This window comes from Trachypithecus francoisi, unplaced genomic scaffold, assembly GCF_009764315.1.
Source record: "Trachypithecus francoisi isolate TF-2019V2 unplaced genomic scaffold, Tfra_2.0 Contig00765, whole genome shotgun sequence".
Taxonomy (NCBI): Eukaryota; Metazoa; Chordata; class Mammalia; order Primates; family Cercopithecidae; genus Trachypithecus; species Trachypithecus francoisi.
Genome location: NW_022680882.1, coordinates 1 through 61,481, shown reverse-complemented (window position 1 = coordinate 61,481; position 61,481 = coordinate 1). Strand labels below are relative to the sequence as shown.

The 61,481-nt window shown below is 39.0% G+C and overlaps 1 pseudogene; it reads right to left on the bottom strand.

Moving 5' to 3' along the window:
- Positions 1–33,625: 33,625 nt before the first annotated feature.
- LOC117088509 lies at positions 33,626–61,478 on the bottom strand (annotated as a pseudogene).
- Positions 61,479–61,481: the final 3 nt, after the last annotated feature.

Here is a 61,481-nt window from a genome sequence, read left to right as displayed (position 1 = left end):
CGATTTTCAGGGGAAACTTCTAGAAGGCTTCAGATATTTGCATTAAAAAAAGCCCAGTGCTAATAGCCAAGACGATGGGGAAAAGTCATTGAAGATATTTCATAGCTCCACTTTGCAGTACTTACTTATGTATGATCATAACAGAAAAGGGTTTAATTGGCTCATGGTTCTGCAGGCTGTAAGGAAAGCATAGTGGCTTCTGCTTCTGGGAGGACTCAGGAAACCTCCCAATCATACCAGAAGGAAAACAGCAATGAATATGGCAGGAGTAGGAGCAAGACTGAGAGAGGATGTGCCACATCCTGTTATATGACCAGATCTCACGAGAACTCACTATCATGAGGTCAGCATCAAGAAGATTACCACTGGTGAGGGATCCGCCCCCTAATCCACCTCCACCCCCTCCTGTTTCCGGACAGAAGCCTGATGCAGAGGCAGAGCCTCTTGGAAAACCTCTACTAGGGCAGCACAGAAGGAAAATATGGCTTGGAGTCCCCACCTAGGATACCACCTCCTCGACCCAGAGTCATAGACCCACCAACAGCTCCCACCTCAGTATGGAAAAGCTGCAGGCACTCAACACCAGCCCAGCCCATGAGAGCAGCCTTGGGGGCTAAAGCCTGCAAAGCCACAGGTACGCTGCCCTGGTAGAGGTTTTCCATGAGCCTCTGCCTCTGCAGCAGGCTATTCCCCCTTCCTACTACCCGCTACTCTCACACCACCCTACAGCCTGCATACGCTTAACTACCCACCCCCTTCTTCCTTCCATTCCCACCGCTCCTGTCCATGATTAAATTATCTCCCACCAGGCCCCACCTCCAACATTTGGGATTACAATTCCACATGACTATTTCTAGGGGAGACAGCCAAACCATATTATGCTGACCTTGTACCACCGAATCTCATGTCCTTCTCATAGAGTAAAAATACAATTATGCCTTTTCAAAAATTTCCAAAAGCCTTAACTCTCATCGTATTCTCAAATGTAAAAAGTTCAAAGTCTCCTCTGAGACAAGGCTGTAGTCTCTTCTACCTGTGAGTCCCTGAAGTTAAAAGGACTTTTGTTTCTTTCAAGGTACAATGATGCTACAGGTATTGGTTCTTTCTCCTCATCCAAAGGGAAGAAATTTCCAAGAAAAGTAACACAAATGTAACAACAGGCACAATGGACATCCAAAACCTAGGAGGCCAGGATTCATTCAATCTCACAGCTCCAAAATCATGAAGAGAACTCATTATCAGAAGGACAGCATTAAGGAGATGGTGTTTAACCATTTGTGAAGGATCCACCCCCCCCCTGCCTTCCACCCCCATCCCGCCATAATCCCTCCCAATCCTCCCCACCCCCCACCTCCCACCAACCTCCACTCTCCACCATGATTAAATCACCTCCACCAGCCCCCACCTTTAACATTTCCCATTACAATTCCACATGAGTTTGGTAGGGACACAGAGCGAAATCATATTATTCTGTCCTGGTCCCCAAATCTAATGTCTTTCTCACATTGCAAATACAACGATGTCTTCCCTACAGTCCCCCAAATCTTAAACTCATTCCAGCATTTACTCAAATGTCCCACAGCTCAAAGTCTTATCTGAGACAGTCTACAGTCCCTTCTGCCCTGAGCCACTGAATTTAAAGCAAGTTACTACTTCCAAGGTACAATGATTGTACAGGCAATGGGTACATTCCCAGCCAAAAGAGAAAAAAAAATGCTAGAAAGAAGCACAAAACACAGATGGGACTCATAGGATACATAAACATCCAAAACCCAGCAGGCTAGTCACTCAACCCTACAGCTCCAAAATCATCCGTTTTGAATCCCTGTCCCAATCCATGGCACAAGGATGTGAAGGCTGGGCTCCCAAGGCCTTGGGCAATCTGCACCTGTGGCTTTGCAGTGTCCAGCCCCCATGGCTGCTCTCATGGACGTGCTGGTGCTGAGTGCCTGTAGCTTTTCCACCTGAGGGTGCAAGCTGTTTTGGGTCTATGGTCTGGGGTTTGGAGAATGATGCCTCCCTGTGTGGGGCTCAACCCTATGTGTCCCTTCTTTGCTCCCCAGTAGAGGTTTCCCATGAGGCCCTGCCACTTGGAAAAGCTTCTTTCCCAGACATCCAGGCTTTTCTATGCATCTTCTGGAGTCTAGACAGAGGCTCCCAAGCCTCTAGAGCCTCTGTACTCTTGCTCTGTACACCTGCTGGCTTAAACACTATATGGAAATCATTACGGCGTGAAGCCACCTCTGAAGCAGTAACCCAAGCTGTACCTGTGCATCTTTGAGCCATGGCTGGAACTAGAGTTGCAAGGATGCAACCAGCAGTGTCCTGATGCACACAGCAGTGGGCCATGGAGCTTGCCCAGGAAGCCATTCCCTCTGCCAAGCCCCAGGCCTGTGACAGCAGCTGCGCGCAGAGGCCTCTGAAATACCTTCAAGGTCTTTTTCCCTTGCTTGGCTATTTGCACTGGGCTCTTTCTATGCAGATACTCTAAGCTTCTTGAATTTTCCTCCTGAAAATCCGCTTTTCTTTTTGACCACTTGGCCAGGCTACAGAATTTCCAACTTTAGATCTCCACTGGCCGGGCGCGGTGGCTCAAGCCTGTAATCCCAGCACTTTGGGAGGCCGAGATGGGTGGATCCGAGGTCAGGAGATCGAGACCTCCTGGCTAACACTGTGAAACCCCGTCTCTACTAAAAATACAAAAACTACTGGCGAGTGGCTTGCGCCTGTAGTCCCACTACTCGGGAGGCTGAGGCAGGAGAATGGCGTAAACCCGGGAGGCGGAGCTTGCAGTGAGCTGAGATCCGCCACTGCACTCCAGTCCGGGAGACAGAGCGAGACCCGCCTCAAAAAAAAAAAAAAAAAAAAAAAAAAGATCTCCACATTCTCATTTAAAATAGAAGTTCTAACTTGAAGTCATTTCTTAGGTCATGCCTAAGAACACAGGATGTTCAATGCAGACGGACACCTCTTGCACTATGCTGTGTAGATGTTCATCCCAAGATACATCTAAATCATCCCCCAACTTCATAGTTCACAGATCTCCAGGGCAGGGTCACTGTGCAGCCACATCTTTGCTAAGGCCAATCAAATGGAACCTTGGTTCCTGTTCACACAGAAATTCCTCATTTTCATCTGAGAGCTTTTAAAGTCTGGCCTTCACTGTCTATCCTTCTGTCAGCCTTCTCATCAGAAGCATTTAACAATTCTCTACAGTGCTCAAGCTTTTCCCCATCTTGCTGTCTTCTAAGCTTTCCCAACTCTCCCGACCTCTGTCTTTTACCCACTTCTGAACTTGCTTCTACATTGTCAGCTATCTTTACCACAACCTGGCAATGTGGTAAAAGAAGAAAAGTCCATTTTCAGAGGGAAAATTCACGAAGGCTTCAGATATTTGCATGAAAAGAAGCTGAGTGCTGGTTGCCAAGACAAAAAGGGAAAGGGCCTTGAAGGCATTTCAGAGCTCCACTTCATAATACTTTTTTTCTGTATGATCATAAAGAAAAGAGGTTTAATTGGCTCACGGTTCTGCAGGCTGTAAAGGAAGCATAGTGCCTTCTGCTTCTGCGAGGACTCGGGAAGCCTCACAACCATACCAGAAGGCCAAGGGGCAAGGAGATGTTTCACATGGCAAGAGCAGAAGCAAGACTGAGAGAGGAAAGAGGTGCCACACCGTTATATAACCAGATCTCGTGAGAACACACTATCATGAGGACTGCATCAAGAAGATAGTGCTTAACCACTGGTGAAGGATATGCCTCCCACCCCCACCTCCCACTGTTTCTAGGCAGAAGCCTGCTGCAGAGTCAGAGTTCCTGGGAAACCTCTACTAGGGCAGTGCAGAAAGAAAATATGGACTTGGCACCCCCACGCAGGGGACTGCCACCCTTCAGACCCCAGATTCATAGACTCACCAACAGCTTGCACCCTTGGTGTGGAAAAGCTGCAGGCACTCAACACTAGTCCAGTCCATGAGAACAGCAATGGCAGCTTAAACCTGCAAAGTCACAGGTGCACTGTCCTAGTTGGGGTTTTCCATGAGGCTCTGCCTCTGCAGCAGGCTACTCTCACTTCCTACTACCCACCACCCTCCCACCACCCTACAGCCCGCCTACTCCTTCCCACCCTACCCACCCCGCTTCCATGATTAAATTCCTCCCTCCCACTCCCTCATCTTTCTGTCATGCTCAAATCCCTCCAAACCCTCCAATCTTTGCTAGCCACTACTGAGCCTGCTTCTACTTTTTCAGTATTTGTATAGAGGTTGACTATGTAGCAATAACACAAAATCCCATTTAAGGGGAAAATTCAAGAAGACTTCAGAAATTTCCATAAAGAAACCCTGTGCTAATAGCCAAGACAAAGGGAAAAGGCCTTGAAGACATTTCAAAGCTCCTCTCTGCAGTTCTAATTCTCTTTATTTTGTAAATAAAAGATTTAATTGACTCATGGTTCTGCAAGCTGTGAAGGAAGGATATGTCTTCTGTTTCTGGAGGAATCAGGAAGCCTCTTAATTATATCAGAAGCCAAGGACAATAGATGTCTACTAAGGCAGGAGTAGGAGCAAGACAGAGGGAGAAAAGAGGTTCACAGCCCTTCTAAACAACCAGATTTCATGAGAACTCACTCACTATCGGAGGACGTATCAAGGCTTTATCATTCATGAAAGATTCACCCCCACCCTTTTATAACTAAATCTTTTTCCACCTAGGCCTCCCATGTGGAGTGTAATTCCCATGGGATTTGATAGGGACAGACACAAACCATATTATTCTGTCTGACCCACGAATGTCAAGTCCTTCTCACATGGCAAAATACAATCATGCCTTGCCAGCATGAGTCTTAACTCATTTCAGCATTAACTCAAAGTTACAAAGTCCAAAGTTTCATCTGAGCTGAGGCTATACAGCCTCTTTTGCCTATGACCTCTGAAATAAAAAGCAAATTCACCACTTCTAAGGTATAATGATGGTACAGGCATTGTGTAAGCTTTCCATATCCAAAAGGAAGACATTTTCCAAAAGCTTATTTCTATCTGAGGCCTCCTCAGCCTGCACTTCACCGTCCATGTTTCTGTCAGGATTTTTGTCACAACCATTTAACCAGTCTCTAACATAGTCCAAAATTTTCTGATTTATCTGTGTTCTTTTGAGCCCTCCAACTCTTCCACCTCTTCCATTACCTGGTTCCAAGCTGCTTGCCACATTCTCAGGTATCTTTATAGCAGTGCTCCAATCCTCATTGGCATTTTCTGTATGATTCGTTTTCAAAAGACATTTATTGGCTTGCGGTTCTGCAGATGGACAGGAAGCACAGTGGCTTCTGCTTCTGGGAGGCCTCAGAAATCGTTCAATCTTTGTGCAAGGCAAAGAGTGAGCTGTCTCACATGGCAAGAGGAAAGCACACAGAGTAGCGAGGTGACATAGAGTTTTCAGTGATCAGATCTCAGGAGAAGTCATTCATGATTGTGAGGATGGTACAAGGGGATGGTGCTGAGCCCTTCATGAGAAATTTGCCTTCATAATTCAATCACCTTATTCCAGGATCCACCTTCCACATTAGGACATATAATTAAATATGAGATTTGCTGGGGACACATATTCGAATTGCATCATCAATCTTTGAGTATAAAGACATCCACAGCAGGCTTTATCCAGCCAACTTCTTTGAGACTTTTTATAGGGTTTAAGGTCTACAGCATATACACTAAAATATTCATACTTCAAAAAGGAATAAAGTGGTATTATCATTTTTCCAAAAGTTACAATGGCAGTGTAGGCATTCATACTATGATTTAGTTCACGTTTGCTACTGTTTCTATTCTATCGTCATATTAACTGTTCCCTACACAATTCTGCATTAGCTGGATTTCAGTTCAGCACAACAGCATCCTTGTACTACCACTGATAGCTGGCATTAACTCTTTGCTACACTTGTTATTCTGCTGTAGAAGTATCCTTGAACTGGAACAGTCCACAATCAAATATCTAGTCATTCAATACTATCAATTCCTGGGTGATTTTTTGAAAAAATAATATCTCTTGTGCAAGAAATGCTGCATCTGTGATTTCATATCATTCATTCAAATTGGATGGAAGTGCTGAATTTCCACTGAAGTGCTGAAAGAAATCCTGTTCCTGTGATTCTGACGTCATCAGCCTCTGCACCTCTGTCTTTCCTTCTGCCACATGTTGCGTGCTCTCCGTGACTTTGGTAAGAGCTTCCTTGTGTACGTGGATGATGTCCAGGATGTTGGCCTGGTGTACCTGAGACAGCACTAACAGGCCCATGACTGGGTCCAGGTCCTGCCTGGGCTGACTGGCAAAGAGCTCACTGACAGTGTGGAAGACATCTGTGGTGAAGTGGATGGCCTGGTCCAGCTCCAAGGCCTGGCTGAAGCTGAAGAACTGGCCACCTTCTGATGCTCTTTCTTAAAGCCTGTCACCATCATCTTGCATTCAACTCAACTCACCGGTGTGAAGTTGAGCTGAGTGCCCTGTTGTCCACCTTCTTGGTGATGACTTGAAGCTGTCAGTCTTGTTTCCCACTCCTAAAGGTTGAGTGTCACCCTGGGGTGACTCATGATCTGGCACTCATCATCTCAGCCTTCCCTCTTGCCCTGTCTCCAGGCTGTCTCTTCAGTGCTGGTGGGGCACATCAGGAAGTGACAAAAGATGTGGCATTGTGCCCCCACCCAGAAGCTGGCCATATGGTTCATCCACCAGACTGGGCCCTTTCTGCACTTGAACATAGATGCCACCTCACCACAGATGCTTCCACACTGCCAGGAAGCTCTTCACCAGTCAGCCCAGGCAGGACCTGGACCCAGTCATGGACCTGTTAGTGCTGTCTCAGGGACACCAGGCCAACGTCCTGGACACCATCCACATACTCAAGGAAGCTCTTACCAGAGTCCTCCCTCAAGATGGCCTGTGGTCTGCCTCTTGGCACCCAGGAAGCCCACTGTACTGTCGAAGCCCTGAGGCATGGACTGGAGCCCCAAAGGCAGCGCACACCCTGCTCCTGAGCCTGCTGCTCATTTCTTCTATGTGGCTCCATTTGCAGCACACTTGTTGCACTGAGGCCTGTGCATGCCAGGCAAGGCCAAGTTGGCTCAAAGAGCAACGAGCCACCTGTGCAAGGGTGTGCCAGGAGCAGGTGGACCAGCTACCAACCTCACTCGCTGCCAGTCAGGGTAAATCAGTTATTCTACCCTGGAGGTAGGGCCCCAGTGTCATCTGCTTTTCCTCAGGCCTCGACACCATCAGCTGTCAGGTGGTGTTCACTCAGGCTGTGGGAACACAGCTATCCCTGTTTCCTTGACTGGGTGAGGTCTGTGGCTGGTCCATCTGCTCCTGGCACACTCTTGCAGAGGTGGCTGGTTGCTCTTTGAGCCAGCTTGGCCTTGCCTGGCATGTACAGGCTCCGAGTACTGACAAGCTGCTCTGAGTGAGCTTATCCTGTCTTGGACCAAATCCTAAGTCTGGCCAGGGCCACAGAAGGTCAAGTTCCCTGGGTGGTAATCCTGGCTGCTGCAGGGAGGCCTATGGTGCTCCTCCCCTCCCAGGGCTCAGGATGAGGTCCGACTGGGACAGGACCCTTTAGGTATGGGACTTATGCCCCAGGAGGGGGCTTCAGTCACACAGATTGGGTGAGAAGATGTATGGCATGCTGCTGGCTGCCAGGGTTGTCGAGACGCATGTTCACCCTTCCCTCCAGGGACCTCAAAGTGATCAGCTTCCCCTTTCAGAATGACTTCTCAAGGTCCAGGAGCCATCTGGGGCTGCAGGGCAACTGGCCGCATGCTGTCCTGGCTTCTTCCATGTTGTGCTGGTCACTACACAACAAGGGACGTCAGATGCAGGCACCATGCAGGTGGTTGTCTCTGGACCTGCATCTTGGTTATCATGGAGCTGGTGTGTGCCTGGTGGCAGAGCCCTGATGGGTTTGTCCTGGGTGGTCATGGGGTGATCAGAAAAGATGCAGAATGGAATTGCTGTGAGGATGAATGAAATGTCTGTCAGCACAGAAGAGGCACCGGTGAGTGTTCAGGGATTACCCTCAGTAGCTGCCCAGAGGCCAAACCCACTCACCTGATAGTGACTATCCCCAGGCCAGGAGGAAGAGAAGAGAGCAGGTCCCACTCACCTGAGTCTGATCAGTCAGCTGTGCTGAGATGTACCTCTCACCTAGGAACGGTCCTTCATGCAGAGCCCTCCAGACAGACACGCTAGTGTCTCTAACTGCTCCACAACACAGAGGCGATGGGGGCTCAGCAACAGTGACATTGTGGGGTGACACAACCCACCACAACGGGAGCCTGCTTGGGTCAACAGGGCCTAGAGTCAGTGTCCTCTATCCCCTGAACTGACATGTGTGTATGCAAGGTGTTTGTGCACACCTGTGTGTGTGTGAGCATGTATGTGTGTGTGTGTCTTGCTTCTCTGGACAGGCCTAGCTTCTCCACTTGCGGGTGCACCCAGGTCCTCATCACTGTCACTTCAGAGCATTAGAGCCTCTACAGGTGCTCCCCAATCTCTGTCCTCCCCATCCATGGTGGTCCTGGGGATGCAGACAGAGGAGAGGCACCGGGTAGAGAAGAGAGGGCTGGCACCCTCTCTAGGTGGAACACAGGTTGTATGTAAAGTTGTAGGTATGCCAAGCAGTACTGGATTCAACACATCGTCTCATTTTCTCTTTCCAGCCACCCTGCAGGGTACCCTGACTCACCTTCCCTGCAGATGGAGACAAGGAGGCTCCACAGACAAACTCCCTGCCTGAGGTCACATAGTGGCCAGCTGGCCAGGTTCCTACTGACCAGCCACCCCAACCAGTTTCTACTGATGAGGCCCCAATCACCACTCCTCCAGTGACCAGGTCCCACTGACCAAGTCCCCACTGGCCATGTCTTCCTAACAAGGCCTGCACTTAATATGCCTCATGGGCCAGACCCCACTGACCAATTTTCCCACTGACCCGGCCCCCACTGCCCAGGTTCCCACTGACAAGAACCACAATTTACCAGGTTGCTGCTCACCCGCCCCCACTGAACAATTTCTCCATGCATCAGTCCCCAGCTGACCAAATCCCTTCTGACCAGGCCCTCACTGACCAGACTCCAAGCCACTAAGGCCCCACACCGACCAGGCCCCTAGGAGAGTGTATAGGCCCCACCAACCAGTTTTTCATTGTTTATGTTCCAACCAATCAGGCCACACTAATAAGGCCACCACTGACCAGGTCCCCTCACTGACCAGGCTTCCAATGACTAGGTTGCCAGGTCCCCACTGATGAGGCCTTTACTGAGGAGGCCACCACTAACCAGGCCCCTGCTGATCAGGTCCCAGCTGACTAGGTCCTGATGACCAGGTCATCTCTGACCATGGTCCACTGACAAGGCCCCTGAGCAGCAGTGCTCAAAGTCTCATTACAATGTCCCCCTCAGCTCACAGACCCTGCCTCCCTGCATGTGTGTCCAAAGGTCAGGCCCTGGGGTCTTTTTTGGGACACTGCCTTTCCTCCAAGACACAAGGAGAGACAGTCAACCTCAGGGTCCAGGTGCCCAGCTCCACACTCACCCCAAAGGCCCTCTGGGCCCATCTCAAAAGAGACAGTGAGGCAGCCTGGCACTGCCTGGAGATGCCATCTACCCAATTCCTGAGTGTCAGAGTGTGAGGAGGGGAGGGACATTTGGCAGATGAGACACCCTGTGCTGCTGGGTCTCCCCGGACCCTTCCCACAGAGCCCCAATCTAAAGACACAGCACAGAGGCTACATGAAGACTAATCCACAACCTTTGAGGCTGAGTCAGGGACCACATGAGGACTGTCCCCAGACAGTCACAAGGCCCTTTGCTTGTTTCTTTGTACCTCAGTGGATGCAGCAGCGGTTTTTCTGTTGGGGACCAGTGAGCACGTGCTGGGGAGGGCTCGCCTGTGCTTCCTCAGTGGCTCCACCTCTGCTTCTAAGAAAAATCACTCATTCCAGGGCTAGGGCAGAAAAAATACAAGATTAGCTTAGAACATCTTCTGCCAGAAAGTAAAAAGTGCTGACGGAGTAACAGGGACAAATCAAAAAGACATAAAGTCAGCTTGAAATCTAATCTTGGGGAACTGGAGCACCAGAATCATGAGCTTTCCCTCCTCTCTTATTATTGGTTTCATTTCTCCATGTAGACAAAGAAGAGAACAAGAAAATAATCATCTGGCAACCATCGTAGTAATAATTGTTCAAACACAAGTCATCCATGAAAGGCTAAATCTAGTGGGTTCGGAAGAGTAACCAGATATTTACAGAGCCTCAAAGTATCTCCATACAAATACGGTTGAACTACAAAAAGAAAATTGTAACATTAGCATGGACAAACCTGGCAGGTACTCCTTAACTATCTTAAGTAATAAAAACTGTAAAATGCGAATAAGCCTTCTATGACCTTTACTAAAGTATCAATGATGACTTGGTTGTTTGGCTGTTTAAACAGCTGACATTTGGGCAATTTGAGTGTGTCAAACTCAATAAAAATGGTTTTTGTTTGCAAGATCCACTTAAAACTTAAGGAGGCTAAAAAAAAATCATTTAAAATACCTTATAAATTATCATTATATATATGATACAAAAATATCCTACACTTCAGTAAATATTATAATGTTAAATATTTTATGAGAAGCAATTAAAATGTTCTGTAAATAGCCCAGTAATAAAGTTTTATAGTCTTTTAAATCATACAATTTTTCCTTAAGACTTTATGGTTAAATATTCTCTTCATTAGGTGTGGCTTACCAGTGGATTCGAGAGAAGAAAGTAGATGGGAGCAAGTGTCCAACACAGCAACAGCTGGAAAGAAAAAGAAAAGAATTTTGTTCTTTACCTAAAACACTTCAGTTAACTAAGTGTGAGTTTGAAAATTAAAGAGTAGAGAACTTTATCAGAGTTAATAAAAATGAGAAATATGTATGTACATTTACAATACAAAATTACTATTAAATAATTTACACATGGCATTAATTCTAACTGTGTTTTTTTCATTCTTCATTCATGTAATCCAAAGCCACGTGCTAAGGTACTAGAGCCAGCACAGGAATTATAAGATGAAGATGATATGGTCCACCTCTCAACAGTCATATGCTATAACCTAAAAAAACAGAAGGCAGGCAATGTCCACATAGAGTCATAGATACCATGACAGGTATACAGCAGGGCACTACTGGAACACACAGAAGGAACATCTAGCCCACTTTTATGTCAACATCATGGGCTTTCTGGTGGAGGAGATAACATAGGTTGATACCTGAAGGACAAGGAAAACCTTGCCAGATAGAGGGAAGAGGCAAAGGCAAAGAGTCTGAGGTGAGGAAGAGCCCTGTGGAGTTCCAGTTTGGTGCTAGAGCAAAGGGCACAGTGTGGTAAGTGGCGAGAGACAAGGCTGAGTAACTTGACAAGAATCACATTGACATGGGTATTTCTACTTCATGGTGAAAATTTTGAACTTTTCCTGGGAAGAGACGTAAGCCAATGACACAGTAAATGACAGGAGATTTAAAATGTCACCTGTCAATTGACTGCTTATGAAGGGTTATTGCTCAGCCAAGGATTTTGAAATGAATCTGAAGTCTGTTGGCCTTCAATCTCTATCAAAATCTTGAGAACTTGATGATGCCTTTGTTTTCTGAGAATTGTTTCAGTGTGCAGGCTGACAGTTCTGAGGAGGGCAAGAGTGAAGAAATTGTAGAGTCAGTGAAAAAGAGATGCACAGACTTCTTGGGAATTTTTTAAGCCATGGAACATGACAAATTTATGGTGCATAAGTACAGTCTTCCCTGTGAAAGTTTTTATTTTCACATCTTTCATTAGATGTATCTAACAACAACAAAAAAAACCTTGACATAGTATCTACTAACGCAACAATAAAAATAATGCCATTTGCTATTTACATTTTATTTCTAAAATAAACTTAAACTTAATTAATAAATTTTGGAAACATACTTCTCTTTGTTTCTCTAATTATTTGTTCTACACAGTCCAGCTCCATCTAAAATAAGTAAAAATAATAATAATGTTTAAGTTAAAAAAGAAACATTACTATGAAAATAATATGTCACTTACAAAATGTGGCCTTTAGTACTTTTAGTGACTAGACATAACTCGAAGTTTGCTTACATAGAAAAAAATCACATAAATAAAGTAAAATTTCTACTTATTTTAAGTTTAGATAATAGAGGATGTATCGGTGTAATGCTGTTTAGAGTAATCTGACAAAAATACAGTGAATATTGGTCTACTGAATATACATGATTTTAGAAAGGTAGTGTTTTATTAGTACAAAGGTTAAACGATGGCCAGGTGTGGTGGCTCATGCCTGTAATCCCAGCACTTGGGGAGGCCAAGCCAGGCAGATCACGAGATCAGGAGAGCGAGACCATCCTGGCCAACATGGGGAAACCCCAGCTCTACTAAAAATACAAAAATTAGCTGGGTGTGGTGACATGCACCTGTCCCAGCTACTTGGGAGGCTAAAACAGGAGAATTGCTTGAAGCCAGGAGGTGGAGATTGCAGTGAGCCAAGATTGCACCACTATACTCCAGCCTGGTGACAGAGTGAGACCTTGTCTCAAAAAAAAGAATTAAAAATTTAAATAAAGTCATCTTTTGCAATGAATGCATTGCTTTGAAATTCTTAGCAAAACTCTGCCCTTTATAAAGTTTAATTCATGTTTTACTTCAATAAATTTTACCTTAAAAAGAAATTTCTGTTCTCTACTCATAGCAAACTTTTTTATGGTAAATTTTTCTTTCTTTTTTTTTTTTTTTTCTAGTTTGTAGTCTAATTAAGATGCTACTGTGTAGGTTTCTTCCAAAGGTATTTGAAGGATGCTAAATTTTGGAGTAAAATTGAAGCCATCACATAGGTAGTGAGCATAGGACCCTAAGTAGTTTTCAAACCTGGCCACTCTGTCCCTCCCTGTTCTTATTTCCCAGTGTCTATTGTTCCCATGTTTATGACAATGCACAGCCGATGTGTAGCTCCCACATGAGTGAAAACATGAGATATCTGGTTTCTGTTTCTCCACTAGTTTGCTTAGGATAGTGGATTCCAGCTGTATCCATATTGCTGCATAGGACATGATTTTGTTCTTTTTATGGCTGCAGAGTATTCCATGGTATATATGGAATTTTCCAATCTACCTTGAATTTTCAATCTACCTTGGAGGCACCTGGATTGACTCCATGTCTTTGCTATTGTGCACAGTGCTGCAATGAACATACATGTGCATGCATCTTTTTGTTACAATGATTTATTGTCCATTCGGTATACCCCTAGTATAGAAATGGGGTTGCTGTATCCAACGGTCATTCTTAGTTCTTAATTTCCAAACTGCTCTCCATAGTAGCTAAACTAATTTACATTGCCCCAAACAGTGTGTGTTCACTTTTCTCCACAGCCTCCCCAACATCTTTTTTTTTTTTTTTTGGACTTTTAAACAAAAGTCATTCTGGTGTGAAATACCATTTCACACACAGTCTGATGTTTTGTTTGGCATTTTTCTGATGATTACCAGTGGGAAGCATTTATTAATATGTTTGTCGGCCACTTACATGTGTTATTTTGAGAAGTGTCTGTTCATGTTCTTTGCCCATTTTTAGTGGTGTTATTTATTTTTCACTTGTTGATTTGTTTAGGTCTCTTACGGATTCTGGATAATAGGTGTTTGCTGTATCCATAGTTTGTGAATATTTTCTTCCATTCTTTAGGTTATCTGCTTAATCCTGTGATAGTTTCTCATGCTGTGCAGAAGCTTTAGCTTAATTAGATCACACTTGTCAATTTTTGTTATTCTTGCAATTGCTTTTGAGGACTTAGCCATAAATTGACAAGTATGATGTCCAGAAGAGTATTTCCTATGTTTTCTTCCAGGATTTTTATAGTCAGAGAACATACTCTTAAGTAAGAAAAGCACAAACCTTTTTTTTTTTTTTTTTTTTTTGAGATGGAGTCTCCATCACCCAGGCTATAGTGCAGTGGTATGATCTTGGCTCACTGCAACCTCTGTCTCCTGGGTTCAAGTGATTCTCTTGCCTCGGCTTCCCAAATATCTGAGATTGCACATGCCGCCAATACGCCTTGCTAGTTTTTGTATTTTTAGTAGAGACAGGCTTCATCATGTTGGCCAGGCTGGTCTCAAACTCCTGACCTCAAGTGATATGCCTGCCTCGTCTCCCAAAATGTGGGATTACAAGTGTGAGCCACCACGCCTGGCCAAGCACAAAGCTTTTAACTTAAAAATGGAAATGAACGTTTTACTTTTTGTGTAATTTTATAAATGCAATTATTTTGAATTCTACTATATAATAAACATCCATATGTGGGGTAAAGTGTTTGGATGCCAATAATTCAGTTGTGATTATGGGTGGGAAGAGTTGAAATAAACTTTAAAAAACTTTTTTTATTTTCAAGATGGAGTCTCACTCTGTCACCCAGGCTGGAGTGCAGTGGTGTGATCTCAGCTCACTGCAACCTCCACCTCCCAGGTTCAAGCATTTCTCTGCCTCAGCCTCCCGAGTAGCTGGGATTACAGGTGCCCACCACCACACCCAGCTAATTTTTTTTTGTACTTTTAGTAGAGACGGAGTTTCACCATCTTGGCCAGGCTGGTCTGAACTCCTGACCTCATGACACACCTGCCTCGGCCTCCCAAAGTGCTGGGATTATAGGCATGAGCCACCGTGCCTGGCTGGTGCAAAGAAACTTTAAAAGTGACATGAGCCAGGCACGGTGGCTCATGCCTGTAATCCCAGCACTGTGGGAGGCTGAGGCAGGCAGATCACAAGGTCAGGAGTTTGAGAATAGCCTGTTCAAGATGGTGAAACCCTGTCTCTACTAAAAATACAAACATTAGCTGGGTATAATGGTGAGCGCCTGTAGTCTCAGCTACATGGGAGGCTGAGGTGGGAGAATTGCTTGAACCCAGGAGGTGGAGGTTGCAGTGAGCCAAGATGGTGCCACACACTCCAGCCTGGATGACAGAGTGAGATACTGCCTCAAAAAAAAAAAAAAAAAAAGAGGGTGTGAACCACAGCTAAACTACAATCAGTTAGAAAGTAAGCCAAGCATCTCAAAGTATATCATCAGTTATCAGGCAATGACATGCTATTTCTAAAACCTAACTTAAATGCAGATTTAAAGACATTTTAAACATGTCAGTTTAGTCACATTTTTGAATAAAGTTAGCAAATGGGTATCTCTTGAAAATGAGAGCTCCAGGGAATTAAAAAATGTAAAGTTCCCATTTCCTTCCTGTGTTAACACAGCTAATTATGATCTTTACTTAACACGCATAAATGAACAGAACAACTCAGTATTTCACCAAATTAAAAACAAGAATTAAGGCCGGGCGCGGTGGCTCAAGCCTGTAATCCCAGCACTTTGGGAGGCCGAGACGGGCCGATCACGAAGTCAGGAGATCGAGACCACCTGGCTAACACGGTGAAACCCCGTCTCTACTAAAATACAAAAACTAGCCGGCGAGGTGGCGGCGCCTGTAGTCCCAGCTACTCGGGAGGCTGAGGCAGGAGAAAGTGTAAACCCGGGAGGCGGAGCTTGCAGTGAGCTGAGATCTGGCCACTGCACTCCAGTCTGGGAGACAGAGCAAGACCCCGCCTCAAAAAAAAAAAAAAAACAAAAACAAGAATTATATTAGAGAAGTGAAATCCAAAAGAGAAACGGTCATATAACTAACCTCAGTCAAGTAGTTCTTGCAGTTATTTGAAGTCTGTGGATTTGAAGTAGGAATTCTTATGGGTATTTCGGGAATATATTTTCTGTTGAGGCCTATACTGGGAAGATTTTCAACACAACGTGACTCTGGGTCTCACCTTGTAGGAAGTGCTGAGAAAATACTTCACCTGCTCGTTCTCCATAAGGAGCTTGGTGTTGATCATTGTTATTTTCTTATTCGATCTGTAAAGACAGCAAAGACAAATGCTTAGTATTTCATTTTTCCTTAAATGATTCTTAATGACTTGCAGTTTTTAAAAACTTGCCCTGAGAGTAAACCAAATTACCCACTAGACAGTGTTTTCACATCGAAGATGTGTGAGAGCATATCTGTTGTAAGGAATTATAATTTTAAAATCATTCTAAAGGAGCACCTGTGTTTCTAAGGTCATTTATACTGAACAAGCAGTTCAAACAAAGTAGACAGGGAAGAGATAATGGCTGTCAGTGATGTATGGCTCAAAAGACAAAACTTGTTGCCTTCTAAAATGGCTCTACTTGTAAGATTCTGAAGTTCCATTAGAAATACTTCTATTTAAAGGGTAATGACACAGGAAAATGAATATATTGATTTGCTTGATTATAAGAACCACTTCACTAGAACTAATTATATCAAAACATCATGTTGTACTCCTTAATGTAGGTTAAGAAAACTAAAATGAACAAAAAAATCTAGGAATACTTGTGTTGAGTAAAGCAGTTTTAGGCTTCACCCTTGTACATTTCACCCATTATCTAGGAACAATTAAACATTCGGCACTGAGGAATAATTCAGAGAAACAACTCCTAGGGGAGAACTAGATTGGCTGGTGATCAAAAGAACTGAAGCATCTCTGAAGGCAATTAGCCCCAGCACTGTGACCAAGGCACTGGAGGTGGGGCTTGTTCTCTCTGCCTTCCATACACTCCTTCAGGCTGAACAAGGTGTTATTTTTTAACCACTTTGTGAATTACACTTCTTTAAGCTCCTGTGATAATTATTCACTATTTCACAAGGATGCCTTTCTGTAACATCTTCAAAATGTTACACAAATAGCCTTTCTTGAGGCACCCTCTAGTGATAATACTAAAGATCACAATCAAAAATAATTGTGCCCAGAGTAGCAGTACCACTCGACACTTTGGGTTTAGGTTGTGATCTATCAAAAATTAAATTAAAATCATTAATATTTCTATTTAGGGAAATTCTGACAAGTAATCTTATAACAAGATCACTTTATTAATTATAAAACTGCAAAAATACTTAGTGAAAAAAACTAACAGATCACGTTAACTATATGAGACTTTCCAGGGGGAAAAAGCCACACAAAAGCACAAAAAAAAGAAGTGAGAGGAGAGACAGAAACTATCCTCGACTAACATTTTAAAGGTAAGATTATTTACTAACACTGTTTTCCAAAATTACATTATCAAATTAGCGTTCACTTCCTACTAAAGTCCTGAAGCCATCTCACTAAAAATTATGCTTTCAAAACAAATTAATGAGCTTAATTCATTCCCTATGAATGTATGTTTTGACTTACTTCGTTAATTTTTTTGACATGGAATTTTTAGCTTTCAATGCTACTGCAAAGGCTTCCTTATATTCTTCTAATTCGGTTGCAACCTCTTCATAAGCAGTTCTCATTTCACAGAATTTACATTTCACATCTTTAAATGTGAGTTCCTTCTTATTTAGTGAAGTCATATTATCCTTATTTAACTGCTCTAATTGTTTTTCATACTGTGCTTGTGCCTAAAACAAATGAAAAGAATACACTTTTAAAACTATTATAACCTAATTATTATATGTTTGTTGTCTTTCACTTTGAGTCAGTGATTCAAAGAGCAATTTTGAACATGTTAAAAAAAGAGGCGGCCGGGCGCGGTGGCTCAAGCCTGTAATCCCAGCACTTTGGGAGGCCGAGGCGGGTGGATCACGAGGTCAGGAGATCGAGACCCTCCTGGCTAACACGGTGAAACCCTGTCTCTACTAAAAATACAAAAACTAGCCGGGCGAGGTGGCGGGCGCCTGTAGTCCCAGCTACTCGGAGGCTGAGGCGAGAGAATGGCGGGAACCCGGGAGGCGGAGCTTGCAGTGAGCCCAGATCGCGCCACTGCACTCCAGCCTGGGCGACAGAGCGAGACTCCGTCTCAAAAAAAAAAAAAAAAAAAAAAAAAAAAAAAAAAAGAGGCTGAAGCTTAAAATGTTTATCAGCAATATCAAAACTAATAACTGAATTCAGAATTCTCTGATTTATGAAAATTTGAAATCATAATCATGTTAGTATTAATGTATGACAAAAAAATCTGAGTTCAAAATTGGACAAAATATCTAACTATAACTTTTTTTTTTTAGAAAAAAGAAATACAAATAGCCAATAAATAAATTTTAAAATGTTCAGTATCACTAATCCTCAGGGAAATAAAAATCAAATCTACAATGTGATATAATCTTGCTTCAATTTGAATAAATTGCTATCATTGAAAAGACAAAAAAAAGTGCTGGTGAGGTTCCAGAGAACACTAAACTGTTAGATGCTGTTGGTGGGCAGGAAAATTACTGCAGCCACTACAGAAAACAACATGAGGTTTCCTCAAAATATTAATAATGGAACTGCCTAGGGATCCAGCAACCCCACTACTGGGTATTCAGGCAATAGAAAAGAAAACAGTAGATCACAAGGATACCTGTCCTCATAGGTTTATTGTAGCACTATTCACAACAGCTAATGTATGGAATCAACCTACATGTCCATCACCAAATGAACAGACAAAAAATTGTGGTACACATACACAATGGAATACCATTCACCGTATAAGGAATTAAATCCTGTTATTCGTGGCCACATGGATCAGTCTGGAGGATCTTAAGTGCAGACACAGAAAGATAAATACTGCACATTCTCACTCCTGTGTGGGAGCTAAAGGAAAACTGAGGGCTGGGCAACATAGCTGATGCCTGTAATTTTCTAGCACTTTGAAAGACCAAGGCAGGAGAATCACTTGAGGCCAAAAGTTCCAGAGCACCTGGGCAACATAGGGAGATATCTCTACAAAGTCAAAATTCAGACAGGTGCAATGGGTGCATGCCCATAATCCTAGCTGCTCAGTAGGCAGAGGTGCGAGGATCACATGAGCCCAAGAGTTTGAGGCTGCAGTGAACTATGATCAAACCACTGTCTCCAGTCCGGGTGACAACAGTTGCCCAGAGCCCAGACTACACTAGCAAGATCCTGTCTCTTAACAACAACACAAAAGCTCAAAGAACTAGGGGAAGGTAGTTTGGTTAATGGATATAGAATTACAGTCAGATAAGAGGAATGAGTTCTGGTCTTCTGCGGCATTGTAGGGTGAATATGGTTAACTATGATTTATTGTATATTTTTTAAAAGCCAGAAGATTTTGAATGTTCACAATTCAAAGAAATGAAAAATGGCTGAAGTAGTAAATGTGCTAGTTAGCTTGATCATTACACCCTATATACGTGTATCAAAATATCACTAACCCATAATTATGGATATATGCATCAATTAAAACAAAAGAGAAGCTCTATTCATCCGATTTAAAAAACAGAATATGGGCCAACCTTACTGACTTCCTCCTAATGAAGAGAATGCAGTAAAAGGGATACCATGTGGCTTCTCTATCCCAGACTGCTTTCCCTTAGAACTCAGCCCCCCGATTGTGAGAGCGCTCAGGCCACAAAGAGAACCTGGCAGTGCCAGTGTCAGTGTTCGTGCTGCCTGCCCAAACCAAGGTTCCAGCCAATGGCCAGCATCAATCATCAAACATATGGGTGAGCAAAGCTTCAGACAATTCCATTTCCCCAACTGATCAGCTGTTCCTAGGGAAGCTGAGGGGAGCAGAGACAAGCTGCCCTGGCCAAGCTTTTTCCAAACCACAGGTTCATTAACAAAATACATGTTTTCTTGGAAGCCACAAAACTGTGGGGAATTGTTAGAAAAATACGTTTTAAAAAGAGACAACAGGAAACATAACATGCAGCAGAAAAGAGTCTCCTTTAAAGTAGGATCTAATAAATGTTGAGGTTAATTTATTGATGGCAAACATTACTGAGAAGCAGCAGATAACCAGGAGAGAGACATAAGCTGCTGAGGAGGAACTTGTCCTAAAACGCCTTCATTTATGAACTCTGATAACAAGGCAAGGGTATCTCCTTACAAATTCCCCTCAAGTTAGGAAATAAGACTGGGAAGCAAGAAGACATGTGATTTGAAAAACAACTAGAAATACTTGGTTACATAATCAAAATCAGACAGTGACCTAATTTCAATTAACTAAAATTCTAAAAGATAAGCTTTGAGTATTTACTAATCAATCTAGTATTTAATTTTTATTTTCCTTTTTTCAATAAGGAAATAAGGAGAACATTATGGAATGATTTTTAGTCTTTGCAGAAGTAAAATAAACATAGTGGCCGGGCGCGGTGGCTCAAGCCTGTAATCCCAGCACTTTGGGAGGCCGAGACGGGCGGATCACGAGGTCAGGAGATCGAGACCATCCTGGCTAACATGGTGAAACCCCGTCTCTACTAAAAAATACAAAAAAAACTAGCCGGGCGACATGGCGGGCGCCTGTAGTCCCAGCTGCTTGGGAGGCTGAGGCAGGAGAATGGCGTAAACCCAGGAGGCGGAGCTTGCAGTGAGCTGAGACCCGGCCACTGCACTCCAGCCTGGGCAGCAGAGCAAGACTCCGTCTCAAAAAAAAAAAAAAAAAAAAAAAAAAAAAAAAAAAAAAAAAAAATAGTGTGCTTTGAGTGTTGAGAAATCAAATGCAATTTCTCCTTTACCTTACTCCAAGCTTGTTTGTATGGAGAAGACCATCCCATCTCTATGTTATACCACAAGGCTTCTCTATAGCACACAACCTGGCTCTGAAATTTTGAAAGTCAAAATACTAATCTACTATGTGTCTCTGATAAACTGCCTGAACATTTACCTGATTTTTAAGTGCTGCACTCCTAAGACTTTTTCTTGGAATGAGTTAAACTTTATATTCTAAGAATCCTCTACTGAGCTAGAAAGCAGAGCTGTGCATCTCTGTTTCAGTAAAAGGAGCTCAACACAGGGAACTGTGGTTTCTGAAAATGCAAGATCTGCACCAAGAAAAGGATTAGCCACACAGTGCTACACAAGAGAACCAGCTACCAGGTGGAAAGAGGATCTGCAAACTGAAAGATGATGACTTCACTTGATTTCCACTGAGGAAAGCTGGCAGCTCGGATTTAAACTTCTCCTTCCTGGATGGTAAATATCTATGGAAGAGTCTATGAATTATAATGAGTTAGCAAAACATAATGCACTAAATATTAGACTATGTCAGCAGATCCTGTGACCAAAACTTAATGAAAATAAAATGATAGCAGGAGACAATGGAAAAGATACTAAAGGTTTGAATGGAGAAAAAATGAAATAAAGTATGTCTTGTAGGCCTGGCTTCCCATCACATCTTAGAATAAGTAAGATATAAGCTGGCCAAAGACTCCTCTGACACACAAAAGGTGAAGTTAAAGATATTCCACTAAATTTAATTTTTATTATGACATAAGACAACTGGTAATTGCAACATGATTGAAAAAACTTCTCAGTAAATTCAATTTGACCTTGGAATAAGAATAGACATAAACAAACTAAGAGCTGATGATCTAAAAATAAACCTGCACATTTACAATCAGTTGATTTTATATAAGGTTAACAAAAGAGCAAAATGGGAAAAGAATAGTCTTTTCAACAAATGGTGCTGGAACAACTGGGTATCCATATGCAAAAAATTAATAAATTTGGACAAAATATCTTGTTTAAAAATTAACTCAAAATAAAGCAGTTAACTGTAACAGCGAAAACTATAAAACCTTCAGAAGAAAACACTGGCATAAATCTTTGTGACTGCATTTGCCAGTGTTTTCTTAGCTATGACTCCAAAGGAAAAATGGATTCAATGGACTTCAAAATTGAAAACTGCTGTGCCTGAGAAGACAGTATCAAGAAGTGAAAAGGCAAGACACTAAGTAGAAGAAAGTATTTGAAAAACATATATCTGATAAGTGACTTACATATATAAGACATGTAAAGAACCTTTGCAATTCATAAGTAACAAGATAACTCCATTTAAACAATGGGCAAAGATTTTGAACAGATACATCTGCAAAGAAGATACAAAGATGGATGATGAGCACGTTAATAGACGCTTGATGGAATTAGTCTTTAGGAAAATGTAAATCAAAACCACATGTGGTATCACTTCACATCACAGGATAAAAATCTTTGTTCAATAAAATAAGAAAGTAACTGTTAGGAACAACAGAAAGAAATTAAAACCCTTATCCAATGCTGCTGGGAATGTCAAGTGGTGCACCCACTTTGGAAAACAAACTGGTAGCTCCTCAAAAAGTTACGCGTGAAGTCACCATATGACCCAGAAATTCCAGTCATAAGAATATGCTCCAGGAAAATAAAAACATATGCAAGCACAAAAACTCATACATAAATGTTTACAGCAGCATTATTCATAGCAGTCAAAAAGTGGAAAGAACGAAAACATCCATCACCTTTGGGTGGGAAAGAACCCAAAAGTCCATCACCTGGCGAACGGATAAATAAAATGTTTGATGTATCCATACAGTGGAATATTACTCAGCAATAAGAAGAAATTAAGTACTGATACTGTATTAGAAGGAGACAGCAAAATATCTAGGCAGATACGGAAGGGTCACCAGAGAATCTCCAACCAGCCCGTAAGTGTTTACACCAGATGTTATGTGCAGATAAGGGAACCTGGACTTGTCTTGCCTATACATGCCGGCAGCGGACTGGAGGCCCACATGCATTGGGGGGATGGGGTGCAGCCACCAGGAATTCACGTCTTATGCAGGGGAGGAGCCTGGGCACTTCAGCTCATGTGCTCCTGGTATTCAATTGTGAGGTCGAAACCTGTTGGCAGGAACCCTCTCTTTGCTGAGAGCTCTCCTTTCACATAATAAATTCTGTCCTCCTCACCCTTCAGTGTGTCTGCATGCTTAATTTTTCATAGTCATGAGAGAAGAACCCAGATTTAGCTGAACTAAGGAGAAAAACCCTGCATCAATACCTGCTACCACACAGATGCAGCATGAAAAATTATGCTAAATGAAGTAAGCCAGTTACAGTAGACCACTTGCTTTTTATTTCAGAGGCTTATAGGCAAATCTATACAAAGAAGCTGGGTGGTTCCCTAGGGCTGTGGGAGGAAGGGAAAACTAGTGAAGATGGCTAAATGACGTGGGGTTTATTTTTAGGGTGATGAAAATGTTCTAAAACTGATTGTAATGATTGTTATGCCCAGACCGTTTGTTCCCTGAAGAAGACCACCAGAGTCCAGAGTCAAAGCCAAGCGGCAAGGATCTTTAATGCAAGTTCGAACTTGGTCCCTCCGTTCTACAACATACAAGAGGGCCCCAAACAATGCGTGCGCTTGCTATTTATAGCTCGAGGTAAACAGGACTTGTCAGGTTACAGAGGAACAAGGCATTTCTCTAGGCTACAGCATTACAAATTGTTTACATGTTAATGTGAAGTAATGCTTTTAGCAGCCTTCTTATCGGTTCCTGTGCTTTTACAAACGGTTGTAACCTTATTGGAGCTTCCCCAGGTGTTGTTTTTCTTAATGTGTTTGTGTCGGGCAGGCATATGGGGCTCAGGAAGTTGGGACAAAATAGAGGATTGTTTGTACTGGGCCCAGGACTAAGATATGTGGCAGACACTGGTAATTAGAGCAGGACAGAGACTTTCACAACGTTTGTCCTTACAATGTCTGGAGTCTATAGATAACCTTAATCGATTAGGTCCGGGGTCGATCTTTAACTAGCTTCAGGGCCCCGCCCGGGCTGTTTGCCTGTGGACTTCATTTCTGCCTCTTAGTCTCTTCATTTGATCTCTTTCAATGATGACTGCATAACTGTCTGAAAATACTAAAATCAATGACTTTTAAATGAGTAAATTGCATGGTGTGTTCAATATTTCTCAATAAACCTGTTATGCACCACCCCCCTCCCACACAAATTAATTTGGTACTAGTGATCTGGAGACAGGTACTGCTTCGTTTCAGATCACTTGCCAGAATTCAAGACATAAGAGAATCAACAGCATGTCCTTTTTATAGAAAAAAAATTTGTATTTTAAAAACTATCCTTTTTATTAGTATCAATTCTGTAAAATTAAATGAAAAATCTTTCTTTCACCGCTTAAAGCACTGAGAGATTTATATTGAGGAATAAGACCTTATTTCCTTTGGCCCCAATTTCTATCTAAAGGGTCTAGGAATCACATGCTTCAAACTATAAAATCTCACCAGATGGGTTTTATTAACTCTTATAATGTGGCTTACTTTCTAACCTGATTCTGGTACAGCATCACTGAGAGAAGCTGCTGAAGGAAATAAAAATGTTTAACTCCAAATATTTTTTTACATATTTTGAAATGGCTGCTGCAGGGCCAAAAGATTGAAATGGCCCTCATTAATGTAACTCAGTCTCTCCCCTTCTAGGTCTTCCCAGATATGGGGAAGATTAAGAGCCTGATGCATTTAAAGTCTGAAAAGATATATTTACCCTCTATTTTCTCAACATATTTTGGCAGAATTTGGGTTTTTCCATTACTAATATTTTCCCAAATTACGTGACTTTTAAGCCCAAAACTGATTTAAAATTACCGTACGTTGGAATATAAATTTTTCTATTACAAAGATACATGCATTTGTATGTTCATTGCAGCACTATTCTCAATAGTCAAGACATGGAATCAACCCAGATGTCTATCAGTGACACATGGGATAAAGAAAATGTGATATATATATACCATGGAGTCATAAACATGAATGAGATCATGCTCTTTGCAGGGACGTGGATGAACTCAAAGCTGTTATCCTCAGCAAACTAATGCAGGAACGAAAAACCAAACGCTACATTTTCTCACTGATAAGTGGGAGCTGAACGACGAGAACACGTAGACTTGGGGAGGGGAACGACAAACACTGGGGCCTGTTGGGGTCAGGAGGGAGAGCATCGAGATCAATAGCTAATGCCTGCAGGGCTTAATATCTAGGTGATGGAATGATAGGTGCAGCAAACCATCATGGCACACGTTTACTTATGTAACAAACCTGCACATCTCACACACGTAATCTAGACCTTAAGATGAAATAAATTTTTTTTAAAAATTACCTTATGTTTTAGCTTCTTAATCAGAATATCCATTTTCAGTTGATCTGTTTTTAAGTCTCAATGGCAACCGAAGTCTTCGTTTCCAAATGCACTTAACATATTTATTGCCATTTCCAGAAGTTTCTTATATCTGCAGAAATGCACAGAATTAGTAAGTCAAGTATTTTTAAGACTAAATATTTAATAATTGTTTAAACAGATATTATGTTATGGCATATCAAATAAACAAATCTATAAACTATAATCCTTTCAGTTTCAACTTAGCATAGTTTGGAAGCATTCTATATGAAATTATAATCTTAGATACATAATATGAAGAACGATTTTATGGCATATATGGCAGGTAAAGTGGTATTATAACCATACAGTTTTTTTTTTTTGAGATGGAATTTCACTCTTGTTGGCCAGGCTGAAATGCAATGGTGTGATCTCAGCTCACTGCAACCTCTGCCTACTGGATCCAAATGATTCTCCTGCCTCAGCCTCCCAGGTAGATGGGATTATAGGCGTGTACCACACCTGGCTCATTTTGTATTTTTAGTAGAAATGGGGTTTCACCATGTTGGTCAGACTAGTCTTGACTGCCTGACCTCAAATGATCCACCCACCTTGGCCTCCCAAAGTACTGGAATTACAAGTGTGAGCCACCACACCTGGCCTAACCATCCACTTTTTGTAAATAAACTGTTCATATCCATGTTGATATGCTAAGATAAGATAATCTATTACTAAATATAAGCCATAACCCAGAGATTAGTAACCAAGATAATAAAGTAAAACACATAACGTTTGAAAAAGACACAAAAATAATTTTTTTTTAAATTTCTCAAAAATAAATTTTTATACCCATTGACCACATTCCATAAGAAGAAAAAAAGTACACACAAAAAGCATCAAGGACATTATTCAATGTAGAAAAAGAGAAGTAAGAAAACGTCTTTAATATCGGAGTTAAGGAGAAAAAGGAAACAGGCAGTTTTAGAAAAAAGGAAAGGGGCAGAGAGATGTGTGATGATTTAAAGACTTTGAAGAAGAGATCCAGAGATCTTTGCTGACATAATGTCAACAAAATGAAAGAGATACAAAACCATATAGAGAAAGGCAATGACAGAAAAATGTAGATTAGAATCAGAAAACCAACTTAAGTGCTCAGTAAATAAACAGAAAAGTAGCTGTGTTCAGGGATTCAAAGACACATTCCATTTTTAAAAAAATCTGTGATCAAAATATGAATGCTCATTTTACTTTTAAGTTATACATATATTTGTATACATATGAAATTTATTTCCATAAAACAGAAGTTTAATAACACATATACTTCACGTATAGAATGGAGGTATCTGTGTAAAATGAGTAAATTTCCATTGTTTTATATCTAAAAGAAAAAGAAGCAGAACAAAATATAAGCTACATATCAAGATAAATTTTGATGTTAAAGAATGACACAAATAGGTCTTCTTTAAAGAATTTGAATGCAGCAGAGGATACTACAAAAGGAAGAAAAGATGACCACAGACAGCAAAAGTATCTTCACAAATAAAAATTCAAACTAGATAATGAAGAGTGCACTTGACGTTGTCCAAGGCTTTGTCATTGTTTTCAAAATCATGAAAGAATAAGTGGCCAGGCACGGTGGCTCATGCCACTTTGGGAGGCTGAGGCAGGCAGATAATGAGGTCAGGAGTTCAAGACCAGCCTGACCAGCTTGGCAAAACCCCGTCTCTACTAAAAATACAAAAATTAGCCAGGCGTGGTGGCACATGCCTGTAATCCCAGCTACTCAGGAGGCTGAGGCAGGAGAATTGCTTGGAGGCGTGGGTTGCAGTGAGCCGAGATGGCGTCATTGCAGTCTAGCCTGGGAGACAGAGCCAGACTGTGTCTCAAATAAAAATAAAAATAAAAATAAAATAAGTATAATATTTTGGCATTCTAAAAAAATTTCAGATGTTTTTTCTCTCATATGGGTATTTTTAATATAAATTTTTTCATCCCAACCTTGCCCCAACAGCTCAGCTAACTCCCGCCCCCATGAGGCACATGCCTATCAAGTTGTGTTGTGAGTTTCTGAACTACATTTTAAAATAGAATTCGTTTAATTATGAAAATGCAGACATAAAATGAATTTGTATCTCGATTATAGTCAAGTAAAATTATAGTTAAATCAATTAATAAAGGATTAACATGTTCTACAATATTAAAATCAACCCAGTTGCCTCTTCTTTTAATTCATGGTTTTTCTTTCTTATTTGATTCACATTATAGTCCAGTGATGATACCAACTCAAAAAGTTTTCTTAAGTCTTCATTTTTTCCTTCAGGCTTAAAAAAAAAGTGTTTAAAATTATTTTTGTAAAATCCAGAGACCCTCTTTTATCTTAAAAATATTATTTCTCATAAGTTGATGAGTAATATGTATATAGGCAGGGCTATAAAGTGCATTTTATAAACCTGATGCCAATAAGGGCAGATTTCAAAACTAGTCACTTTTCTTAAAGTGCTAAAAATGATTCATACTTTCATCATTATCTTTTCTGAAATTTAAACTGCCAAAAATGTTTGTTACAATTGAGGGGTTTTACACACAAAATACTAAGAGTTAGTAAAAAAAAAAAAAAAAAAAAAAAAGAGTAGTTATATTTACATTTTAGTTTTTAAAGATGTTCTAGAAACATTTTCATTACTAGTTTAAGATATTCCAACTTTTCTTAAATTACGTCTTACTAAGACCATTTTTAGAAAACTCTTGTCTAGTTCCCATTACATTTTTGGTCCTCATCTGTCTTCAGGTTGAGCTAAATACTGTCATTCTCTGTAAGTATTCACCCATAGGTTTCAGTTTTTCCCTTTCTCTTAACCATTTCTCTTTAAATAAAGGTTTTTTTTCTATAATAAACAAAAACACAACTTTTGTCTACTTTTTGCGGCTTTTCTATTATCCTGTTTCTCCCCTTCCATTGGACTCTATGACACATGGTCTCATCCAGAAATCTATTTTTCATCACTCATTGTTTTTAACACTGAAATCTAATTTTTAATAATTCCAATAAAAAAGTCCAAGGGTCATGAAGGACTTTATCCTGCTTTACTCAGCAGCAACTGTGAGCAGTGACCAAATGCTCCCTCTGCTCCTCTGACCCCACTTCATTTCTAAATGCAACAACCTCTGTTGTTCGGCCTTGTTGTTGTTGTTGTTGTTTTTGAGATGGAGTCTCCCACTGTCACCCAGGCTGGAGTGCAGTGGCACCATCTCGGCTCAACACAACCTCTGCCTCCTGGGTTCAAGCAATTCTCCTGCCTCACCCTCCCAAGAAGATAGGATTACAGGTGTGTGCTGCCATGCCTGGCAAATTTTTCATATCTTTAGTAGAGACAGGGTTTCACTATGTTGGCCAGACTGATCTTGAACTCCTAACCTCATGATCTGCCTGCCTTAGCCTCCCAAAGTGCTAGGATTACAGGACTGAGCCACCACGCCCAGCTACTATTCCACTTTTTAAATTCTCTCAGGACTCCTAAAATCTCAAAACTTTGACCTAGATTCTCTCATCTACATTTCCAGCTCTGACCTTTTTCTTGAGGCCTCTTCCTTCTAATACACATATTATAGACAATATTCTCAACCACACACTCATACATTGCTACTTTGTGCAGATTACTTTTGCAGATAGTGAATCTTGTATATTCTATTCTTGTCTATTCTGTTGGTTCTTATTGATATTACTTTGAGTATACTGTTATTTTCTAATCTCAAAGGAGGACAGTCTCATTGTTATGATATTGACCTTTTATTATATTGACTTTGTCCTTTTTTTCTTTCTTCTTTTTTGGACCAGTATACTTTGTCCCTTTTTTTCCCTTTTTTGAGATGGAGTCACACTGTGTCATCCAGGCTGGAGTGCAGTGGTGCCATCTCAGCTCACTGCAACTTCCACCTCCTGGGTTCAAGTGATTCTCCTGCCTCGGTCTCCCAAGTAGCTGGGACTACAGGTGCACACCACCAAGCCTGGCTAACTTTTATATTTTCAGTAGAGACAGGGTTTCACCATGTTGGCCAGGCTGTTTTTGAACTTCTGACCTCAGGTAATCCACCCACCTCAGCCTCCCAAAATATTGGGATTACAGCACCCAGCCCTTTTTTTCCATCAGATTATCACTTGTTTGCCTTTGTTTTCTTTTAAAGAGTTTCCTTTTCCATAGAGATATAGCATGATGAAAGTCTTGTTCTAAAGTTTCTTTTGGGGGACACTCAACTATATCATTGGGAAGCTCCAGTCAAGTAGAGGTCTCCCTTCCTCCTAATGGAGATGCTTCATCACAAAATGGTGTCCACCAAATGTCTTAATCCAGGTAGTCTCTTGCTTAGAAACTCATGAAATAAGAACCTTCTCAAGAAGTTAGAGGCTACTGATTGAGATGGTTGAATATTGTCCCTTATTATATGTTTTACTCCCAAGGCAGACAACAAAGTGGCTAATAACTCTAAGCCTGATGTCTAACTCACTTCTATGGAAATCTATACAAAACCTTTTATTTGTGAGACAGAGTCTCGCTCTGTTACCCAGGCTGGAGTGCACTGGCTTCATCACCGCTCACTGCAGCCTCAATATTCCAAGCTCAAGTGACCCTCCTACCACAGCCTCCCAATGTAGCTGGGGCTACAGGCATGCACCACCATGCCTCAGCTAAGTGTTTAATTTTTTTTTTTTTTTAGAGACAGGGTCTCACTATATTGCTCTGGCTGGTCTCAAACTCCTGGGCTCAAGCTATCCTCCTGCCTCAGCCTTCCAAAATGCTAGGATTACTGGCATGAGTCACCTCCCCCAACCAGGTGTTTAACTGGGGACTAACATGAAGCACTTAGAAGAGTACATGGAACATAGTGAGCTACAAAAATATTTGCTACTAGCATAATTATTTAATTGTATATCTGAACAAAATTGTGTATGCTAGGCAGGTGGCATGCCAATGGAAGTGGTCTCCTATAACTGCATGCAATCTTCTTCTCACCACTGAGAGTTGCAGCAAATGGGGGCATATAATTTATAACCTACTTTTCTCTCTGTGTGACTCAGTAGGCAATGACTATGCATGTACTACAATGTAAGTAGCACCTCCTGGATTGAATAGTACATAACTGACATAGCCAGCAGAGACAGGCTAAAGACACTGAGCCAAAAACCCTGGACACTACTGCTAAATTGAAGCTCCTGAATCAGTTCCCTCTGAGCAACTGTTGCTGTGGTGCTGCCTTCACAAGCACTCTGTTGAGCACTCAGATTAAGGGGCTGTGCTATCATTCATCAGACAAGCTGCAGCCAGAACTCTTCAGCTGACAAACTGGTGGCAGTCCAGAAAGACAGTTCTGACTGCATAGTGAAAAAAGGCCAATTTAGATTCTTTCTCATAGTGAGAAAAACATAAACATGTGACTGACCGATTCTCCTCTATTAGACTAATTGGTTTAGATTTGATAGTTAATTGCTAAAAATACACTTAGAATATAAACTTTACTGTGTCGAGGTCTCAAAAAAGAAATAATTGGTATGTTATAAAGTATTTAATTGTATGCTAAAAACTTCTAAGCTAAAATATTTTCAATTTATGCAAGGATAGGTGGCATACATATTATATATTATTCCCCTGTTGAGCAAATTTATAATGAGAGAAAATTATCTTCCATTAAAAAAATGCTATATAAAATTAAGGACTAAGTTCTTCTGCACAGACTAGACAACAACTGCTAACACATAAGGTCAACGAGAGTCAGAACGGTCAGAGAAAGCTTCAGGAAAACAAAAAAATTGTCTGCCAGGTCTGAATGAATGAGGCTAGATAAACAGAAACTAAGAAGGCAGAAAGGCTAGCATGAGCAAGACAAGTGCTGATATCTGCCCAATTAACTCTGAGGATAAAGTTCAATTAGCAGGGAAATAAAAACACATGTCCATATAGTATAGTAGCCTGTAAGTGAATGTTCACAGCAGCATTTTTCATAATAGCTAAAAAGTGGAAACTAACCTAAAGGTCCATCAACTGATGAATGAATGGAAAACAAGTATAGCCATGCAATACAATATCATTTAACTATAAGAAGAAATAAACTATCAATGTGTGCTAGAACACGCATGAATTCTGGAAACATTATGCTAAGTGAAAAAGCCAGTCACAAAGGACGACATATTGTAGAACTCTATGTATGTGAAATATGCAAAACAGGCAAACCTATGGAGATAAAAGTAGATGGCGGTTGCCTACAACAGGGGTAGGTGAAGGGACATGGAGGAAGGTTGCAGTCATGCCTAGGAGATGTGGGGTTGCTTTTCAGGGTGACAAAAATGCTGTGAATATACTAATAGATACTGAGTTGCACATTTTAAATGGCTGAACTGTCTGATATGTGAATTATATCTCAGTGAAACTGTTTTTAAAATCCAATGGCAGGATCAAGATAATTTGCTCAGCTCTCAATTTTTGATGTACATACTTTATCAGATCTAAATATTTCTACACTTTTATAGTATATTTTAAATAAAAGGTAAATAAAGAGAATGCCTAACTTTTCAAATAGTTTGCAAATTAACATAAAACATGTACATTTCAAAGAATAGTATAATGGCCTTTCTCTACAAGTTAACCTAGAATTTGTGAAATAGACACAGATTCTGTGTCCATTCACAAAAGTGAAGAAATAAGACAATTTTCTGGAACATTCCATTAAACATTCCCCTCTGATTTAATCTAGCCTGCCTCATCAGAGCAATATAAAAATTACTTGAAAATATGTTTAACAGGGAAAAAGTCAATTTTCTGTGAGGAAGGATGTATAATTCTTAATTTTTCCAAGGTACATACTGTAAGAGAAAAGCTATGCAATGGTTTTTCAAAATGGTAGAATGACAGCCACAATAAAAAAAAAAAAGTACATTAAAGCTAGTAAAATGGAAATAATTAAAATGAAAATACAAAATCAAGCTTCTGCCAAAATTAGTATCCTAAAACATGTTATATAATTCAACCAGCTACAGAATAACTGTTGACATGTTAAATTCCATACATACTTGACTTTCCACTTGAAATAATTTCTTCTTTGAGGCCTGTGTCTTATCCAAATTAATGTGACAATGTGATGTATCTTCCAGTGGAGACTGTAACGTAGTTGATTTTTTAAGGGGATCAGCCATTTCTCATTGAAGTTGCCTCACAACCACCTGATAAAATATTTTTGTTACTGATTTTATAAATTGTCTTCTTAACTCTAATATACCTACTTTGAAAATTATCACCACACACATCAATTCACTTTCTTTTCATCACATGTACACACTTTTATTTATTATTGAATTCAGCGAGGGAGGCAGAATGTATTCCTTCCTGCCAATTGGTATTCTCTTACTTAACACAACAGATTCATCCCACCATTTCATCATCTTAGAAGCTCAACTCAACCTCAAAGTTCCTAACATATTCAATCACCTGTTCAAATCCTTCCAACAGATTCCTATCTCAGAATAAAAGTAAAATTCCAATGGCCTTTGAGGCCCTAGGTAAACAGGACTCTACCTCCCTCTCTGACTTCAAGCTCCTACAACTCCCTCCTGTGCTCACTCCATTCCCACTGTACATAAGCCTGCCACCCCTCTTTAGTCTGAAAATGGGGATCTAATGCCTAACTCATAAATCACAGGCGGCTACAGTATCTTTGTACTGGACAAAGTTATATTCAAATGATAGTCATTGAGTCTTGAAATAAAAATTATGAGCTAATTATTAATACAAATATTCAAAGTCAATTATAAATACCGGTGGGAAGACCAAATCAAATATGGTTTTGCTAAAATCTACCACATTTATCCTAAATTATAATTTTATAACAAGTAGGTGCCTTTAAAATATTATGTGGTCATAAATATACGTAATTTGAGACTGACATTTTCAGATTTAAGTTAAATTAATATGAATAATAACAAAGTTATGCCAACTAAAATACATACAAAGCTACTTAAAGGAAGGTATTACAAGACACAGCAATACACTTCATCTGGGGAATCTAGGATTAAGTGACAAAGCAAATCACTTAATTAAATTTTAATTTGAAAATACTTATTTCAGGTGTAAACATTTCCATTTATACCTTCATCATGGTCTTCACATGTGGCAACATAAAGACATTAAAATTACTGCGTCAGCAACACAGGCCTATCTACCTTAAAATATGACTCTGTGCCTAATAAAATTTCATAGGTGACACAATGTCTTTTCTCAAAGTAAATCATCTCTCAGCTCTACCTTTTATTTCCTGGAAGCAAGGTATGTTTCTAAGCTGATATAATAAACACATTTTTCCTTTTTTTAATTAGGCTTTGTTGAAATATAGTTTACATACTATAGAATTTGTTTTAACATAAAGTTAAAAGATTTTTAGTAAATTTACTGACTTGTGCAGCCATCTCTGCAACCCAACTTTAGAGCATTTCCATCACTGCACGATCCTTCATACCCATTAGCAGTCACTACCAGCTTTCAGCCCCACCCGTTGTAAACATTAATCTAGTTTTTGTCCCTATACATTTATCTTTTCTGATGTTTCATGTAAATGGAATTATACAGTATGGTAAACACTGTATAATTATCCAACATGTATCCAGAACCAAATGTTTAAATTATCTTTCTAGAAGTTTGAAAATATTTATCTTCCTTGACACTTACTACTCTTTGTTTTCTCTTTCTCATATTGAAAGACATTTTCTTTTAAATGATTATATTCATTCATTTGCTTATTTTTCTCTTCTAGCAGGAGGTCTTTCTTTCCACTCTCAATAGAGCCTCTTTGGATATTAATTACTATCTCTTGATGACCCTCTTTCTGATGAACATCATCTAGTTGCTGTTCAAGCCACGGATTTTCACGTTGGAGTTGACATATCCTCTCTTCTACACAGTTCCACATTCCAGTGGATTTACTCACTTTAGCTTCTGCATTTTGATACATCTCTTTCATTTCCTTTATGTGCTGCTGTTTTGGCTTAGGTTGTTCTGTACAGTTTCTAACCATGACTATTTTCTGAGAGTATCTCTTGTCTTACGGAACTTATCTTTTAAGGTAATTAATTTAATTTGCATTTTAGAAAGTTGTTCAGACGTCTAGTAAATACCTTCATAGAAGCACTTACATTAGGTGGGCGGAGCAAGATGGCCGAATAGGAACAGCTCCAGTCTCCAACTCCCAGCGCGAGCGACACAGAAGACCGGTGATTTCTGCTTTTTCAACTGAGGTACTGGGGTCATCTCTCTAGGGAGTGCCGGACAATCGGTGCGGGTCAGCTGCTGCAGCCTGACCAGCGTGAGCTGAAGCAGGGCGAGGCATCGCCTCACCTGGAAGCGCAAGGGGGAAGGAAATCCCTTTTCCTAGCCAGGGGAACTGAGACACACAACACCTGGAAAATCGGGTAACTCCCACCCCAATACTGCGCTTTAAGGAAACAGGCACACCAGGAGAATATATCCCACACCTGGCCGGGAGGGTCCCACGCCCACGGCCTCCCTCACAGCTAACACAGCCCTCTGCGGCGATCTATCCGCAAGGCAGCAGCGAGGCTGGGGGAGGGGCGCCCGCCATTGCTGAGGCTTAAGTAGGTAAACAAAGCCGCTGGGAAGCTCGAACTGGGTGGAGCTCACAGCAGCTCAAGGAAGCCTGCCTGTCTCTGTAGACTCTACCGCTGCGGACAGCGCACAGCTGCAGTCCATTAGGGGAAAGAGCGGGCCGCTGCAGACCCGAACGACTCTGTCTGACAGCTTTGGGGAGAGCCGTGGATCTCCTAACGCGGAGGTTGAGATCTGAGAACGGACAGACTGCCTGCTCAGGTGGGTCCCTGACCCCTGAGTAGCCTAGCTGGGAGACATCCCCCACTAGGGGCAGTCTGATACCCCACACCTCACAGGGTGGCGTCACCCCTGAGAGAAACTTCCAAAGAAAGAATCAGACAGGTACACTCGCTGTTCAGCAATATTCTATCTTCGGCAACCTCTGCTGCTGATACCCAGGCAAACAGGGTCTGGAGTGGACCTCAAGCAATCTCTAACAGACCAACAGACAGTCCTTCTGACTGTCAGACGGAAAACTATCAAACAGGAAGGACACCTATACCAAAACCCCATCAGTACGTCACCATCATCAAAGTCCAGAGACAGATAAAACCACAAAGATGGGGAGAAGCAGGGCAGAAAAGCTGGAAATTCAAAAAATAAGAGCGCATCTCCCCCTGCAAAGGAGCGCAGCCCATCGCCAGCAACGGATCAAAGCTGGTCAGAGAATGACTTTGACGAGATGAGAGAAGAAGGCTTCAGTCCATCAAACCTCTCAGAGCTAAAGGAGGAATTACGTACCCAGCGCAAAGAAACTAAAAATCTTGAAAAAAAAGTGGAAGAATTGACAGCTAGACTAATTAATGCAGAGAAGATCATAACGAATGACAGAGATGAAAACCATGACACGAGAAATACGTGACAAATGCACAAGCTTCGTAACCGACTCGATCAACTGGAGGAAAGAGTATCAGCGATTGAGGATCAAATGAATGAAATGAAGCGAGAAGAGAAACCAAAAGAAAAAAAAGAAAAAGAAATGAACAAAGCCTGCAAGAAGTATGGGATTATGTAAAAAGACCAAATCTACGTCTGATTGGGGTGCCTGAAAGTGAGGGGGAAAATGGAACCAAGTTGGAAAACACTCTTCAGGATATCATCCAGGAGAACTTCCCCAACCTAGTAGGGCAGGCCAACATTCAATTCAGGAAATACAGAGAACGCCACAAAGATACTCCTCCAGAAGAGCAACTCCAAGACACATAATTGCCAGATTCACCAAAGTTGAAATGAAGGAAAAAATCTTAAGGGCAGCCAGAGAGAAAGGTCGGGTTACCCACAAAGGAAGCCCATCAGAATAACAGCAGACCTCTCGGCAGAAACTCTACAAGCCAGAAGAGAGTGGGGGCCAATATTCAACGTTCTTAAAGAAAAGAATTTTCAACCGAGAATTTCATATCCCGCCAAACTAAGCTTCATCAGTGAAGGAGAAATAAAATCCTTTACAGATAAGCAAATGCTTAGAGATTTTGTCACCACCAGGCCTGCCTTACAAGAGACCCTGAAGGAAGCCCTAAACATAGAAAGGAACAACCGGTACCAGCCATTGCAAAAACATGCCAAAATGTAAAGACCATTGAGGCTAGGAAGAAACTGCATCAACTAACGAGCAAATAACCAGTTAATATCATAATGACAGGATCAAGTTCACACATAACAATATTAACCTTAAATGTCAATGGACTAAATGCTCCAATTAAAAGACACAGACTGGCAAACTGGATCAAGAGTCAAGACCCATCAGTCTGCTGTATTCAGGAGACCCATCTCACATGCAGAGACATACATAGGCTCAAAATAAAGGGATGGAGGAAGATCTACCAAGCAAATGGAGAACAAAAAAAGCAGGGGTTGCAATCCTAGTCTCTGATAAAACAGACTTTAAACCATCAAAGATCAAAAGAGACAAAGAAGGCCATTACATAATGGTAAAGGGATCAATTCAACAGGAAGAGCTAACTCTCCTAAATATATATGCACCCAATACAGGAGCACCCAGATTCATAAGCAAGTCCTTAGAGACCTACAAAGAGACTTAGACTCCCATACAATAATAATGGGAGACTTCAACACTCCACTGTCAACATTAGACAGATCAACGAGACAGAAAGTTAACAAGAATATCCAGGAATTGAACTCATCTCTGCACCAAGCGGACCTAATAGACATCTATAGAACTCTCCACCCCAAATCAACAGAATATACATTCTTCTCAGCACCACATCGCACTTATTCCAAAATTGACCACATAATTGGAAGTAAAGCACTCCTCAGCAAATGTACAAGAACTGAAATTATAACAAACTGTCTCTCAGACCACAGTGCAATCAAACTAGAACTCAGGACTAAGAAACTCAATCAAAACCGCTCAACTACATGGAAACTGAACAACCTGCTCCTGAATGACTACTGGGTACATAACGAAATGAAAGCAGAAATAAAGATGTTCTTTGAAACCAATGAGAACAAAGATACAACATACCAGAATCTCTGGGACACATTTAAAGCAGTGTGTAGAGGAAATTTATAGCACTAAATGCCCACAAGAGAAAGCAGGAAGATCTAAAATTGACACTCTAACATCACAATTAAAAGAACTAGAGAGGCAAGAGCAAACACATTCAAAAGCTAGCAGAAGGCAAGAATAACTAAGATCAGAGCAGAACTGAAGGAGATAGACCACAAAAAACCCTCCAAAAAATCAATGAATCCAGGAGTTGGTTTTTTGAAAAGATAAACAAAATTGACAGACCGCTAGCTAGACTAATAAAGAAGAAAAGAGAGAGGAATCAAATAGACGCAATAAAAAATGATAAGGGGATATCACCACCGACCCCAGAAATACAAACAACCATCAGAGAATACTATAAATGCCTCTACGCAAATCAACTAGAAAATCTAGAAGAAATGGATAATTTCCTGGACACTTACACTCTTCCAAGACTAAACCAGGAAGAAGTTGAATCCCTGAATAGACCAATAGCAGGCTCTGAAATTGAGGCAACAATTAATAGCCTACCCACCAAAAAAAGTCCAGGACCAGATGGATTCACAGCTGAATTCTACCAGAGGTACAAGGAGGAGCTGGTACCATTCCTTCTGAAACTATTTCAATCAATAGAAAAAGAGGGAATCCTCCCTAACTCTTTTTATGAGGCCAACATCATCCTGATACCAAAGCCTGGCAGAGACACAACAAAAAAGAGAATTTTAGACCAATATCCCTGATGAACATCGATGCAAAAATCCTCAATAAAATACTGGCAACCGGATTCAGCAGCACATCAAAAAGCTTATCCACCATGATCAAGTGGGCTTCATCCCTGGGATGCAAGGCTGGTTCAACATTCGCAAATCAATAAACGTAATCCAGCATATAAACAGAACCAAAGACAAGAATCACATATTATCTCAATAGATGCAGAAAAGGCTTTTGACAAAATTCAACAGCCCTTTATGCTAAAAACGCTCAATAATTTGGTATTGATGGAACGTACCTCAAAATAATAAGAGCTATTTATGACAAACCCACAGCTAATATCATACTGAATGGGCAAAAACTGGAAAAATTCCCTTTGAAAACTGGCACAAGACAGGGATGCCCTCTCTCACCACTCCTATTCAACATAGTGTTGGAAGTTCTGGCTAGGGCAATCAGGCAAGAGAAAGAAATCAAGGGTATCCAGTTAGGAAAAGAAGAAGTCAAATTGTCCCTGTTTGCAGATGACATGATTGTATATTTAGAAAAACCCATCGTCTCAGCCCAAAATCTCCTTAAGCTGATAAGCAACTTCAGCAAAGTCTCAGGATACAAAATAATGTGCAAAAATCCCAAGCATTCTTATACACCAGTAACAGACAAGCAGAGAGCCAAATCAGGAATGAACTTCCATTCACATTGCTTCAAAGAGAATAAAATACCTAGGAATCCAGCTTACAAGGGATGTAAAGGACCTCTTCAAGGAGAACTACAAACCACTGCTCAGTGAAATCAAGAGGACACAAACAAATGGAAGAACATACCATGCTCATGGATAGGAAGAATCATATCGTGAAAATGGCCATACTGCCCAAGGTGATTTATAGATTCAATGCCATCCCCATCAAGCTACCAATGACTTTCTTCACAGAATTGGAAAAAACTGCTTTAAAGTTCATATGGCACCAAAAAAGAGCCCGCATTGCCAAGACAATCCTAAGTCAAAAGGACAAAGCTGGAGGCGTCACGCTACCTGACTTCAAACTATACTACAAGGCTACAGTAACCAAAACAGCATGGTACTGGTACCACAACAGAGATATAGACCAATGGAACAGAACAGAGTCCTCAGAAATAATACCACATCTACAGCCATCTGATCTTTGACAAACCTGACAAAAACAAGAAATGGGGAAAGGATTCCCTATTTAATAAATGGTGCTGGGAAAATTGGCTAGCCATAAGTAGAAAGCTGAAACTGGATCCTTTCCTTACCCCTTATACGAAAATTAATTCAAGATGGATTAGAGACTTAAATGTTAGACCTAATACCATAAAAACCCTAGAAGAAAATCTAGGTAGTACCATTCAGGACATAGGCATGGGCAAGGACTTCATGTCTAAAACACCAAAAGCAACGGCAGCAAAAGCAAAAATTGACACATGGGATCTAATTAAACTAAAGAGCTTTTGCACAGCTAAAGAAAATACCATCAGAGTGAACAGGCAACCTACAGAATGGAAAAAATTTTTGCAACCTACTCATCTGACAAAGGGCTAATATCCAGAATCTACAAAGAACTCAAACAAATATACAAGAAAAAAACAAACAACCCCATCAAAAAGTGGGGAAAGGATATGAACAGACATTTCTCAAAAGAAGACATCCATACAGCCAACAGACACATGAAAAAATGCTCATCATCACTCGCATCAGAGAAATGCAAATCAAAACCACAATGAGATACCATCTCACACCAGTTAGAATGGCAATCATTAAGAAGTCAGGAAACAACAGGTGTTGGAGAGGATGTGGAGAAATAGGAACACTTTTACACTGTTGGTGGGATTGTAAACTAGATCAACCATTATGGAAAACAGTATGGCGATTCCTCAAGGATCTAGAACTAGATGTACCATATGACCCAGCCATCCCACTACTGGGTATATACCCAAAGGATTATAATTACTCTACTACAAAGACACATGCACGTTATGTTTTTGCGGCACTATTCACAATAGCAAAGACTTGGAATCAACCCAAATGTCCATCTGTGACAGACTGGATTAAGAAAATGTGGCACATATACACCATGGAATACTATGCAGCCATAAAAAAGGATGAGTTTGCATCCTTTGCAGGGACATGGATGCAGCTGGAACCATCATTCTTAGCAAACTATCACAAGAAAGAAACCAAACACCGCATGTTCTCACTCATAGGTGGGAACTGAACAATGAGATCACTTGGACTCGGGAAGGGGAACATCACACACTGGGCCCTATCATGGGGAGGGGGGAGGAGGAGGATTGCATGGGGAGTTATACATGATATAAACGTCATGCACATGTACCCTAGAACTTAAGTATAATAAAAAAAATAAATAAATAATTAAAAAAAAAAAAAAAAAAAAGAAAGTTGTTCAGTAAGAACTCATTCTTTTCTTCTACTTCAAAATATCAGAAGCATTTTTTTTGTACTTGTAGAGAACGTCTTGTGTTCTTTCTAAAGCAAGTCTTAGGTTTCTTTCTGTTTTCACACTTTCACTGTGTTTACTTATAGCAGCAGCCAGTCTAGCCTGATACGATTTAATTTCAGCTTCCAGTCTTGCCTTGCCTTCTTTTCCCTCAACAGTTTGGAATTGAGCCCTGTATTCTCTGCCTTGAGATCATGAAGCTCTTGTTGATACTGGAATGTTGTTTTTGTTATTGTTTCCTCATTGAGTTTTATACTCTTTTCAAGGTAAACATTTATTTCTTTAACAATTTTAATGTCTGTAAGACATTTATTTTCTTTTTCCAGGATGTCATGTTTCATTGTACATATTTCCTGTCTGAGTATAGCAACATCTGTCTTTAAAATGCAATTTTCATCCATCAGATCTTTCATTTCTTCATGATTACAAAAATCCTAAATAAAACAAAAAAAAGTTTTAGCTAGTACTCAATAAAATAACGTATCATGATTACCTCTGAAGTGAATGAATAACCTGGACATTCGTACACTAACAAGGTTACTGTAAGTGGATGTCCAACTGGAGAAAAAGTTGAAGCAAAACTTTGAACCTTATAGAGCATAAATTCCAAAATGTTCAGAAATGTATTTAAAGTCAATGAATTTATAAAAGTAAACACACACACACACACACATGCACACCAGAGAATTTTTAAGAATATCAGAATTGGAAGAGCCTTTCCCTGAATTACCACAAACCCAAAAGCAAAATTAATGCATTAACAAATTTGGCTAAATTAAAACATATCAAAAAATTGCATTTACACTTTGATATCTAACCCACATTCACCACCCTATAGTAAGAACCTTAGTTCACATGTATTTGGACAGATAAAATTTCCCAAAGTTATTACAGTTCTGTTTCACTGATATATTCTATCGCAATTTGACTCTTTTAACACTTTATAGTCAGTTGTAAGAATTACATTTACTAAATCATAAATCTAGACATTATACTAGTCACTCCTATATACAATCATTGACGAACTCATCTAGTTACCACAATTTTGAAAAAGAAAGTTTAAAAATATAAGCAAGCTACAGGATTTTCCCCAGGACTTCTGACTCTACTTATAGTTCTCCAACAGATAACAGTTACTTCTGTGATGTAAATATATCAATACAAAACTTTTATTTCAAAACACCAATAGTAAATAAGATAAAATTTATAGAACTCTTCTTAGAATATTATGAGATTATTTGTGATTGCAATAATTTCTGTTCCTTCTTTATAATATTAGGTACAGTAACCAGTATGAAATAGGGGAAAGAAAAAGGAACAATTTTACTGGGAACAAAATTTTTATCAATACGTTATCACTAAGTGCATATTATGGTATATAATTGTTTTCAAAAGCTCTTTGTAATAAAATAATATTCTATGTGGATGCCCAGATTTATAATAAATATTAATAATTGTACCTGTAAGTGTCATCATTCATTTTTAAAAATGAGATAACATTTCTGGTTTGTTTTAGACCTAAATAATATATATTAAATCAAGGGGATATTATAAGTAACATTGCTAAAATAAGTTTAAAATACAGAGTTTTTACCAAAGAGTAATTTACCTGATTTGCAGTATTTCTTACAGTCTTTGGTTTCATCTCTAGTGATTGAACAGTCGGTTCAAGTTGTTTGCTTCAACTTCTTTCTTACTTCTTCTTTCTTACAACTTCTTTCTTCAACTTCTTTCCTTTCTAATTCTTCTCTATTTTTTTTTGTACAGCATATTAACATTTGTTTTTTCTTCATTTTCTTGTTTTAAGGTGCATCTGTAGATAAAGACATTTATCTTAAAATTCATTTTGTTAAAAAATAAAAAGTTCATCTTCTGATCTACCTCTTCATATGTTACTATCCTAACAAAATTTCTATGTTCTGGATTATTTTTCCTTTCTAGTTCTCAGATATTTAATTTCTCACTTCAACATCTTCAAAAGAATTCTTATACTTGAAAAGTAGTAAGGAAAGAATATTCTGCTAAAGTTTGTGTTCCTAGTCCCTCTAGTATATATTATAAAACAGAATACTGGAGATTATTCAGTAAACTTACAAGTTCAAAATTACCTTTTGAAATCACACAGTCATAATTACTCCCTAATTTAAAAAGATCATTTACAATTAACTAATTTTTTAAAGTTACTATTTATTGACAAGCATATTAGTTCACCAGAAATAAAGTTTAATCTTTAGGAAATATTGCAGGTATCTCTCGACACGATTGACGGTGTAAGATGGCACCTTCAGATGTCTTTCACACAAACTATCTGCAGATTACTGTAATCCAAAACTAGGATAAAGAGTCTAATATATCCATACTTTTTATATTTCTTTCTTAATACTTTCAATTCACCTTGCTATTACATATATTTTATATATTTATTGGCCTATTGCTCATTATGTGTAATATATAATTAATGCCCTTAATAAATGTGTATATGTTTACACAAGTTATGTTTTCCTGTGAAATCTAGTTCCAAAAGTGAAGTTGTCAAGTTAAAGGGATGTCAGGTTATTTGAAATTTTGATACATAGCACTAAGTTACCCTTCAGAAATAATTTACCAATTTCACATACCAACAGTGTGTGAGAATGCCTTTGTCCTCTCATTTGCCAACACTAGTAATTACTTTTTAAATATCAGCATGACTTTTAAAAAGTATCTTATTTTATGTTAATTTGCATTTTTCTGATTACCAGACAGGGCTAAATATCCCTGGTAAAAGTATCAAACTTGTTAATCATAAAGAATATTAGTCTAATTTTGAATTAGTTTATAGCACAATGACAATTATCTGCTGTTAAATACTGCAATAGGTGGCCAGGCACGGTGGCTCACTCCCATAAACCCAGCATTTTGGGAGGCCGAGATGGGCAGAACACCTGAGGTCAGGAGTTCGAGACCAGGCTGGCTAACATGGTGAAACCCCATGTCTACTAAAAATACAAACAATTAGCCGGGGCACGGTGGCACATGCCTGTAATCCCAGCTACTATGGAGGCTGAGGCAGGAGAATTGCTTGAAACCGGGAGGCAGAGGTTGCAGTGAGCCAAGATCACACCATTCCACTCCAGCTTGGGCAACAAGAGAGAAACTCCATCTCAAAAAAAACAAAAACAAAAACCACCACTACAGGCTTACTTATCATGCTCTACCTTCACCTCCTTGGGAAACTGCTGAGAATATGTTTTCCCAATCTTCCTTTGTTGGTTCATCTGCCAGCAGCAGCAGCAGCTGTGCGATCACATAGCCTTTCTGATAGTTGTATTTTTTCACTTTTGTTCGTATTATTTCCTTCTTCGACCTTTAATAAAATAATAAATAATAATTATTTTATTCAATAAAAATCACTTTTTCCCTGATTTTTTCACTTGATTCCGGTTGTCACCATTTTAATCATAAAAATATTTTGTGCTTAATTTAATTTTATCATTATACATAACTATTATAATTCTAAGATATTCTTATTTCATCACTGACATTTTTGTCAAGTCTGCTCATTTCTGTTTGAGTGAATAGAAGAATTTTCCAAAATTTCAACAAGGGCTCTTCTCCACTTTGTGCTTTTATTCCCATCCACTCTTCGCTACCTGATATAAATTTTTATGCTATCTGACTGGCAGAAACAGAGAAATAAAAAGACACAGACATAACATATGTCTTCTGTCTTTACCACCTGGATTTTACATAAAATAGCCAGATTAAGAAGATGTGACATTGTAGGGCTTTGGGAACAGGGAAGAAGCTTAAAGAAGCTTTCCCTTTTCTGCACTAAGCTATTCTTTTCCCCAATGTCTTTCATCTCTCTTTTGTTTTTTCATTTGAATCCTGGGATATCAAAAAAGTAAAGGTGCTCTCTGAACTATGGGAACAAAAGTTTGCCACAACACGAAAAGCAGAGTGAAATTGATGAGCCTCTAGTGCAGAATTCTGGAAAACAAGATGCTTCCCAGATTTCACGTTCAATTACCACAAAAGTTTATAGGTGGAATACATATGGTACAGTTACCTACCTTAGCCCCATTATCTACTGCTAATGGGAGTCAAACCAATCAAGACATATTCAATGTTTCATCCAAAGCTCCTAAGGTGGCATTCCCTAGCATTTCATGGCACCAAATAATATGATACAATGCCATATTCCTGAATTACATAAATTACCAGATAAATTTATCAAATTAGATATATTAAAAGTCTAACTGAAGCAAAGCAATTTAATGCCTCAGAGGGTGAAAAAGGCCTCATCTGCTTTACTTGGAAAGAAGTAAATCTCCAGATTGTTGTCTATCTTTAGAACACAATCTACAGAACTCAACTTTCTACTAAAGAGTCAAATGCTAAATTTTTGGTTGAGAAGTTATGCTTCTTATATGATAAAAATCATACACGTCAAAACTTACCATATTTTATTAAACAACATAATATAAAGGTCTGATTTAACAGAAATATTGGAGAGTGGTAATGTTTTAAAATATGTGGAAATATATATCTGTTTTCAAAAATATTTGAAATAACCATGATGGGACTGTAAGTTCAAACAGTTTGAGAGTTTGAGCTAAGCAGATAAACCTGCATGCATGAAAACACATTAAACAGACTCCTTTGCCTGGGAATATTCGTTGCAACTCTCAAGGCTAGATGTGTTTCTGTGGCTCTTCTCAGTCATTGCTTCCCTCCCATTGTATTCTCATTCTATCATTAAATAATGTAGTTCATCTCTAAATGAATACAGAAAAAAATAATCTAGAATCTAGACCTTGTTTCTTCAGCAATTTCTTTCTTTATCTAGTTCAGAAGGTCACATGGTACACGGCTGAATTAGTTTCCCAGCCCATAGGCCACTTGGGAGACTGATAATGAGACTTAGGTTGATTAATGAACAAACATTATGAGAACATTCTCCAGAACCATTATTTAGATAGCAGAACTAATCTACTTTGACACATAATTACACATTCAGATAACCCCCTGTAACTGTACACATGAGATTTTCTTGAATAGAAAATTAGACTGAATCAAATAATTGATAAAGAGAAAAAAGAGAAGCATCAAGGGAACCTCTGTATTTTTGAAGTTGAACTGTCTCTTTCTCCAAAGTCAGGAACTCAACTTGTAACATGCCTGAAACCTTGGAATACCTTGCTGTAAGTCTTCTAGCTATACTTTTTATGTTCTCTCACTATGTGGTAGACAATAACTCACATTTTATAATTCAAGATTCACGCTTTTGTAGTTATTAGCACTGGGATTGTCATATAGTGGCTTCTGGAACAAACACCGTATTGGTTTTCTGTTTTTAGATGTACCTGTAACAGCAGATTTACTGTGGCTTTCTATCTGAATCATGCTTCATTTCTTTGGGGTGGGTAAACCACAAATCAAAAAGACTTTCAGGATCTCTAGACTGAGGCCAATGCCTAACGTCTCATTTCCAATTAGTGGTATTTGGCTTTATATTTTTTGCCATTTGCATGTTAAAACTCTTCATCTCTTTCTTTCAATCATAATTACTGGGTTCCTTAATTTTTCGGTTTCTTTATCATTACAAACATTTTCTTCATCTGTGTTAGAAACAAGCTATGTGTCTGGTTTGTTATCATTTCTTAGTCTGATCTATTTTCATTTCAATCAAGCTTAGAAGATAACTGGTAACTGTATTTCAGGGACCTGGAGTGTGAATGGAATGAAAAGACATTTGACATGGACTTCCTCTGTCAGGCACTGCCTGGAATGCCACAGAGTTACACCCTCCAGATGCATCTTCCTCCTCAAAATCAGGGACATGATTCATCAGATTAGAGGGCACTCCCTTTAAGTTCATCCCACTTTACAGTTACTATGGAGGAGATCTTCCTCAGGGCAACCAGTAATTTGGGAGTTTTCAAAACTTTCACCAATATTCAGCTTAAACTTGTTTATAATGAATTTTAAAGGAAGTCCTGAATATGCAAATATATTCCCTTTATCACAATTCCTACCCAGTTCTGGTTCCTGAGAAATTTTTTTTCCACAGCTGCACAAGTGGAAAACTAATTTGCTTGTTTTGTTTCTCAGATGTCTTTTCTGTCAGAGTGCATGTTTTAAAATTAGCTTTAATCAAGTATAAACAAAGAAATATCAGAAAATAATTTAAATTTAACTGTGAAACTTAATCTATGTGTTGCTACTCTTAAATTATGGGATTGTAACGAAAAAGTGAAAAATAATTTGCCTTGGCTTAACATAGGAGAAAAACATGAACCAGCAAGCTGAACTGTCAGTGTTTGTTTGGACTAAACTTATTATGTATTAAATCTACCAGAAATGAATTCAAAGATGATACGTGGTATTATAAAAGCTTCCTCTCTTAAAAAGATGTTACCTCAGCATACTGGTGAGCCCCTACAGTGCATTTATATTTCTGAAGATTAGAAGATTAGAGACTAGGCAAACAAAAAATTATTAAGAGTCAAACTGAACACCAATCAGAAAGAGAAGCAAAATTTTAAGTTCTAATTCAAATGATAAACTATGATAGTGTTATGTATCTAGATAGATTTTCTGCTTATATCCACTTCTAATATATTTTAAGTTCTGCTAGTGATAGCAGATGGATTTTCAAAATTTTAGTATTATTTACTATTTATTTATGCTGAAATAAAGTTATTGTTTGTACCCTGACACCAACGGTCCCATTCTGCAAGGTATAATTCTCTTAACAGACAACTGGGTGGACTTTTATGACCCCATTCACTACCTGAACACAAACACTGAAGTCAACTGGCAACCACAAAACAGAATAAATCTTTTAACTGGGCACTGGTGACCAGCAATATGAAACTGCAAAATTTGAACCACTAGCAATGATGACTCCTTTAACATTAGTTTAACTCAGTGGCCATCATTGTTCAATTGTTCATAATTTATATTCCTTAGTAATATGACTCAATATTTCATGTTACCTTCTGTATTATGAGTAAGGTTATAAAAATAAAAGAGTAAGATAATACTGGAAATTTCTTGCCTCGATTCCAAAGGTAAAGACAGCTATGAGTTACCACAGATGGTAGGAATATCTTAAGTTTCGTAAGTGGTTAAATGTTTTAAAAATTAAATATAAAATTATGATCTATTGGATTCTAAAGGTATAGTCTAAAAGGTCATGTCATTTGGACTACGCTTTGTTACTAAAGCAAAAAAAAAAAAAAACCCAATATTAAACAAGAAACTTAAATTTTTATATACCTGTGGTTGCTTCTTTTCACTTCTTTCAAGCCTTTCTCGCTCTTCCTCTGAAGCCACTAGTAAGTCTTCTTCTGTTGAAAAATTCGTAGGTTTAGTTCAAATGAACTAAGAACAGTTAAATAAATACTATAATCTTTATACAAATAGAGAATAAAATTTCTTTGTATTTTATATTTTGAGAGTTTAAATGAAATATTTACTTCTTTAAGAAATACTTCTAATTATCCAAAACTTTAACAAACTACTTGGGGAGACACTAGATACCACCAGGTTCAAGCCATACACAATCTCAGGGTCACTCACAAATTGTTCCACCCAACATAAATAAACAAAACTGTTGGAAACAAAACAAAATTTTAAAATACACTCAAAATATACAATGTAACACTTTACTGTACTTCATAACAGTATCTTTTTAACAGTTACTAATAATTTGCAAAATTATTGTTGTTTATACTGTAATTAGTGTGCACCCCATTTTTTACATCACAAATGTTCTACAATTCTGAAAAATGTATTTTCATCTTTTAAGACTCAGAACGTAGGCTGGGCATAATACCTCACATCTGTAATCCCAGCACTTTGGAAGGCCAAAATGGGAGAACTGCACGAGGCCAAGAGTTTAAGACCAGCCTGGGAACCAAAGCTAACCTTGACTCTACAAAAAAAAAAAAAAACCTAGGCATGTTGATATGTGCCTGTAGAACCAGCTACTCAAGAAGTTTAGGTGAGAAGATCCCTTGAGCCCAGGAGTTTGAGGTTGCACTGAGTCTCGATCATGTCATTGCACTCCACCCTGGGCGATAGAGTAAGAACTTGTCTCCAGTAACAGAAAAAGAAAAGATTAAAAAAAAGGCTCAGAATGCCATGTGAAGTCTTCCTTGATTCTAGCTATCTTTCTCCATATACACAGATTTCTGCTTCTTGGGGCTCCCTTAGTACTTTGTCAATTTTTCTAGCGTCACTTTACCACCTCAACTGCACATCATGTCTTTACATGTCGATCCCCTTTGTTGCTAGACTGTAGAAGACAAGCTTCTGAATCATCTTTGTATAAACAGTCTTAACTTTGCCAAATAATTAGTTATTGGGTTCCTGTTAAGTGTTAGACACTGGGGTATAAGGAAGGAAAATAAAAGCTGTCAGGGATGGCTTTCCTAAAGATCATGCATGAGCTGAGTCTTAGAGAGTAAGGTTAGCCAGATTAAGTGAGGCAGAGGGCAGGAAAGGGTGAGCACATGCCAGGCAGCACCAAGAGAGGGAGAGAAGCCTCCAAGAGCATATGTATTTCTCTGCAAAAGAGGAATGGTGAGAGGGGCATTACCAGCAGCTCAGTAATTCCAGAGAAAAAGGCAGATGGGGAAAGGGCTACAGATGGAGATTTGGGCAGAAGTCAGTTTCTTTTTCTTTTCTTTTTTTGAGACAAGGTCTTACTCTGTCTCCCAGACTGCAGTGCAGTGGCATGATCTCGGCTCACTGCAACCCGGCCTCCCAGGTTCAAGCAATTCTCCTGCCTCAGTCTCCCAAAGAGCTGAGATTACCGGCGGGTGCCAGTACCACCTGCTAATTTTTGTATTTTTAGTAGAGATGGGGTTTCACCATGTTGGCCAGGCTGGTCTCGAACTCCTGACCTCAAATCGTCCACCCACCTCAGCCTCCCAAAGTGCTGGGATTACAGACATCAGCCACCGTGCCCAATCCAGAAGTCAGTTTCTGAAAGCCTTATATAAACCTTTAATATGCTTGGACATTAGGTATTCAGGAGTGGTTCACAGATCTATTTACATTAGAGATAATTAACTCTAAATACTGTGAAGAGCATAAAATTCTGAGGCATATAAATAAATGAACAAAGATAAAATATAAGGCAATGTTGCAAAGATGATGCAGGTCTGAGGAGATGTTTTTAGAAATATTTAGAATATAAGTATCAGTGGCCATTATAAGAATGAATTTGTATTGAATGAGTAAGTACATCTATCTGGGTCCCCAAAGAAATACATTCTGCTCATTACCTTACAAAAGTTATCAAATGAGAAGTAAAATAAAACACATAAACTGTTTCAGTTACTTGTATTTACTTTATACTTTTTCTGTTTCAGTATTACTGTGCCAAGAAAATGCATTCGGGTTTTGTGGTGGTGGTGGTCATGGTTGTTGTTGTTGTTAGAGATGGAGTTTCGCTCTTGCTGCCCAGGCTGAAGTGCAATGGTGCGATCTCAGCTCACTGCAACCTCTGCCTCTCGGGTTCAAGCTATTATCCTGCCTCAGCCTCCCGAGTAACTGGGATTACAGGCATGTGCCATCATGCCCAGCTACTTTTGTATTTTTAGTAGAAATGGGTTACTCCATGTTGGTCAGGATGGTCTCAAACTCCCAAACTCAGCCTCCCAAAGTGCTGGGATTACAGGCACAAGCCACCACGCCCCCCACATTTGGGGATTTTGTTTTAAAAGTTCTGCTTCCTGGATCTACCAAGCTCATGAGAAAATAGAAGCAAACAAGTCATTTGCATAGATAAGAAACTTTGGATTTATAGCTTGTCATCGCTACTCTAGAAGATTATCATCATGTTTTATTAAACAAAATGTTAATTCTAGACATAAAGGGAAAAAGAAATTAAAACTATAGGAGTGAAAAAATAATGCATAATTTATTACTGTTCACCTGATCTTATGACTAAGGGCACTGAATTTAACTTGTATGTAAAGTAGACCCCATAGTTCTGCAGTTAATCAATAGACTGAGTGTTCCGGCAGAATTAAATTTGATGCTCATGTGTTATCTTGAAATGATACAGCTCTGATGAAAACCCGTATTCCTAGTGCATGATTATCCATTAAGACAAGGTGATGGAATGTGTGAGTACAGCCGAGGAGACACTACAAGGCAAATGCTCAATGGTTCCCATTAATATTGGAAAAATCAACACTATAATACAGAAAGCCATAGACATCATTTAATATTTGCTTTGGGAAGGTATTTTTAGTGACACTGCATATAATTATACCTAATATTTGCAAAATTAGAGATATAAAAATGAATCAAAGCCACATTGTGTTTGAGTAGGAAATCTGTAGACATCTACTTCATTTTCCAATCCAGCCCCAAAATTCTAAATATAACCATGGTACCCACACTCAAATTTATGGTAAATACTAACCTCAATGAAATTACTCTTTCTCCTCATTCTCTTTGTTATTTATATGTTGCTTTCCTTAAAGGAAGAATACAAATGCCTTGCTAAGAAGCATTATGTTTGGCTGTAGGCTGCATAAGGGGAGTAAACACAAAGTACATTTGACCACAAAATGACTTTACAAGTCAGAACTACGGTAGCATGAAGCCAACCGAGGGAATCTAGAATAAAATTTTCCATGCTTCTTTCCCTTCCTTGCTCTCTTTCTACTGTAATAGCTGTGATTCACACAGGTAATGAAGAGTATAACTCCCTGATAGAAACACAGCTTCAAGATTAATCCTTTCGTTAACTACGAAGTTCGTGTGTCCAAAGTCTGTGGTCGCTGTCTGATTTTTGATCACTGATGGTGATAGATATTTATCATCAACTCACAACTTCCCAAATTTTTGAAAAGTCTTACTATTGATGGTTCAAGTAGTAGAAATATAATCTAAAATATCTGAAAATAAAGTTTTCATTTATTAGAATGTAAATAGTAATACAAATTGTAATAAAGTATAAAAATTCTTTCTTCACTGAGACAGTACCATATTGTCCTCTACCCCACAAACACACTACTCCTTCATGGTCTAATGTATTTTACAAGTCCTGTAATTGCTATTAACTCAGACAAGTTTACTTAACTAGAATCTCTCACTTTGTTCTGAGCTTTTGTTATTTACTACAATTTACTTGGAATCACTCAACAATGTCTATTATATATTTTGTTTTCCACGAGAAATTTTTTAATAATTAAGATTCTTCAGAGATAAGAAAATATTTGAATAACTAACTTTGTGCATAAACACATTAAGATTAAATACCCATGACATTATTTTGTGTTTCTGTGTACTAGAGATAAAAACTTCAAAAAACATTTCAATGAATATACATTAAATTAAAAACTTTCATCTTCCCTCAACGCATGAATACCTTCATTATTCATATATGAAGCCTTAAATATAGACCAAAGATTTGCATAAAATAGCCCTAAAACATTTTATCTGTAGCCGGCACAGTGGCTCCCACCTGTAATCCCAGCACATTGGAAAGCTGAGGTGGGCAGATCACCTGAGGTCAGGAGTTGGAGAGCACCCTGGCCAACATGGTGAAATCCTCTAATAAAAATAGAAAAATTAGCAGAGTGTGGTAGCAAGTACATGTAGTATCAGCTACTCAGGGGGCTGAGGCAGGAGAATTGCTTGAACTTGAGAGGCAGAGGTTGTAATGAGGCAAGACTGAGCCACTGCACTCCAGCCTGGGTGACAGAGCAAGACTGTCTCAAAAACACAAACAAACAAACACACAAAAACCTAATTGTTCCCATATAAAAATAAGTCTAATTCACACTAGATCTGAAGCATACACAATGCCGTGAGACACGACAGAAATATATTTAACAAGTTCTATTCCCGGTTTCTGTATAAATAAAACTGTTGCATTTAAGCTTTTAAGACAAGTCAAGGAAAAGAGCAAAAAAATGTAAAAGCGAAACTTGAAAGTTCATTTCACCATCAAGGACTCATGATCACTAGACATTCACAAACTATATATATTGTTCAAAACATTAGTTCTGAATTTTGATCTGAGTATCCCTGGAGTTTCAGTTTCACTCAAGGATGTCCAAGAGGTCAAATAAGACAATGCCATTTGCTCTTTTCAGTTTTCTTTTCTGAGAACAGCACAGCAAACTTCTTCAGAGAAATGAATTGTCCTAACTTCAGAGGCTAAAGGCTCATGAATCGTAGTTCTAAGGGCATTTATAAACTATGGTGGTGCATGCTTGCATTCTGAACTTTTTAGCTTTAAACTCTCGTATAGTAAACATTAAGACACAAACTGATTAAACAAAAGCCTTTTTAATCTGACATTATTTTTACTTTTCTTTCTTCATTTATCAGCAACAGGAGACTCTAACTAAATGTGGTAAAGTGGTTTAAGGGAATACAATGAAAAGTGTAAAATGAATTAAACCAGAGATAATCATATCAATGTGGATGCATCTGGAAAATATAATACAAAATACACCAAACAAAGTGGCAGAAAGGTATGTAAAGTGTATAACCACTCACATACCATTTTAGGACACAAATAAAAAATTCTGCATACTATTTCTGAGCATCACCATATAGTTAAAGATTTCAAAAGGGCATTGAAATGAAAAACAATCGATTTATGATGTCGGTAGCCTCTATGCAATCACGTTTCAAAAACCTTAACACCAAAAAGTCTCAAAATAACCCTTTTAAAAGACTCTACCAGTTATAAATGAATAAATACTTCCCTAATTTTTAATAATCAAAGATGCCATAACCACACACATACACACACCTATACATACACATACACACACAGTCTGCTCATTTGGAACATCTGATTGGCTTCAGATCATCAGTGTAATAACACTAGCAGCAAGTCTCTAAAGTTCAAACAGAAACTGACATGTTAATAAGTAAAGCTTTCCTCTACGTAAAGATCAGAACTCCAACTAGCATATAACTCACTGGAAATATCCTAGAGTCTCAAAATTCACTGCTTTGAATCCCTGACAAGTATAAAAATTTTATATTGAAAACTTTATGCTATTCAAAACATTAAAACAGAAACATCTGAGTTACAGCTTACATTTTTAAAATCTTTTTTATGCTTCTAAATTTATTTTTATTCAAATATAGATACCAACAATAACATTTATGTCAATGAATTAGGGGTTAAGAATAATGTGAGTACTTTCAATCACTTGATGTACTTATTTCCAGCATTCCATTTGTATTGAAAACATACCTGCTCTCAATGTCTGAACATTCTCTTTGTACTGCTCCTTTCACAGCAGGATCTTCCATTTCAGTGCTAGGCTGAAAGGCTTTTAAAAGAAAATGATTCATAAATCATATATATTTTATACAATATGGAGTTAGTGATTCAAAAAATATACATAATTACTTACCTTCAAGGAAGGATGTTTTGCAGGAGGCCCTACAAAGCAAAGGGGATATGTCATCAATTACATGTAAGTATGACAAGGCCAACCAAACATTCATGCAGTATTACTATCAAGCTGAGTTCTCATGCCTGGCTGTAAAAATAATTACTTAAGGTTTTGAGGTTCTTCTTGACATCTTCTTTTCATTGCCTAGGACAGCAACATGACAGAAATATGAGGAAAATAGGAATATAGGATTCCTAAAACGCAGTTTACATTTCAATAGTGAGATTATGTTTCTAATGCCTATACCTAAAATAGAAAACCATGGATAGCACCGTGAACACATGGGCTGATGAGGAGAAAAGAGATCATTTAATAGAGGACCAAATCAAACCTGAGGGAATCAATGTCAAAGCTGATGGTGAATGTACAGAGTATTTTCACTCAACACATCAGAGGCATTGCTGCCAGCACACCACAAACAAATTCCCCTGTCCTGTCACTGAGGAAATACACAGTTGAGATGACAGTTCAGATGAATGTGCAATTCACCTCTCATTAAAGAGAGTGTTCTAAATTGATCAGCTAGGGTACACACTTATGAAATCACAGCTAATCAAAATACTCATTTTTCCCATGACTGCACGGGCTACTGTAGCACCCACGTTTCTCCTATCTCCTGTTTTGCCTTGAATTAGAGCTCCTTGATCCACTCATGGAAGGCAGTCCATAAAACACACCAAGCAAACCGTGTAGAATAAGCTTCCAATATCAAAACATTTATCAAAAAAGAAAACATTGAATTACCACAGACTTGCTGGATATGAATACACTTTCATATTGCAAAATTAGTGCAATATTTATTGAAAATGACAATTTTGGTATTCACAGAATGAATTTTACAATATTATTGCTTCTAAAATTAGCTAAGTTTGGTATATCGTCTTACACTGTAAAGGACTTTTATAAAACACCTATCATATCAAAGAACTGACTGTTTCAAAAATATTAGCCAAAGCATCTATATGCAACTTAATCACAACTTATTCACTCATGTCAATGAGACTTATCTCTCTGAGACCTGACAGTTATGAAGTGAGATGAGCTGCTGTGGTTTACCCCAAGTCTAGCACTCCCTTCTGCCTCCAGTACTCCCCACAGCAATAACCTCTTTTGTGAGACTGGGTATATGCTGAAGCAACTGGAAGTGAGTTGTCTCAAGTTTACTTAGCTTTAACTCCCAAGACCCCAGCAAATGTCTTTCTTTCCTCCGTCCTTGTCCTTTCACAATCCCTCTTTCTTTGAAAAAGTGATTTTTAGATCTGTCGTCCTGATGCTTCCCTTCCTAACTGCTTTTTATGGATAATTGTGACCACTGTTTTCATCTGTATTCAGCAATAGCATAAACCTGTAATCTCTCTTTTCATCTCACTCTCCTTCCCCTATGGCTAGAATTATGCTCAGAAATAAAAGGAAATTAATGCTTTCCCTTGATTCTGTTATTTTTAAAATTGCTGTCCAATGGTTCTTTTTCCAGATTTCTCTAAAGGAAAGCTATTTCCTTGCTATTCAGAGCTATGTCCAAGGACAAGCACCAACATCACCTGAGTATTCATGAGAAAGGCAGAATCAATCAGAATGTGCATTTTGCAGAAGCTCCTCAACTAATTCATGAAAATTTGAATGCCCTGTTCTATACTGATATGCTTCCATATTTGTTTACCCTAGTTGCCCTTTTTGGCCTAGCCTCAATTTCTTCCCTATTATGTCCCTGAATTTAATATTACATTATAAGCCATAGTGTTCCTAATGAACTTTTAATCAGGCAATACCTTCTCTAATTAATTTCTTCTCCATAAATCACCCAACACTCTTCTTTTCAATTATGTTAACTTGACCTATATGATACTATCCCATGAGGTTACAACATTTTCTGTAAAACTAAATTATACCCATACATGGCTGACCACTTTTGGTGATGCTCATCTATGGTAGATAAAACACAGGTCTGTGTAGTAAAGTACCTCAATCCTTAATGCCTTCCCAGTAGTGAGGATGACAGCAAGAGTAGGAAAATGTTACTCTAATTCTCTGAGACATTTTGGTACTGGAAGCTCACTTTATCTTCTTTCCTATTTCTAACACCATGTTCTTCCTTCTTCTACAGAACGATTTGAGTTTACTGCCCTCCATTACATACACCCACTTTTTTTTTGATTTATTCCATGTACACTCTGCCCTCCTCATTCTTTCTCTTTTATTCATTTCCATTCCCTCTTTCCTGACTTGCCTCAGGTCTTAGAGTGTCTTAAAATGGAACTCATAACTCAGCTCCTTTAGTGGTACTCCCAATAGAATCAACTGCTGACCCTTGGTTAGAGACACAACTTATCACCATTTTACTTCTCCTTTACTTATTATACAGTTAATGGGACATTTTCTTTAGCTATTTGACTATATTAGTGCTTATATTTTAAAAGAAACATTCCATCAAATGACTTTTTAAATAAAATACGAATCTCACCTTCTCCTTTTCTGTTGACTATTCTGTTTCCTTTTTCATGGGAAAGTCCAGGTAAAGGCTCTGACACTTTCTCGAGGACACAATGCTAAGGTAATACCAAGAAAAAGTTTCCATTTTAAAAATTATAATACGTTGCATCAAGAGTTTCTTATCAATCTCTTTTTATGAAACTGGGTCTCACTCTGTCAAACCAGGGCTAGAATGCAGTGGCATGATTATGGCTCACTACAGTTTCAACTTCCTGACTTCAAGCAATCTTCCCACCTCAACTTCCCGAACAGCTAGAACTACAGGTGCATACCATCATGTCAGGCTAACGTTTCTATTGTTATTTTTGTAGAGACAAAGCCTCATTATATTGTCCAGGCTGGTCTCAAACTCCTAGGCTCAAGGAAACCTTCTACTTCTGCCTCCCAAAGTGTTGAGATAACCAGTGTGCACCACCACACCCATCCCTAATCAATTCTTTTAAATAAACCTCAATATTGCTCAGGCATGGTGATTCACACCTGTAATCCCAGCCCTTTGCCAGGCCAAGGTGGGTGGATTGCTTGAGTTCACGAGTTTGAGACCAGCCTGGGCAACATAATGAGAACATATCTCTACACAAAAATATAAAAATGAGTCAGGCTTTATGGTGTGTGCTTGTATCCCAGTTGCTTGGGAGGTTGATGTGGGAGGATCACTTGAGCTTTACAGGCAGAGACTGTAGTGAGCCAAGATCATGCCACTACACTCCATCCTAGGAAACAGAACAAGACCCTGACTCCACAAAAATTTTGACTTAAAATGTGAGAACGAAGGGAGATACAAACAGACAAGCAGAGAGCCAAATCAGGAATGAACTTCCATTCACAATTGCTTCAAAGAGAATAAAATACCTAGGAATCCAGCTTACAAGGGATGTAAAGGACTTCTTCAAGGAGAACTACAAACCACTGCTCAGTGAAATCAAAGAGGACACAAACAAATGGAAGAACATACCATGCTCATGGATAGGAAGAATCAATATCGTGAAAATGGCCATACTGCCCAAGGTGATTTATAGATTCAATGCCATCCCCATCAAGCTACCAATGACTTTCTTCACAGAATTGGAAAAAACTGCTTTAAAGTTCATATGGAACCAAAAAAGAGCCCGCATTGCCAAGATAATCCTAAGTCAAAAGGACAAAGCTGGAGGCGTCACGCTACCTGACTTCAAACTATACTACAAGGCTACAGTAACCAAAACAGCATGGTACTGGTACCAAAACAGAGCTATAGACCAATGGAACAGAACAGAGTCCTCAGAAATAATACCACACATCTACAGCCATCTGATCTTTGACAAACCTGAGAGAAACAAGAAATGGGGAAAGGATTCCCTATTTAATAAATGGTGCTGGGAAAATTGGCTAGCCATAAGTAGAAAGCTAAAATTGGATCCTTTCCTTACTCCTTATATGAAGATTAATTCAAGATGGATTAGAGACTTAAATGTTAGACCTAATACCATAAAAACCTAGAAGAAAATCTAGGTAGTACCATTCAGGACATAGGCATGGGCAAGGACTTCATGTCTAAAACACCAAAAGCAATGGCAGCAAAAGCCAAAATTGATAATGGGATCTAATTAAACTAAAGAGCTTCTGCACAGCTAAAGAAACTACCATCAGAGTGAACAGGCAACCTACAGAATGGGAGAAAATTTTTGCAATCTACTCATCTGACAAAGGGCTAATATCCAGAATCTACAAAGAACTCAAACAAATTTACAAGAAAAAAACAAACAACCCCATCAAAAAGTGGGCAAAGGATATGAACAGACATTTCTCAAAAGAAGACATTCGTACAGCCAACAGACACATGAAAAAATGCTCATCATCACTGGCCATCAGAGAAATGCAAATCAAAACCACAATGAGATACCATCTCACACCAGTTAGAATGGCAATCATTAAGAAGTTAGGAAACAACAGGTGTTGGAGAGGATGTGGAGAAATAGGAACACTTTTACACTGTTGGGGGATTGTAAACTAGTTCAACCATTATGGAAAACAGTATGGCAATTCCTCAAGGATCTAGAACTAGATGTACCATATGACCCAGCCATCCCACTACTGGGTATATACCAAAGGATTATAAATTATTCTACTACAAAGACACATGCACACGTTTGTTTATTGCGGCACTATTCACAATAGCAAAGACTGGAATCAACCAAATGTCCATCTGTGACAGACTGGATTAAGAAAATGTGACACATATACACCATGGAATACTATGCAGCCATAAAAAAGGATAAGTTTACATCCTTTGTAGGGACATGGATGCAGCTGGAAACCATCATTCTTAGCAAACTATCACAAGAAGAGAAAACCAAACACCGCATGTTCTCACTCATAGGTGGGAACTGAACAAGGAGATCACTTGGACTCGGGAAGGGGAACATCACACACTGGGGCCTATCATGGGGAGGGGGGAGGAGGGAGGGATTGCATTGGGGAGTTATACATGATATAAATGATGAATTGATGGATGCTGACGAGTTGATGGGTGCAGCACACCAACATGGCACAAGTATACATATGTAACAAACCTGCACCTTATGCACATGTACCCTAGAACTTAAAGTATAATTAAAAAAAAAAAAAGAAAATTTACCCCAACCTCCAAGTTTTACCCGGAGAGAGGTGAGAGAGGACTAGATACTTTTAACATCTCATAATTTCATCTTCATTTCTCATTTTTGCATATCTTAAGAGCTATTCTGAGGAATTATTGAATGGAAATGCAATAAAAATATATACCACCAATGAATAAAGTTTTGCAACAAGGGAAAAGAAAAAAAAAAAACAAGCCTAATTGGTCAATGAAATATGAGCTTAAGCCAAGAAAGAAAATAAACAACATGGAGTACAATAAAGTAAATGGAGAAACAGATCAATAACAGAGCCTTTTGGTCTTTCATATCCCTAATAATACTAATTAATCTTTATGCTACAATTAGTTTTTTGTAAGTACTTCTGTGATAGAGTTTATTACTCTAAGACATTCAATTACTTAAATATGGTCAGCTACCACTACCTGAAAGAACATTATTATAACAAAAAGAGAAACCTGGAACTTTCAACTTTCCACCTAGAAAAAAAATTGGTCACCAGAATTCTAAAGAGTCATGTATGGCTTGAAAAGGTAAATTTCATAGAACATGAGTTGGGGCTAATAAAAAGCACAAGAAATGTTAATCTAAAATCACAATGTGAAGATTCCAGTTCAATGATACTTGAAAATACATTGTAATCCTCATTGCTACTGATGACCTATTTCTAATTTATTTGCTTTTTATGTATGGCATACTTTCTCAACATAACACATCAAAACTTACATATCCTTAAATATTAAAAAATAATGCAAATGTAAGTAATATTTTAAAAGTTTAATCGTTAGATACATGAGGTATATTATATTACTTATAACCTTCCATTATATAAAAATTCATTTGTCTATTTAGATTAAGCAACTATTAAGGCTGAATGTCTCATGCCAGTAACCCCAGCACTTTGAGAGACTGAGGCAGACAGAACACTTGAGCCCAACAGTTAAAGATCAGCCTGGCAACAAGGCAAAACCCTATCTCTACAAAAACTACAAAAATCAGCCGAGCATGGTGACACAGGTCTATAGTCCTAACTACTTGGATGGCTGAGGTGTGAGGATCACCTAAGCCCAGGAAATGGAGATTGGAGTGAGCCAAGATCTTACCACCGCACTCCAGCCTGGGTTACAGAGTGAATCCCCATCTCAAAAAACAACAATTAAAATGCTTCTTACATGGAAGACTGTATTCTACGTACTCCAGGATACATGCAAATATGTTTACGGACCTCCAGTAGCTCATGGTATTCAGGAGTTTCCAATGATTACTTAAACAACTAAATATAAAAACTTCTGAAACTCAAAATTTCAGAATGTGATATAAGGACTTTGAGTGGTTATTTTATTTCATTTTTTAAGATGCAGTCTTGCTATGTCACCCTGGATGGAGTGCAATGGTGTAATCTTGGCTTGCTGCAACCTCTGCCTCCCGGGTTCAAGCGATTCTCCCTCCTCAGCCTCCTGAGCAGCTGAGAATACAGGCATTCGCCATCATGCCCAGCTAAGTTTTGTGTGTTTTTTTTTTTGAGACAAGCTTTCACCATGTTGGCCAGACTGATCTCGAACTCCTGACCTCAGGTGATCCCCCACCTCGGTCTCCCAAAGTGCTGGGATTACAGGCATGAGCCACTGCCCCTGGCCAAGTAAATATTTTAAATAAACTACAATGACAAAACTATGATGTTAAAAGTCTTACCATATTGGTATTACAAGTCTCTGCTTCTAGAACTGTTTATTTGCAGCAAAATACATATTATTCGATTAGATGAAGTGTTTTATATAAACTCTTCATGGACAACTTACAAAACACAGAAAAATCCCTTTGTGATACAAATTTTGAGAGCATAAATTTAAATTTTTACATTTCCACAATTTATATTTTTAAGACAGATAGTCTTGTTATGTTGCCCAGGCTTTTCTCAAACTCCTGGGCTCAAGCAATCTTCCTGCCTCAAACTTCCAAGTAGCAGGGACCACAAGTCTATACCACCACACTCAGTGATTTTTTCTGCAATTTTTAATACTATTTTAGTCTCATTACAGAACCAATAATATAAGTAGAGAAACAATCTCTCCTAAAACCTATATGATACCAAAATCGTCAGTTTCCAAGAAAAAAAAAGCTCTTGCTACGTGCTCAACAATTTTACAACTAAAATGTCCTGGGGGAGTCCATGATTACCGCAAATAATTTGATCCACTGAAGATTTATACAGGCATAAGTATTATGAAAGTCACTCTCATGTGATTTAAAAGTCAAAGTGTTAGTATTTATCCAAATAAACCTTAACCAAATTTCATGTTTCCTCTATTGGAGAAAGCATTTCCTAATGTGATTTTCCTGTCACTACTTACTTTCCAGTTCATTTTTTTCAGCTCACACCCTGTCACAGGACTTATCAATCTTTGTTAGTTACCAAAGTTAAACAAATGCTTTGAATCAACTAGCCACATGTATGTTTTTCTCTGACCAACTTTCCATTACCACCATAAAACTATGATAGGTATACCACTGCTAAGTTTTAAAAGTAAATACTATGCAAAACTAGATTCAGAGTGAGAAAATTAATTTTACAAGAGACTACTTTACCTTAGTAGCAACACTTAAGTCTTCATCATCTGATGCAGGCAATGAATCCACACACAGGTCATGGAA